At 53.0% G+C, this 69,857-nt stretch overlaps 1 protein-coding gene and 1 long non-coding RNA gene across 3 annotated transcripts; one reads left to right on the top strand and one right to left on the bottom strand.

Moving 5' to 3' along the window:
- Positions 1–10,196: 10,196 nt before the first annotated feature.
- On the bottom strand, positions 10,197–15,202 carry LOC118931583 (uncharacterized). Of its 2 annotated transcripts, XR_005032442.2 has the most exons (3): positions 14,286–15,202; positions 13,741–14,166; positions 10,197–11,384 (listed from the first exon to the last, which is right to left on the bottom strand). It is a non-coding gene; the product is annotated as an uncharacterized LOC118931583 (long non-coding RNA). The 2 variants fall into 2 exon arrangements; XR_008994088.1 differs by having other exon boundaries at positions 13,741–15,202.
- Positions 15,203–20,286: 5,084 nt separating this feature from the next.
- On the top strand, positions 20,287–41,880 carry IRF8 (interferon regulatory factor 8). Its single transcript, XM_057492753.1, has 9 exons — positions 20,287–20,391; positions 23,554–23,728; positions 28,801–28,984; positions 30,993–31,081; positions 32,507–32,612; positions 33,192–33,239; positions 37,807–38,193; positions 38,976–39,091; positions 39,653–41,880. The coding sequence occupies exons 2-9, from the start codon at positions 23,555–23,557 to the stop codon at positions 39,827–39,829; spliced, it is 1,281 nt and encodes a 426-aa protein (XP_057348736.1). The 5' UTR covers positions 20,287–20,391; position 23,554; the 3' UTR covers positions 39,830–41,880.
- Positions 41,881–69,857: the final 27,977 nt, after the last annotated feature.

The following is a 69,857-nucleotide window of genomic DNA, read 5'->3' on the forward strand; positions in this document are numbered from 1 at the left end:
AAATATATCATGCCATTCTCTTCTGGCCTGTAGGGTTTCTGTTGAGAAATCTGACGTTAGCCTGATGGGTTTCCCTTTATAGGTGACCTTTTTCTCTCTAGCTGCCTTTAACACTCTTTCCTTGTCCTTGATCTTTGCCATTTTAATTATTATGTGTCTTGGTGTTGCCCTTCTTGGATCCTTTCTGTTGGGGGTTCTGTGTATTTCCGTGGTCTGTTTGATTACTTCCTCCCCCAGTGTGGGGAAGTTTTCAGCAATTATTTCTTCTAAGATACTTTCCATCTCTTTGCCTCTCTCTTCTTCTTCTGGGACCCCTATAATACGGATATTGCTCCTTTTAGATTGGTCACACAGTTCTCTTAATATTGTTTCATTCCTGGAGATCCTTTTGTCTCTCTCTATGTCAGCTTCCATGCGTTCCTGTTCTCTGATTTCAATTCCATCAATGGCCTCTTGCATTCTATCCATTCTGCTTATAAACCCTTCCAGAGTTTGTTTCATTTCTGCGATCTCCTTTCTGGCATCTGTGATCTCTTTCCGGACTTCATCCCATTTCTCTTGCGTATTTCTCTGCATCTCTGTCAGCATGTTTATGATTCTTATTTTGAATTCTTTGTCAGGAAGACTGGTTAGGTCTGTCTCCTTCTCTGGTGTTGTCTCTGTGATCTTTGTCTGCCTGTAGCTTTGCCTTTTCATGGTGATAGGAATAGTCTGCAGAACTGGGACGAGTGACGGCTGGAAGGACTTCCCTTCTTGTTGGTTTGTGGCCCTCCTCTCCTGGGAGAACAGCGGCCTCTAGTGGCTTGTGCTGCGCAGCTGCGCGCAGACAGGGTTTCTGCTTCCTGCCCGGCTGCTATGGAGTTAATCTCCGCTGTTGCTGTGGGCGTGGCCTGGCTCGGGCAGCTACTCCAAAATGGTGGAGTCGCGTTGGAGCAGGAGCTGCTGGGAGGCTATTTATCTCCGTAAGGGGCCTCCCTGCTCCCTGCAGCCCAGGGGTTAGGGTGCCCAGAGGTCCCGGATTCCCTACCTCTGGATTAAGTGGCCTGCCCTGCCCCTTTAAGACTTCCAAAAAGCACCCGCCAAAACAAAACAACGACCACAGAAAAAAAAAAAAGAAAAAAAAAATTTTTTTAATTAAAAAAAAAAAAAAATTTTTATTTAAAAAAAAAAAAAAAGGTGGTCGTTCTTTTTTCTTTATTCTCCGGTGCCAGCCTCAGGCCTCTGCTCACCGGTCTTTCTGCCCTGTTTCCCTAATATTGGGGTCCCTGTCCCTTTAAGACTTCCAAACAGCGCTCGCCAAAACAAAGCAGCAAAAAAGCAAAAAAAAAAAAATGGTCGCGCGCTTTTCTTATGTCCTCTGTCGCCCAGCCTCCAGTGCCTGCTCACTGTTCTTGCTGCCCTGTTTTCCCAGTATCGAGGGCCCTACCCTCTGGCCCGGATGGCTGGGGCTGGGTGTTCGGCAGCCCTGGGCTCCGTCTCCCTCCCGCTCTGCCTGCTCTTCTCCCGCTGGGAGCTGGGGGGAGGGGCGCTCGGCTCCCGCGGGGCCGGGGCTTGTATCTTACCCCCTTCGCGAGGCGCTGGGTTCTCTCAGGTGCGGATGTGGTCTGGATATTGTCCTGTGTCCTCTGGTCTTTATTCTAGGAAGGGTTGTCTTTGTTATATTTTCATAGATATATGTTGTTTTGGGAGGAGATTTCCGCTGCTCTACTCACGCCGCCATCTTCCGCCCCACCTGGTTTCTATTTTTTTGCTGAGAACTTCTCTCTGAGCATCCTGAATGCTGTGAGCATTCACCCTTACTTCACGGAGCATGATTCTAATAGCTGTTTTAAAAGGCTGTGGTAATTCCAACATCTGTGTCATCTTGGGTTTGCGAGTTGTTGAGATTTTCTTGATCCTTTGTGTGTCAAGTAATTTTGGATGTGTCCTGTACATTTTGAATATTATGTTATGAAGCTTTTGTTTCTGCTAAATTTCTCTGAAGAATTTTTCTTTTTCTGTTTTAGCAGGTTATCAATCTGGTTAAATTCAGACTGCAAAGTACTGGCTTACCTTCTGTGGGCTGTGGTTCTAAAGTCTGCTTAGTTTTCAAAGCCTGTTTAGTAATAACCTTGTCTCTCCACATGTACACCACCCAGTGGCCAGTCTGGGACATGGGTGGTGGGCTACACTATGGTTCAGTTTTCAAAACCTTTTCTGTGTGACTTTAGGTCAATTATACACATCTGTTTATCTATCTATCTATCTATCTATCTATCTATCTATCTATCTATCTATCTATCTATCTATCTATCCTTCTAATCTATCTAGCTAAGCTACCTAAATATATCCATTAGAATAGCAAGGGGTTTGAAAAATGTTAACCACATGTTGATGATGTTTAACTGGGTGGTTGAATTTTGGGGAAATTTTACTTTTTCCCTTAGGCTTTACTACATTGTGGAAATTTCCTATAAGTATCTTTTATCTTTGTATAAAGTAAAGCCAATTTTAGTAGGGAGCTACCCTAAAGTAAATCAATAGTGCAGAGCAGGGAAACAAAGGAATAAGTAAATGAAAACAAGCAATTTACAGAATCACATAGAAATGATCTTTATAGTCTCTTGCAACTCCTCAAAAAATTTTAATAGAAAATGCTAACCCTTAATTCTCCAACAAAGGGGAATGTAGGTTTATTTTATTTAATTTATTTTTTTCTTCATAAGTTCAAGGAAATAACAATTTCACTTTTTCACCATCCTACATTCCTTGGTTAGCTGCTGACTCAACATTTCAGAATTGGAAAGGTTTCATTTTCATAAGGTCAATAGGTATCATTTAAAGAGTACAGCTATTTTTTCCTGTTGCTGAAAATGTTTAAAATAATTTCAGTGTGGTTAAATACACAGAACATAAAATTTACCATTTTAACCATTTTTAAGTGCACTTCAGTGGTGGTGTAAAGTACATTCGCAGTCATGCCACCGTCACCACCATCCATCTCCAGAACTTTCTCACCTTCCCAGCTGAAACTCTGTCCTCGTCCAACATTCCCTCTGCAGTCTCCTCCCTGGGCCCTCGTAGCCTCTGTTCTACTTTCTGGCCCCAGGAATCTGCCTTTTGCTTCTACCTCATGTGAGTGGAGCCGTGCAGTATTTGTCCTTCCCTGTCTGGTTTCTTTCACTTAACATGATGTCCTCATGGTTCATCCATGTTGTAGCATGAGTCGAATTTCATGAATTTTTAAGGTTGAATAATGTTCCCGTGTATGGAGAGCCCACAGTTTGTTCACCCATTCGTCCATCGATGGACATTTGAATTGTTTCCACCTTTTGCTAGTGTCAACTATGCTGCAAGGGACACTTGTATACAAATCTGACAATGAATTTTTAAAAAGCATAAATCCACGAAAGACGCATGTTTGGGGGAATGGAGAAGGGAGGAGTGGGTCTGGGGAATTCAAACACTCTTTTCTATTTCTATGCAGAGGTTGGACTCAGGCATAGGCACCCAAAGTTAGCCATATAAGATGCTGGCAGGGGAAAAAAATCTTGATAGAAATTAAAATATGCAAAAGCTCAATGCCGCAGCTATGATTTTCATAAACAAAGAATTTTGGTTCACTTCCAACGTGAGAAAATTTATCAAATTTGTTAGAAGTTTTTCTTTTCCCGACCCACAGTCACCCCTGTTAGCTCACGTGACTCAGAAGGAAGCACATTCTCCCGGGTCACACTCAGCTTATCCTGGGATGTGAGGGAAGGAGCCTAGTTCCTTAATGGACCTGCAGTCCATGTCAGCAAGGTCAGCATCTTTAGAGCAAGATTTTTTGAGAAGTAGAAACAGTGTCACATGTTATTGTCAAAACCAAGTATAGAACGGATTTCAAAACATGACCCTGGAGATCCCCCACTGATACCTTTCAGTCTCCCCTGACCTCCACCTTCAAGAACAATCGCAGGAGGTCTTCTGGAAGGTGGTGTGTTTGGCACGTCTCTGCGTCCTTGACGATAGGCACAATAATTAGAATAACTTTTCTAAGGGAGGAATTTAGAGCCTAGCATCCTCAACACAATGAAGACCGAATTGTGAAAGGGTTAAACTTGTCTAAGAGGGAGTATAGTTGACTATAAATCAAAATGGGACACTAAGGGAGGGCAAAATATGACAGTGTTGTGGATTAGTGGACAGAACAAAACGATGAACAGTAGGTGATTATTAGGGACAGAGCCACATCCTTAGATGGCCACTTCCAGAGTATTTGCAAATATCCCTCAGTTTCTCCTGTTGTTGAGGATGACTTCTGGCCCTGCCCTGTCCCTCGAGGGACTGGCCTTCAGGGCTAGTGGACGGGTGTCCTGCTCTTTTTTCTGCATCTGGCTGGAGCACAGGCTGCCAAAGTCCTTTCTGTTCCCAGACTGTGTCCACAGTGGAACAAAGACACAGCACATGCCCCTGACAGGCAGGCTGCACTGAAATTTTGTTTCTGGTGTTTGGAAGGATCTTGGGTAGAACTCACATAAACATAACTGACACATTTTACTTCCTTATTAGTATTTCAAATGCTTAGGGATTATAGAAGACATTCATAAAAATTAAGCACACTGTATGGATCATAACATTTCTTTTTCTTATAACGTGTCCTTAGATATCCTGGAGAAGGAGACCAAAACCCAAAATTTCCCTACTGGCTGTCTTTCACTCACAGAAAAGATCCGGTTTCCTGGGCCTGTCGGAGCCAGTTCTGCAGCAGAAGGTGCAGGGGAATGAAGGGCCCTCCATTCCCCCAGAATACTTCGCTAAGTTGGCTGGTCTGCGGTCTTGTCCCCCTCTGAAGTCATTTATTTGGTTTAAGGCCTTTTTAGTAGCCTCTGTTGAAAAGACAGACTTTTGTTGCTCATTGGCCCCTCCGCAGTGGAGACTGGACCGTGGGCTCTGGTGGCCTCGGGTCCCCACCCTGGCTCTGCCGCTCCCTCACCATGGGACTTGGAACAGTTCACTTTGCTCTTCAGAGGCTCCGTCAGCTCTAAAACACAGGGTTGCAGTGAGGATCGAGTGAGTCCAGTTGAAGTGCAGTGTGACCCCTAGACTTAATTTAAAGTTTTCTGGAAGCTACATTAAAGAAGTGAAAAGAAACAAGTGAAACTAATTTTAATAATATATTTCATTTAATCCCTTATCAATTCAACATATAATCAATATAAAAATTATTAATGAGATATTTTATACTCTTTTTCTCATACTGAGCCTCCAAAATCTGGTGTATTTTATACTTACAGAGCATCTCCATTCACGCCAGCCACACTTCAAATGCTCAGTGGCCACACGTGGCTAGTGGCTGCCACATTGGATGGAGTGGGAGCAGACAGGGAGTAGCCATGCTACATGACAAGTTGCCACAAACTTTGTGGCTTCCAACAATATGCATTTGTCATCTCAGTTCTGTAGGTCAGAAGACAATGTGGACCTGACCCGGTTCTCTGCTCAGGGTCTCACAGGTTGCAGTCACAGTGTTGGTTGGGCTGTGTTCTCATTTGGAGACTTGACTGGGGAGGACTTGGCTTCCAAGCTCATTCAGGTTGTTTGCAGAATTCAGTTCCTTGCCTGTGTAGTTCTCCCTTTCCTTGCTGGATGTCATCTGAGGACCAGTCTTTGCTCTTAGAGGCCATCCACATTCCTTCTCACGCTTTCCATGTGGCCCCCTCATGCTTTGACCTTCTGACTTCTCCCTCTGCTACCAGCTGGAGAAAACTCTTTGCTTTTAACGGGTTCATGTGATTAGATTAGACTCACGCAGATAATCTCCCTTTCGATTCACTAAAGTCAACTCATCAGTAACCTTAATTACTCCTGCAAAATCCCTTTGCCATGTCACAAAATATATTCAGCGTATGGTTTCTCATCACCTCCACAGTCCCAGGGATTAGGGTAGGAAATCTTGGGGCCTATCTTTCAGGTTCTGTCCCCTTGTTACACAAGTAGAGGTAGATGGAAGCATGATGCTCAGTCAGTGGCTGTCCTGCCTACCTGGTCTGGCTGTCACAGCGAGGTTTACAGGGGCATTTTGAGGCCACAGCTCTCTGAAGGTGGGGAAAGGGTGAGCATTTTTAGATCCCCCTCTTCAGTCTGATCTAGTACTGATTTGGGCAACTGCTCCTGGGAATTCTCTCTTTTTTTCTCTGAACTAGCAATCTTCCCCTGGTTTGACTAATACCAATGGGTGCAAGTTTTCCTACTAAGTACACAAATCTGTGGACACTGTGATTTGATGCTAATGATTTGGTAGTTTTGGGTTCCTGAGGTTGAATCCTGTGGTAATTTTAGAGCAATATTATCTTGTATGTTTTGGAAGCAAAAACAGTATTTGCTGAGAGGCTGGTCACCACAGTATTTTTTCCTCTGTCGTGGGGACTGGACCCTGTTGTGGGAGAGGAACACTGGCCCGCAGCAGTCTGGGCAGCTAGGGTTTGAGCAGACTCTGTGTTGGAGGGCCAGCCCGACCTCCTGAAGAGCCTGGTGGCATCGCACCTATTCCCACAAGTAAATGTGGTGCAGTGCTTTTGTGCCTTTCACAAGGGACTAAATGGAGGATGTGTGATAGAAATGCCTTGTATCCCTTCATCCCTGAGAAAAGTAATTGCTCAGGGCTTTACATTTCACATGAGTCATTTGGCACTGAAGCCGGGCATTGCTTTACAGGCTGAATTTCCTGGGAAAGCAGCCTCAGGACACTGCTGGGTCTGCAGCACTGCGGGACCCTGCAAGTGACACACGGGCCCTCTCCTGGACTGCGGCTATCTTGACGGGATTCTCATACAGGGCAGTCACTAAATTAGCAGGGTTCCTGGGGTGTCTTCTGTTACCAGACAGGGAGAAGCCCCAAGACATTCTCCAGTGACAGCCATAGAAGTTTCCACTAGACCTTCACCTGGGGCCCATGTGGTCCACAGAGAGGTGAACGTAAATACGACTGGTTTCTTTTTCAATCCTAGGCACTTCAAATACATCATTTTTGACAAGGGGCCCATTAGGTCTCACCAGATTGTCTAATGAATCTGTATAAGTTTCTCATGGCTGCTATAACAATTGCCAAACACCGGATGGCTGAAAACAACAGAAACTTATTCTCTCACCATTCTGGAGGCCAGAAGCCTGAGATCAAGATGTCAACGGGCTCTGAAGAAGAATCCATTCCGTGCGTCTTTCCCAGCTCCTGGCGGCTGCCAGGAGGCTTGGGTACCCTCTTGGGTGGCTACGTCCTCTCCTCTTTAAGGAGGCCCTAAATCCAGCATGACCTCATTGAGATCCTTAATGTAATGATATCCACAAAGACCCCTTTTTGACATGAAGTCACAGTTCCAGGTCCTGCTGTTTAGGACGTGGACATATCTCTTTGGAGGCGTCAAAATTCAGCCAGCTAAGAGGTCCTTGATATGAAAAAGGCTAAGACCCACATGATCTTCCGAGAGGATTACTGATCTTATCCTGTCAAAATCTCACTCTTTCATGCTTTTTGTTGCTGTGACTTGCCGGCATTCCTGACTTGCAAACTGAAAATAATGATGCATTCCCCACGCAACCTCTGCCCCCAACTTGGAAATGCTTCTGAACAGGATTAAAGTTATGTAGAGGACTGACAAATGCATTTTTTTTTTAACTCTCAAAAATTGTCTAATCAGGAAGCCACTGACTGGAGACAACATCTCTCCCATGTACACCAAGTGCCTTTTGCCAGGAGGAAACTCCCACAGGCGTGGGATGCTGCCGCTCAGCTTGGGATCTGTTTCATGGAGCTCAGTCTCAAGCTCGACTCCCACATTCCCCTGCCCTCTGCCCCTGCTCCTGAGACACTGGAAACCCCTGCTGGGGCAGAGCTGGCTGGGAGCTTCATAGTTTACAGAAACCACTCTCACCCACATGACTTCACGTGGCCAGGGTGCTTGTTCTCCTCCGGCTCACATGGCCCATTTCTCTGCTCTTAAGTTCTCAACTTAAATGTCACCTCCTCAGAGCTGCCCGACCTTCCTTTCTGCCCAAGGGCCCTTGCATTTTCTCTTCTCTTTTTCCTTCTTTGTCCTTTACTGATGATATCCACACAGCGAGGAGACAGGCAACCTCAGTGCCTTTGGGTGACATAATTTTTACATTTCCTGCAGTCAGAACCCAAAGAGAGAAGTGGAAAACCTTGGGTGAAAACCATGGCATTCAATGGCTTAGGGTACGTGACCGTTATCCTAAGCTTGAGGCGTTTCCAGCCCAGACCCACTACTGCTATTTGATGCTCTTTCCTCTTCATTTTTTCTGATTGAGTTAGAATGCACATGCTATAAAATGCACCGTTTTAAAGTGCACAGTTGGGCAGGTTTTGGTACACTCATGAGACTGACCCACGTGATATTTGGGATGCTTGGATATTGCAGAGGTACAGTTTTAATTTTTTTTCTGGTGTGGTATTTGTATGGTGTTTATTCAGGTACATAGTACTGAAACTACATTTTAACAAAATCGAGGATATGAAAAATTTATGTTTTCTACATAGAGTCTCTTGTGTTTCGGAGAGATACATGTGAGGGATAAGATGCTGCCCAGCTTGCTGGCTGGCTGAAGCTCTGAGCCAGGAAGGGAGAGCTGCATCTCGGGAAACCCCCAGGTTCATGGTCAGGGAGGCCAGCCACCACGGGAAACTTTTCTGAATGACACAGTGTGTTCTTTTATCCTATCCCCAACCTGAGACGAAGGTGCCCAAGGAGGATCCCCACCCCACAGTCTTCCCAAGGAACACTGCCCTCTGTGTCCCAGCCCTGCCCGGGACCCTGCTATGTCTGGTGGCCCAGCACATCATGCCAGTTCTGGCTCAGAAAGTGCTTCTCAGTGTGCCTCCTGTCCCTTTCCCAGTGTGTCCCTTACCCTCCTCTCTGTGGCTCGGTCCTAGCCCACTGGGCATGCTCAACATGCCACTGTTAGACTTCTATGCAGGAGGCACCATAGATGCAGAAAGACAGAAAACCAGGCTTTCTACCATCCTACAGGCCCCTCGCACGATTTCTTCCCCTGCTAGCATCTTCCTTTACCTGTAAAAACCTTTTCTCAACCTTTAAGACCCATTTCAAATGCTGCTTCTTCCATGAAGTCTCTCTTGATCGTTCCACTTCGATGCAGGGGGCAAGCCCTACTTCCTCCACAACAGAGAACCAGTTTCTCCTTCTCCTCCATTTCCTGGTGGTCAGGTTTTTTCCCCTCGTGGCATCCTGGCTTCTGCATGTGTACATGGGGGCTCTGGTGCTCAGCCCCTCCAGCCGCCTGACTGTCCAGAAGCTCCGGCAGACGGCCCCGTGGGAAGGCACTCAGATGTCACCAGGCTGGGCTGTCCGCTGCCGGGTTGCTCCCTTCCGGATTCCCGTGGCGCCGGCCCTGCTCGCAGCCTTCTGCCCACCTACCTGCTTTGCTTTGATGGTAGGGATTCTCACCTACCACCTGTCCCGTCTTCCCCACCAGAGAGGCCTGGGGCTTCCGGAGAATGGAGACTACAGTCGCTCTTCTGTGTTCCTCCTGACCATTCGGCACACGCTGTGTGTGCATGTTCTTAGCATGTATGTGCGTCTTAGCATGTTAGGCTAAGACATCAGTCCCCTTCCACGGAACAATGCAGAGTTCTCTCTTCTTCCCAGAGGTGTCCTGCTGCAAGAGTTGCCTCGCCTCCACGTCTAAGCGTGGGCACATTGGTGCTCGCCTGACTTGCCCCTCCTACCTGCTTTCCATCTCTGGTTTGCCCTTCATCCCATCTCTGCCTTTAGTTTAGGCTATTCTGGCTGCTGGCTTTCACTCCCAGACACACTCCCACATGGTCCCACCCTCCCTCTGGGGCGCCCTGACTGTAGGCTTTCTGTGCTCACTAGTGCTGAATTCTGAGTTCCTGGAGCCCCCCTCCCAGCCCCCCAGCCCGGGCCCGGGGCCTTGCAGCCAGGCTTCTGGCTCGGTGACCTTTCTGGACATCGCCTCAAGTGGCTTGCCTGTCAACCTCCTTGTTTATCACATGTGTGTTCATGTGAACATTGCAGGGGAGCAACGCGTGCCAAAGAAAGAAGAGAATAATGCAATGAACATCCACTTTTATCGATGTTAACGTGATGTAATATTCCCTTCAGACTGTTGTCATCATATAAAATGCAACAGATATAATCAAGGCCCTATTGCTGCTGTGAACATTCGTATACAAATTTTTACAAGGATACATGTTTTTATTTCTCTTGGGTAGATATCCAGGAGTAGAACTGCTGGGTCATATGGTAATTCTATATTTTTCTTCTAGTTGCCTTTTTTCTTCTTTTTGTAGTTTTACAGGAATCTTTATACTTCTTGGATTATGGTCTGTCTTTCCTCTTTGTGGCAAATATCTTCTAGGCTGCAGTCTCATTTACCTTTTCTTTCTTTCATGGCATAAAAAACTTAAATGCATCATTTCCTGTATGGTTTATGCTTTTTGTGTCTTGTCTAAAAAATCCTTCTCTATTCTGAGGTTTATTATTTCCCTATATTTTCTTCTAAGGATTTTTTCTTGCTGCTTCTTACAATTAAGCCTCTAATCTATCTGAATTTTGTTGTGTTTGTTGTGCAACATGGAATTAATTTCCTTTGGTTTCCCATGTAGGTAGTCAGTGTTAGCCATTCATTAGCCAGCCCACCTCTGACTCCTCCTCTATCATGCATCACACACGGGACGGTCCTGGGCAAACCCCCATTGTTCCATTGCTGTCCGTCTCTAACCTGCGACCCTGTCACATTCTCTCAGTTCCAATGGATTTTTGACAAATATCAGGTAGGCAAGTTCTCTATATTATTCTTTAAAATTGTCTTGGCCCTTTTTTATTCAATACATGAGCATGGTATAGTCTCTATTCGCTCATGTTTTCCTTTGTAACTTCCATTTACAGGGCACTTTCTGGTTTATAGACCTTCTCATTGTGTCCTCACATAGTGGAATTGGTGAGGGGTCTCTGTGGGGTCTTTTTTTAAAATAAGGGCACCAATCCCATTCATGAGGGCTCTGCCTTCATGACCTAACTACCTCCCCCACTTTCAAATACCATTACACTGGGCATTAGGCTTCAACATATGAATTTTGGGGGGAAACAAACATTCAGTCTGTACCATCATTAGAGGAAATTAATGCGTAGAAACAGTAAATAACCTAATCCAAACAGCAGATGAGGAGATAAAAAGTAAGAATAGTCTTTAGGGAAAAGAAATCTGACATCGAGAGCCTGAAAGGCTAACCACAGCTGTTCAGGACGGGGCGGGTCGGCAATCACGTGCAGCTCGCGCCGTCCCTCCAGAATCCTGCATCTTGGGATGAAGCAATCAAGCTTTCCACTTACTTCAATCTGAAGGAGATCCCGGAAATCATTCTACAAAGAGAGTAATTACTATCACAAAGAGCAGAATTATTCACAAACCCCTGGTGGTCCCGAGAGCAACCCGAAGAACTGGGGCTGAGTGAAGAAAGAGAAGGTACACGACTCCTAGGCCTGGTGTGAACTCCCATGACCTGCACCCAGGCACGGCTTCCACATGGGCTGCAGGGGCAGAGCGTGAGGCAGGTGTTGTCCGCACAGATCTCTAGCTTGACTCGCGCGTGATGATGCATCTATTTGCGTGAGTGGGTGACAAGAGTGAACACGGAGAGCTCGGAACGAGCGGAAGGCTGTGAGGAAGGAAATGACCGGCTTGTGCGACAGACACTTCAGCCATTCGTGTCCCCGGCTCCTTCCCTGCCAACCTCACAGTCGGCTCATTGTTGTCTTGTAGCAATAGCCCTGTCTGGACAAGTTAGGCTTTTAGATCTGGAAGAAACTGTCATGCCTGGCCAGTTACACTCTTTAACTTTCCAGAAGAGGAAACAAGAGTGAATCTTTCCAAGGAAGCCCCGTGCTCTGGGCCACACCTCCATCCCCTGAGCAAAGCAGCTGAGAGTGGAAAGACCTTGGCCTTGCAGCCAGGAGCCTCCACCTCCCTGAGCTTCGCTTCCCCATCGGTCAAATGCAGAGTAGCATACCGGTCCCGGCCTGCAGGAGCGTTTTGGGAAGATTTGGGAGTCCAGTGTTCCGTCAAAGGTAAAGCAAACTGCACACTGAAGCTGCCGCCCTAGTGTCACCAGGCCCGCGCAGCGAGTCCGTTCTTCCCGCTCGTTCCCAGGGCTGAGTTCCACAGAGCAGCGAGGGAACCCAAGGGACTCTATGCCGGGGCCTTGGGAACGGCTGTGTCTTTTATCTCTTTGCATCCCACCTTTACGGTAATTCTGTGGCACATCCCTGCCAAACGTGCAGTTACAGCACAAGAAATTAGGACCCGGACCTGGTGGGAATTTACCAGTGTCAGTTCAGGAAATCTCTGCTGAGGACCTGCTGGATGACAATGAAGTTGCGGAGTCTTAGCCTCGGGAGGGACCTGGATTGACTGGTAGTGCCCTCTCGCCCATGACACAGGGCCACCTCCTGCAAAAAACTGTCACCGGTGATCCAGAACTTGTTCCTTTCGTACTTCCAGGGAGAGCAGCTGTCACCTTGGCAGGCACTTCATCCCACTTTTAGAAAGGTAATTAAAGCGTAGCTTGTTACCGAGTGGCTGAGGCAAACATGGGAGCAGTTCCGTGTGTATGGCACACAACTCCCATACACTACAAAGTCTGAAATGAAGAGTGTTTACAAACAAAGACTGTTCCAGAGTTTTTGGTGCTGTCTCTGAGAACCAGGGTGAAGATTCCAGTTTATGCATCTTAGAATCCTCAAAACCTGTGATTGTATTGAAGACGTAAATACTAATTGCTGTGCGAATTCCTCCTGCGCTAGAGCCATGCATTTGTGAGAGAGATATCCACTGCATGTCTGCAAAGGTAACTTGGCGATGGACACCTACACCCTGACTCTGATTATTCAGCATTTCTGGTGAAGCGGGCAGACTCCCAGGTCCCATCCCAAATGTACTGAGTAAGCAGTGTGTTACCTGTCACAGTAAGGCCTAAAATGGTCACCTGGGCCACATGTCAGCAATTCTGTTTTTTGGTAAAGCAGTATATCCTAGCAATAGCCCTAAAGGTTATAGATTTTTTTTATCTATACCTAGAATCCTTTCACTCTGAAGAAGTTTTTTCAACACTGTTGCAAGTTCTTTCATTAGTAATTGATATGAATGTTTCTATTTGAAAGGCAAAATGATTATCGAATGCTGAGTGCAATTCTTTTCCTTTACATGAAAGTTTACATACATTGACCCCTCTTGGAGGATGGCTGTGAATTAGGTACATAGCACATTGCCAGAATTTAATAAACATCTAATCAATGAATGAACAATGCATTTAAAAGTAATGAATTTTAGGATATAACCAAACATAAGCTTATCTCAGACTTTTATTTGTTGATCTTCTAAAGATACTGACTGGGGCAATATTAGCAACTAGTAAATTATCATCTAAATCCGCCTTGAACAAACAGAGCAACTGGTTCAGGTAAAAGAGAAACTATACCTAAGCAGGGGAGGGTTAAAGTTCACATCTTTAGAGCAGACCTGTTTCATTATGTCTGAATATTTCTCTTCCCAAGGCCCTTGAGTCAGCACCAATTCACCATCTCAACAAGAGGAGGATCAACTAAATGCGCACGGACACACACACACACACACACACACACACACACACACACAGTGTGTGTTTAACTAGCTGATAAAGTGTAGCCGTTTATTCTGTATTGAATAAACTAATGAACGAACCTTTTCCTTATCTGCCAGGAGAAGCTGCCAACTCCCAAGCAGCCCTTGGCTTCCCCAGGTGGGTCTCAGACCTTCCAGCCCTGGTGGCCCATGCGTGCACCTGGCCCTGGGTCCTGATCTGGGAGCCGGTGGCAGAGTCTGTGCTCCAGCCGCTGTCCTTGTCAGTCGCCTCCACAAGGATCTCCGTCATTAGGAAGGTTTGCCTGTTGAACTTGTGTAAATGAAGTCAGACTCCCAGGCACTGTATTGCTCTGGCTTCGTCCACTCAGCAACTTGTGTGTGGGCCTCACCGTGCGGGTGAGCGTAGCGATGGCTTGTTGCCTCTCACTGTTGCGTAGTATGTCATCGTGTGGACATACTACCGCGGCTTATCTGGTCTCCAGTTGATTGATATTTAGGCTATTTCCAGTCTAACATCTGGGGTTCCTGTGAATAAAGCTGCAGTTAATTTCCCATGTGTGTCTCCATGAGTTTCATGCACTCATTTCTCATGGAGATATACTTAGGAGAGGGAGTTCTGGGCTTAGGGGAGGCATAAGTTTGACCTGTTTTCGAATATGATTGTGCCAACTTGCTTCGTACCAGCCACGTATGACAGTCTTGCTTGTTCCATCTCTTTTCCAGCGCTGGGTAAATGTCAGTCTCATCAATGTCAGCCGTGCTGGTGGCCAGTGCCTCACTGTGGTTCTTAGTTTGCATTTCCCTGGCGTACACTCTTCACCTTTTCATATGCTTCTGACCCTTTGGCTGGCGCAGCGGCTGGTCAGTCTTCTCTTCTTTTCCATCAGGTATCACAGTGTTTGCTGACAGACACAAGTATAAAAAACCGGGGCATGAACTGGCTCACTGAGTCAGGCAGACTTAATTTCAAATTTACTATTTGTTTCACACCCACAAAACCACTTCAAGGACATTAATGATCTCTCAAAACTCACCGGCTTCATGCAAGTACATCACGTTTCTTGTAAAAAGCCTGAGCAACTGCCCAGGCTCAAGGCTGTTAAAACCTGGCACATAAAGACAGTACCAGGGTTGGAAGCATGGGCGATATAACCATTACAGCCACAACCTTCACTTGATAATGTTTCTGTTAACAACCAAGTGGATAATTGAATGTTGCAACAACTCAAATATTGCTGAGCAACGTACACTTCTGTAGTGCCGTTTTCCCTATTGCGTTTGCTGACTTAAAATGGTCTCTGATATCTGGCAGCAAAGAAGTGCATACAGTAAACTACCTCTGCTTGAGAATTTAAGGAGGACCTGTCTTTCCCTTATTGATTCATAGGACTTCTTTTTATGTCTGGCTATAAGTCCTTGCTTGAAAAAGTCCTTGTTGTGGCTTGGTCTGTACTCTTTAATGCTGTCTTTGAATGAATACAGCTCTACATTTTAGTGAGATACAATGTATCTGCCTTTCCTTTTATGGTTAGTGTTTTCTCTGTTCTGTTTAAGAAATCTTGGCCCACCCCCGTTCTCGTTTTCCTGACTGTCGGAGAGTTTTCAGCAACTGTCTTGTGTGCTCTGTTATTTCGGACCCATGGCCTGTCCTGACCCCTTCTACTGTATATTCCTCAAAGCCTTCTTATCTGTGCAAATCAATGACCTGCTGACTGCTGGATCTCAGTACTCCCTGTTTCTCGGGCCCATCTGTCTGCTCCTCTTGGGCTGACCTGTTCAGTCGCAGCCTGAGCACAGTTTTCTGCAGGCAGCCATCCTTTCTCTGATTTGCTGTTGCCATTCTTGCAGGACAGCGATAATGTCATGGTGTCCTCGTGGTCTTAAACAGAAAATCCAGTATAAAGCCAACAGGACATCTCAAAGAGGAGCAATCCCACTAGAGCTGTCATTTATTAGCTTCTGTGGAAGTATGCAATCAGGGAAAATTTAAAAAATGTATGTGTGTCTATGCCCAGAGTTGTCCTTGGAGGGCACTAGAGGTCAAACCTGGGAAGAGGGAAAAGCCAGAGGGGCCCATTGGGACCTTGTGGCTGCTGGACAGAGCCGGGACCGGCAGGCACCATGGGGTGCGGGCCATCCAGAGAGCAGATAAAATTGACAACTTTAAAGCAGAAAAGAGGAAAAGAGCTTCCATCCCTCATATGTTTCTGTGTCTGATTATTTCTGTGTTTGATTAAGTCAGTGTGGGTGCTGTGGCTGGGAAGAGCCATTCCCAGGTGCTGGCCCACGTGGAGGCTGTGCAGCAGGCAGAGAGGCTCACCCTGAGAGACTTGCACCCCACGAGGCCGTCTTCCTGCCGCCATTCTCGGAGTGTGCCACCTGGCAGCTCCTCGTCCTTAAGCATGGACCCAGGGCCCCTGTGAAGGAGGAGGAGACTCGGCTCACCCTAGTTAATGGAAGGCAACAGAGGTAGCTAAGAGCAGGTAAGACAGCCACAGGTACCTTTGCAACCAGGGTAGCAAGTTTTGCATGTCAACCCCACTCCCAACCCCCAGAATTAGGAGCATGTCCAAAAGTGAGCCAAGACCCAGGCTCGAGCCCTCAGTCCCCAGAAAGGCCTGCCTCCAAGGCCGGCCTCGGCTGGCATCAGGTACGTGGATGTGGGGAGGGTCTCACCACTGCCAGGCCTGCTGAGTGGCTCTGTGCCCGACCTGTGCAGACCTGGCCCATGTGGCACACCTGCTCCCCCTGGGAGCTCAGGATTTTGCTGTGTGCCAGTCAGAGGGTGCTCACTGACCTGCCCTCAGTAAAACCCTGGGCGCTGAGTCCCTAAGGGGATTCTCGGGTGGACACTTCACATGCGCTGCTACAGCTCGCTGCTGGGGAGTCAAGCGGGCCTGTGTGACGCCCCTGGGAGAGGGCTCTGCAGGCAGGTGCCTGGCTCCCCCGGCCTGTACCCCGAGCACCTCTTCCCATTGCTGATCTTACTCTGCAATCTTTCACTATAACAAATCCTGGCTACAAGTGTGACTACATCCTGAGTCCTGTAGGTGCTCCTAGTGAGTCTGTGAACCTGGGGGTGCTGTTGGAGGCCCCCAACTTGTACTCAGATGAATATAAAAAATAACATATCTGGAGCCCAGAGATGCACAAATACCCTTCTGGCTTCTTTTCCTGAGATTGCCTCTCCCAATCTTGCAATGAACTTAAACTTGTCTACTCAAGACTCCCTTAACTCACTGCATGCTAAGCAGGGGTACTGAACCAGGGGAAGATTTGCCCTTGTCTCTGAATCAATTCAGGGACATTCATAAATGTATACATGAAGCCCCAAATTGTGTTATGAAGATTTCAGTGTGGCTGGAGTCCAGCGTTTTTAAAATGAGGGTCAGTGAAAGCTGGGTGGTGATGAAGACATGACTTGGGTCGGATCTTAAGGATGGTGTGGCCAGGAGAATAACAGCCCCAAAGACATCCATGTCCTAATCTGTCGGTCTCGGGGATATGTCACCTTACTGGCAAAGGAAAATGGAATTAAGGTTGCTCATCAGCTGACCTGAAGGTAGGGAGTGTCCTGGATTGTCCAGGTGCAATATGTATATCCACCCAGTATAACCCCAGGGTACTTAAATGTGGAGGCGGGATCTCTTAATGTGTTTGGGCTGCTATAACAAAACCCATGGACTGGGTGGCTTATAAGGAACACAAATCCCTCTCACAGTTCTGGAGACTGAGAAGTCCAAGATCAAGCTGGGGGCAAACTTGGTGTCTGGTGAGGGTCCCCTTCCTACACGGCTGCCTTTTCGCTGTGTCTTCCCGCGGTAGAAAGGGGAGGGAGCTCTCTGGAGTCTCCTCTGTAAGGGCACTCACCCCACCATGTGGGCTCTGCCGTCTTGACCCAATCCCCTCTCGAATGCCCCACCTCCCAGTGCCAGCACCTTAGGAGTCAGGATTCCAACATCTGAGGTCACAGGGGCACGTGAGCATTTGCTCCATTGCAAGGTGGGGCGGAAAAGCGCTGTGCGATGAGCTGTGAAAACCCGCCCCTGCTGGTTCTGGAGATGCAGGAAGGGGCCGCAGCCAAGGAACGCAGCTCAGAGAAGCTGGAAGAGACTGTGGCTCTGCGGACTCTTCGCTTCCAGCCCAAGGAGAACCGTGTTGGATTTCTGACCTCCAGAACCGAAAAACAGTAAGCGTGTGTTGTTGTAAGCCACTCCATTTTTGGTAATGGTGTAGCAGCCATAGGCAATGAAGAGAGAGTTTTAGGACTTTTTTTTTTAATGAAGGTAAGAACAGTAAAAGGGACGGGGCTTCAAGTGGCTCCCTGGTCTCAGGGCCACCACCCAGGGCCTCCCTTGCCCTACGCTCTCCAGTGTAGGAGTCAGAGCCCTGCTGTAGGTGGACTTGGCTTTTCCAGGAGTGAGTTGACACCTGTTCTCTCATCAAGCACGTTCAGAGCTCTCTGAAAGCCCCCTATCCAACTGGCTTGGAAAGCGCGGAGGGAGAAGTGGGGCCTTGCCAACGCCTGTGCTCTCTCCCCAGAACTCTCTTCACCGACTCCCTTGGCCGGTCCCCACCCGTGCCCCACATTGACCCTCCCTAATCCTAAGAGGCAGGAAGGTAGGGTTGCCCTTTCTGTAGTCAAATAACAGTTGGATATTGGTAATTTCACATAATATCATCATCAGTGCCATTATACAGATGGGGAAACCGAGGCCCAGGAGGGTTAAGTCATTTGCTCAAGATCGCGCACTTAGTCGGGGGACTTGAAGCTGCGCTGGGGCCTGGCTCCTTCTATCTGCCGTGACAGGCCGCTCGCCATGGAAGGCGGCTCCTGTGGGCCGAGGTGAGAGAGGAGGTTGAGCGTATGGTTTCTAGATGCCCAGATGAGCATCCGGACCTGCTGTGGCAGCCACAGAGGACCCATCACAGGGAGAAAAGCTTAAGCCAGGGGAACAATCAGCAGGACAATCAGGGACATGGTCTGGAGGCTGGAGGGTGAGTAGGGTGATGGGAGGCCAGCAGGTGACAGGAGAGGAAGGAGGGATCAGAGAGACACTTTGTCTCTCAGGTCTCCTGTCCTTGGCACCACGCCTACCATTTAGCAGTTGCTCAATGAATGCTCATTAAGGAAGAACAGAACTAAACAGATAAGGCTGGAAGTTGTGCTTAGGCAGCCGAAAATATGGGGTTTCATGAGCAGCTTTATGCCAGCCAGTATATTGGGAACTATCCCTGCCATGTATATAGTGATACCACCGCCAGTAACAGGTGACGTGACCCCTCCACTGCTGCCTTCTCTGTATTCGTTCGCACCTGTCTTCACTCTAGTGGAGTGTTGAGTGGAAATCTGGGCACACATGTTGTGCAGTGGGCAGGTTTTGCAGGTCATCTGTGTGGGGCCTCAAGGGGCACATCTGTGAAAAGATGTGAGTATAAACATACATAGCAGGTTCCTTTAAGAACTTTAGGTCCTAGGCCCTGAGTTCTGGAAACTCATCCCATAGCAAACCAAATGTATTAAACTATTCCCGCATTATCTAAACTAAATATTTTTAAGGAATGTCAGCTTTAAATAATAGTTTTAATTTGAAACTATTTGGTGATGGAGGACTCATTTAACTTACGGGTGATATAACTTCCCTGAAATCACGGTATTAGGACATTCTTACCAAGTGATTTCTAACCTAACACATGGTTTTCAAAAGTTCATCAACAAATAAACTATAATCGCAAAGTTGACATGACATGTTTTGAGGACCTTTCTTTAACATTCATAAATTTCAAATTTGCGGGGTCTTTTTGCATTTTGGGGTCAGTACAGTTTTCCGGTCTCAATTTCGTAGGTCCTCGGAAAGCCTGACGACTGGTGCCCCATCAACCGCCTGGGTGTGACTGGCCAACAGGGCGGTAGCATAAAAGTCTTAGATTCCTTGTCCTCTATCCTCAGGCCACCTCGGAACGGAACTCGGGGGAACATGTCTCTTTCCTTCTGTTTCCAGGACTTTCTCATTCCCGTCGCCGTGTTCCCCCTGCACTCGCGTACTTACAGTCAAGGCCAGTTACCATCTGAGGATGGAAACCGAGGGCCCCCTTCCCGGGCACTACGGATGATTTCTGGGGACAGGCGCCGCCGATGAGGGTTTCCCTAAGTGGACATTGGTGACGCGCACATGCTACACACTCCAGTTTGTGTTTCTCCTTTTCAGAGGGCAGGGGCTGCAGACCCGCTCTGGGCTGGTCCTGTCCCGGCCCGCGGCCCGCTGCAGGGGGTTTGCCGCCCCTGCTCCATCCAGCTTGCGGCTCGGCGGCCGGGCGGGGCCTGGCGGGACCGGCCTCTGCCCCGCGCACCTCTGACTCCGCCATCCCAGCCCTGCCCTCCGCCTGGCCGGAGGACGCCCCCGCGCCTCTCGGGAATTTCTGCGGGGACCCCGGTCCCGAGCCGCCCCCGGACCTCGGCACGGACCCCGGAAGGCGCGCGGACCGCCAGCGGCCGCCGCCTCTCACTGAGCCGTTTCTCGGAAAGCCGAGGGCTTCGAAGAAGGCGGGCAGGGCGGGCCACGCCTACTGGGCGGCCCCGGCAGCTCTCTCGCGCCAATTGGCCGCCGCGGCCGTCGCTCGCACGTCGGACCCGCCCCCTCCCTTAAAGCCACGGCTGCGCCGAGCCACCAGCCGATCCGCCGGAGCCGCGGCGGCGAGCGTGGGAACTCGGGCGGAGGCGAAGGTGGGCGGCGCGCGGCGCGGCGGCAGGTAGGCAGGCGGCTGGGCCGCTCCCACCCTCCTCGGTCCGTCCCGAGGCCTAATCGAAAGCTCCCCAGGGCGGCCGATGCTTTAGAAATCTCGTTTTCTTAGACGCGGGTTTGCGCCGAGGGCTTTGGAGCGGCCCGGGCAGCGCAGGGACGTCCTGCGCCTTCGTCGGGAGACCCTCCCCGTGCAGCTCGGCCCCACCTCCGGGACAGCGCCCGGGCCGCGGCGGGGGTCAGCTGGAGAGCCGGCCCACCGGACCCTCTCTCTGGGTGATGACACTGGGATTTCCGAGCGGGCTGGAGGTCTCCGCGGCCGCCGTCGCCCAGCCGTGCCCGGCGAGCAGGGCCGCGCGGGGGTCACAGCTAAGGGGCACTTCGGTGTAGGACGCCCGAGGCGCAGGTGGCCCTCCTGAGGGGAGGTGGGCGCTCGCCCGGAGCTGTGCAGCGCTTTCCGAGTGGAGCCGGAGGCTGGGCTTGCCGGGGTTCCAAACTGCCCGCCGGCCGCGGGGATGTAACAGCCCGCTTGCTCTCCCCTCAGTGGGAAGCGGTCCTTAAACGACGACCCTGACCCCTAGCAGGTCCCTCATGGAGACAGCTGGCAGTGTCGCAGTCATTTCAGCCAGGCTGTGGCCGAGGGAGACGAGGCCTTGATGCTTTGGTCTCGTGGGGATGGAGGTCTGCGCGGCCACGGCGAGCGCCCCGGGCGCGCTGGGTGGTGTGGGAGACGGGGGTGGGGGTGGGGGTGGTGCCTCAGCACATGCCGCAACCGGGCTGGGTGGGCCCAGGGCAGCCTCATCACCTCCCGCCTGGGACGCGGGGCCTGGTCCCGTTTGTGGGGATGATTAGCTCCAGGTCGGAGTTGGCCCACAAGAAGAATTATTACCTAAAAATCAAGGAAGAGGAAGTTATGAACATGTGACTAGGCTTATAAAATGTTCCTGGCTCTGCGTTTGGTGGAATTAATTAATTCGTGTTCAACAAATCATTATGGATGATCATTGTACCAGAATGGTAGGCTTTGAATGCTACTTGGAATCTCGGAGGTGATCTCAGTGAGCATTCGGGCGTAACTTAGCCAAGGCTCCTCTCTGCAGGGTGAGTGAAGTAAGATCTGGGGTGCCTGTCTGGGCCTCGGTTTTTACTCTTTTGCAGAAAGAGGGGCTGTTCTCCAGCACTTCCATTTTATTGCTCTTCCTCGCAGTGCCATCTCTCTCCCGGCCTTTCCTCTTTGTCTTGTAGATCACCAAGGCTCTTGCTTGACCTTAACGGTTTTGGGGTTATGAATCCATTAGAAATCCTGATAGGAAGGTGCTGACCCACTTTCTAGAGAAACACCCACATAAAGAACATTTTGCTTTTTATTTCAGGAGGCTCCTGGAGCGTGGGTGTAGTTTGAACCTTGTCCTAAGGGGCTGAGCAAAATGCTGATGGCTGGGAACGCCTCATTTACTTGACGGATCTGCAGACACCAGTCCTTCTGTTGTGTTCTGGCCCCCGTGCCCCTTGTCCATGCAGCTCATTCCTCATTTTAGGGGACATCCTGCATCTGTCCTTTGGGAGGGATCTGTCAGAATTTGTGCCCTAAGTTATTTTCTGGGGCTGCTGGTGTCATTCCATTTCTCTCACTAGGTGGCCCTCCCAAACCTGTCCCTTCTCACTTATAAACCCAAGGGACCGCTTTAGAATTCTGGGATGCTTGGGAGCCATTCACTGTGCAGGTGAGGAGCACCTACAGAGGTTCAAATGACTGTCCCAAGAGCCTTTTCTGGAGTCTGCAGCTTCCAGATCCATGTCCAGTTCCTATTTCACACACTTTGCCCCTTTAAATCCACCTGAGGTATCTGGGGTGGTTGGGTGAGAAAGGTATGTTGGCCTTGGGCTCATGGGACCTCACCTTCCCCGGGGCCCGGACCCCCTTTCTGATCCCACAGTCACCTGCAGGTCAGGTTAACAAAATACCCACTTTCTGCTTTATGAGCCTCATCGTTCTAGGTGACTGTATTCTTGGGGACATTACGTCCTGTCATGTCACTGCGGATTGTTCCAAACTTGTTTGCTTGAAGAAGTCACATTTTAATCAGAAGAATAGAAATGCTTTTTTTTTTTTTGGGTGGGCGTCTCTCCAACTGCTAGGGGATTTCCACCCCATTCTTGTAAATGTGGGCTGTGAGTTGATACGGATAATTGCGTTCTCTTTCTGTGCTGTTGGGAAAGCTGCCTGTTCTGGCAAGAATGTTCTTCCAAGGGATATCTCTGGGTGCCTGGGACGCTTAGGTCCCCAGACTCTGGTGCCTTCTGGAAGAGTCTAGTCTGGCCATCTTGGCTCTGTAGCTGCAGCTGATTTCATCATTGTTGGCCCAACTGGTCATAAGAGTTCCCGAGGAAGAAAGTTGGGGTAATAACATCTGTTATTTAGAGAGAATCTTCTAATGCCCAGGCACTGTCCCAGGTGCTTCACATGCGCCATCTGAGGCTTCCCTGCAGCGAGGCCGAGTTTCCATCGTGTCCCTGGGTTTCAGCTGGTATCGCTGACACTCAAGGGTGAATGAGGACCCAGGGTCACTCAGCTGAGAGATGGCTGGACTCCAGCTCTTTCTCATTCCCAAACTCATGCTCTTATCATTAAACCAGCTGTGAAGGAACAATCTAGAAGGGATAGCCTTGGAGAGTTCCTCTTTCTCAGCACAAATGTCACATGCACTTGTGGACACTGGTCAGACTGGGCATCACATAATGGAATTGGTTCTTAGAGTGATGGGCTGCTCATTGAAAGGACCTGAAAATGTAGAAGTGACTTTCCCCCGTCTTGTGCTGACAGTGGGCTGAGGCTGTCAGACGTGTCTGTGTTTGCCTGAGACAGAGCACGAGCTGCAAGCTGCAAGAACCCCACGCGGGCAGCATCAGTGTCTGGCAACTGTGGGTTTCCTGGGGAGCTTTCAGTTTTTATTCCAGGATTGGAGGTCCTGGGGACAAGCATTGTGTCCTCACAGCACGTGGCCCAGAGTCCCTGGATCTGTGGGTTTCCCCCAAGCCACGCCGTGTTGGCCACACCTGTGTCGTGACCCTCTGGTTCTCCTGTTAGCTATTCTTAGCTGCTAAGCACACAGGTGCTGTGATTAATGAGACAATATTTATAATATCATGGAATATGTTTTTTTCTTTCAAGGATGTGTGACCGGAATGGCGGCCGGCGGCTTCGGCAGTGGCTGATCGAGCAAATCGACAGCAACATGTACCCAGGGCTGATTTGGGAAAATGATGAGAAGAGCATGTTCCGGATCCCCTGGAAACACGCTGGCAAACAAGATTATAATCAGGAAGTCGACGCCTCCATTTTCAAGGTACAGACTTGAACTCCTTCCCCTGACCTGGGCCGGTAGAGGTGTGTTGAGTGATGTCTTCCTTATTTACTTGAAAAGGTATCCAATTTTTTAAAACAAACATTGAGTTTCTGAATCTGTCTCAAAAAAATATCCTAGGTGATTTTATATCTCTTATGTGACTTAACCCCTTTTGAGGTCAGTTGTATATCGTTGGCATTTTCCTGATGAGGAAATTGAGGACACTTTCTTTATCTATGCTACATGTCTTTTGCATGAAGACTAGCAAACAGAGAGAAAATACTTCAGTGCCCTGAGACTAAGACCTTTTCCCTCTGGGCTCCTGTATAAATTCCATTTAGAATTCTAGGAAGGGTTTGTCTTCATTCTTTCAAAGTTACTACTTCTGGTTGGCAATGTTAGGATCAGCACAGATGAGAGAGACACCATCTGTCATTGCTTCTGGGACCAGAGCATGTGGGATGTCCTGAACCTGCAGCACATGTCTAAAAATAGCTGTGCTTCCCTTGAGAATAGTAAGCACCCTAAGCAGGAGAGACAGGCCGTTTCATTCTGCCATTTGAATTGTGGCAGCCGGCGCTGACGGAGTTTGCCCTGGGCCATGCCCGACCCCACGTGCTCTGTTCTGTTTCCTTCTCACACAGTCCTGTGCAGGAGGTACTGTTCTTGTTCTTGCCTGTAGAGGCACCGAGAGCAGAAGTGACTGTCCCAGATCTCACAGCTCCTGGATGACGGAGCCAGCATTTGCACCTGGGCAGCCCGAACACGAGCCCATGCTCCCCACCCCCAGCAGTACCGCCAAACAGATTTCTGCCATTACACCTAGATTCAGGCAGAGCAGCAGGAGCCAGGGAGCCCAGCTGTGTAGCCCATCTGGTCATCAGAGGCCTCTGGGCCTAAGGTCCCAGGAGTGCAGGCTCCACCCCCCGGGCAATTTGGAGCCCTAGGTCAAGGTGAGCCCAGGCTTCCATGTTTGCAAACAGATGCAGCACAGGTGGTCTGACTCACAGCCCAGGTTGCAAATGGCTGCCTTCTATGTGTACTTGTTCTGTGGGAATTTGGGGGCCAGAGACGGGGAGGGGAGAGTGAGTAAGTGGGGGAGGGATGGGGAGGCTGAATTGTGGAGGGCCAGAGTGGGCCAGAGTCAGACCCCAGCTCGTGGATGAGTGAGGGGAGTGAAGGCCTGTGGGACCCCAGAGCACACTGGACTCTTAGCCAGGGATGGCTGTCTTCTGACACAAAACCCCAAAATGACAAACAGTCATATCTGGGCCCCAGAGTGGAGCTTAGGTAAGTCCGAGTTGGCTTAAGAAGCAGTTCAGTCCTGCAGGTCTCTCTCTGGCATTTGCAGGGTCTGCATGTTTGAGCATGCTGTTAAATCTGTAACCTGGGTTGAGCATCTGCTGCCAGTTACTGGCATTCCCCAAGAAAAGGAGGCACGTGTGGACGGTTTGCATTCACCTTGCAGGCCCCACATGGCCTGGATGTCTGGCAGGCTTCCCATCTGGGACCCCGGGTCAAAGCCTGGACTCGGCCAGGACCGCGGGGCCAGTGCCTCCTTTCTCGCTTTGGGTGTGACTCTGTCCTGTGGAGGTTTGCCTCTGGTGTCATGGTGGGCTTCTCTTGGGAAGCGTTCTGGCTAAATTTCTCCAGTACCCCAGGCCCACCCAGCCAGCATAGAGGCTGCACACCAGGGCTCCTCACCCCTGCACTGTTGACATCTAGGGCCAGCTAATTCCTTGTCATGGGTGCCTCTTGGGTACTGTAGGACTTTAAGCAGTGCCCCTGGCTTGGACCCACCAGATGCCAGGAGCACCCTGTCTCCCAGTGTGACCGCCAGAAATGCCTCGGGCACTGTCAGACGCACCCTCTCCTGTCCCCGCTGAGAACCCGCTAGGGTCTGACCGTGGCCGGCTTGGAGAGTCAGGCAGAGGCATGGGGCCCTGAGGCCCCGGGCAGATTGGTCTGCTAGGGCCAGGGGTGGATCAGCAGGCTGCCTGGCCCTGGCTGTGGCCTCTCCCTTTGCTCTGCACCCTGCTTCAACTTAGCTCTGGGGGGAATGAAATAAAGCCCCAGATTTATGCATCTTATGCAATGTTCTTCATGGCCGTTTCAACAGCGTTGAGAAAAATGTGCAAGATTCCCGATGTTTCCGTCGATTACGCAGTCGCTCAGTGTGGCAATCTGAAATGAGTCTACAATCTCAGCAGGAATGGGGGCGGGAGGGAGACAGGTACCCACTCAGAGGTGGCCGGGTGGCCATCTGGAGGGCCAGAGACTGGGCTGGTGGAAACAGAAGGCAGAACCCGTTGGGTGCGTCCGCGAGAAGGGTTGCTCCTTCCCATCCTCTTAGGGGCGGAGCTCCGCCTCGACCAGATGGATTTTGGCTGTTGGAAGAAGTCAGCAGACAGGCCTTAGTAGATGGAGCTGTTGAAGGGTTTCTTGGTTAAGTAGAAAACCTTTAGTTTCCAACATTCAAAGAAATCCTTTCAAATATTTGTGAGTTAAGAAAAAAAGGTCTGTTTTCTGCCTCAGTGAGTGGATCATAAGAAGCCACTTAAACTGGAGACACCTTCATTCTCTGCAGGCATCATTCTGAGGTCAGCCTCATAGTGTAGACGGGAGGTGGGAGACTGAAAAAGACAAAAAGACAAAGATGTGCAGCTCATTGTGTCTGCTTCCCAAGTATACTGACCAGGGCCTCCTCTCAGCTCATATTTATTTTTAAGAGTATTTTGCCTCCTTTTCACAAAATTGAGGGAGATATCTAGTTAACTGGGGGTGAGGATTCGCCGGTGGTCCTCACTGACAGGTACTGTGATAGCCTACACGAATCAGAACTTGCCTAGTAGCACAGATATTCAAACCCAGTACATCTTTGAGGAAAAAAAATAGCATTTGGTTTTAAAGCACAAGATGAGACCCAAACATGAAGTCAGGAAGAGTCTGTGGTGCCGGTAGGCACAGGTTCCAGTGAGCGCGGGGCCGCACAGGGTGGGAGGCGTGTGGCCCAGGGAGGCTGCATGGCCGTGGGGGCCTCAGCTTACTGGCTGATGTCAGCTCCAGAAGGGTCTGGAGAGATTGCCCAGCTAAGCTGATCTTTTGGAGCTGGCCAGAGAGCCCCAAGAAGGGCTCAGGGTGAGCTGCAAGCAGGGGGCCTGCATGACGGGTGCCTGTGACAGTGCCCCGTAGGCCATGCGTTCCGGATAAATCCCAGCTGGTTCTAACATTGCCCCCAAATCCATGCCCTTCACGGTCCATTTGTAAAAATGATCAATCCAGTGGTTTGCAAGCATGTATGCGTTTGTGTGTGTCTGTGTGTGTGTGATGATTTTATCTCCCTGGGGGACACCTGGCAGTGTCTGGAGGCATTTTTTTGGTTGTCACAAGGTGGGGGTGGGGATGCTACTGGCATCTAGTGCGTGGAGGCCAGGGGTGCTCTTAGATGCCCAACCGTGCACAGGACAGCGCCCACCGCAGGGAGTGATCCAGCCCCATAGGTCACTAGTGCTGAGGTGGAGAAACTCCAATTTAACGTAATAAAAATGTGAAGTCATTGTTCAATGTGTACATGGTTTATGCTTATATTTCTTTGGAAAAAATAAATCAATGCATGGACAGTGATGCAGTTAATAAATGATTGAAAAGGAGATTGAAAAGTATTGGAGTCCATTTATTTTCAAACTTATTGCTATGGGGGAGTTTTGCATATATGTCAGAAAGGAAATGACCGCCCATGTTTGTTAATAGGAATGTCCTTCCAGTTTCTTCAGACAGAGATGCAAAATCTGGGCTCAGGGCATTCAAAGAGGAGGGAGCAGTGTCCCTGAGCCGAGTCCTGTATCAGGGGACAAGGCCAGGACTCTCTTAAACGGACCTGTGACTCACTGGGGTGTTAAGGTATTTCGGGAAGTGTGACCTCCTGGCCACCAAAGTCAGGGTCTCTGGGATTCTGGCTAAAGATGCAGATTTCTAGAACTAACCCACATCCACCAGATGAGGGTCTTGAGGGGCAGGGCCCAGGAATCTGCATTTCATGTGCATCCCAGGGGATTGGTAAATGCATTCAGCTCAAGAACAGTGGAAATCCACTGGGGTGGAAGTTGGAACAGCTGACCCTTAATCCCCGACTGGGTCACCTTGGGAAGGTTACCTCTGGGAACAGCCTTTTCCTGTGTAGGTGGGTGAGAATTCCCTCCAGATGTCATTATTTTAGGCTGAAACACATCTGATTCTGCCTCACACCAAAACTCGTTTTTACCTGACAGAGACTTCCTGATCCATGTGTCTGTATTCCAGCTTTGAAACCTTCAAACTGTACCCATTCGCATGTTTGAAGTTTTTTCTAAATACTGCGCTGTTCTGTGTTTTGACTTTTTAAGTTTCCAGCTTTGGATTTCTGTCCCTAGTTCAGATTCTAAGGTTTGGAGGGGTCAGAAAATGGAGCTCTGGGTAAACCAACAGAGAGGGAAAACATTTCGTTGCATTTTAAACAGTGCCCTGGGGGTGGGGAGCGGGGAAGTTTAGAACAAATGCTAAAATGCAAAACAAAATTTCTATTAAAAGTAGCAGGCAGTGGATGACCACATTCAGACTTTTTGCAAAATGTTCCCTCTTCAGTGCTAAGTTGTAGCTAAGAGTTGATTTGAAAAAGCAACAAATTGTTCTTTGTTTTGAACATTCTAGTGAAACCATGTGCTACTTCCTCTTTGTACTTCTTGACCTCAGGCTCCTCCTGGCCCTCCTGTCCTTGCCACGAAGCGAACGAACGCCTGTGTGTGCGTGTGTGTGTGTGCATGTGAGTGTGTTAGAGAGAAAACATGACTTGGGTCTGGGTTCGAATTCCCTCTCAGTTGGGCCATCTCGGGGGACCCTTTCCTGCCTGGGACTTTTCAGGTCTGTCAGAGGAAGCGGCCTGGTTGAGGTCTGAGTCCTGAAATTCCTTGAATATGGGTTGATGGCCAAAAATGACTCTCAGAAGGGCACGCATGTGCTGGTGCTGACCGTGGCCGTGGGTGTCTGTGGCCTAGGGGCTGGCTGTGTATTTCACGTGCCTCTTCTTCTTCCCTCAGGCCTGGGCAGTGTTTAAAGGGAAGTTCAAGGAAGGGGACAAGGCTGAACCAGCCACGTGGAAGACGAGGCTGCGCTGCGCTTTGAACAAGAGCCCAGATTTTGAGGAAGTGACAGACCGGTCCCAGCTGGACATTTCCGAGCCCTACAAAGTTTACCGCATCGTTCCCGAGGAAGAGCAAAAATGTAACTATCCTTTCCAGGCACTCAGCCCAGCCCAGGCTGTGCAGCCCGGGTCTGGGGTCAAGGTCGTCGCCCCCGGGGTCCAGGGCCAGTGGTTTCAGCTAAACATAACAGTTCTCTCCTTTGTATAAGCAGACATTGAGATCCCTTTCCGCTGACCTTGCCCGCCCTCTGCTGACCAAGTGGCAGCTTCCAGTTGACTTGAGAGGCCGTGGGCGGGTGGAATGGGCCGGGAGACCCGGCTGCAGCGACTCTCCTGCTGGTGGACCAGGAGCGCGTGGTGCGACCTGCCTGGGCTCAGTGATGGGGCTATACAGGAGCAAGGATCCCCTGACAGTGTGGACGAGGAATTCCTTTTGTTTTCTAGCACCCCACAGAGATGGCTGGGGGAAAATAAGGTGGACAAAGAAGGGATGATGATAAAGATTGAGGGTACAGTTACTGAATGAATTTATGAATTGGCAGGCAACGGCACTGGATATGTCTCAAAGTCCTGTTCGGTCCTGATCATTGTTTGGGAACTCTGGGATGTGATACTTCCCAAAGTCCCTTCCAGCTCTAAGATCCCAAGGAAGCCTCAAGCCTCTGTGAGGAGATTAAAGCAGGGAGAGCCTCAGACGCCAGGCCTGCTTCCGTGCTCCGGTCACTCAGTCACTCCTCGGCGCGTACTGAGCTCAGCGCTGGCCTCCAAATCCTTCTCAGAGTGGCAGGCTGTGAATCAGAGAGGGCCCCCTAGATGCAGCAGTCTGGTTACCATTCGACTGGGCAGCACAGCAGAGTCTGGGGGTTATCTGGCCTACTGGTCATTTGTAGCCTGATTGTCTGTAGAGTCACAGTGAATTTACTGAGTCTGAACCCTAATCCACGGTTACTAGTAAGTCCAGCAAAATGACCTTCCCCTGGACAGGCAGATGGCCCTTGGGGAGGCCTCCTAGATAATATTCTGGGAGGGCTTCAAAGGGCTAAGCTCAGGTCTTTTTGCCTTATTTCCCAGTTTTGGATAATTTTTTCTTTATCACAAAGTGAACTGTGGTTTGAAGGAATAGAGAAGTTTCCCCACCGCCAGGACCAGCCAAGCTTGAACTGACAGGTGACCCTCACTTGTTTATAGATCAGGGTGCAGCCAGCATCACCTGCAGGGTGGCTGTTAAAGAAGAAGCAGCAGGTCCTCAGGGGGCACAGAAACATGGCATTTGCATAATGTCTTACTGGACCCATGCTGCTGTGTCCTTCAGCGGTTTGCAAGCTATGCTGGAGGGGGGCCCACCTGCCCCACTTCCCCCATCAACAGCTTCTAGGTGAATTCTTGAATCTATCAAAATGGAATAAAAATTCAGTCCAGATGGATCCATTCTATAGCTCACTGGAACTAGCAAATTCCAGCAGACAAGTGTTTGCTGGTGGTGACACGTGTCACAGTGACGGACTCAGGCAAGTCCCTGGCCCGGGAGGAGGTGTGGGGGAGAAGTGAGCTGGCCTGGAGTGCTTGTGTGAGCCAGGCACCTGCCTTCAGTGCTTCCTGAGGAAGGCGAGTCTCATGGTGTGCTGGGAATGTGCATGGTGTGTGTACAGATGCACACGTGTGTGTTTGGAAGCACAAAAAGAGATTTCCTGCCAATTAACTTTAAAAAATGACTCCAGCCTGCAAACGCATCTTGCCAGGAAATCTTTGAGTGTCTTCAGATGCTCCAGTTCGTAATTTAACCTCTGTAGGGTGTTGGGTGCCTGGTGTAAAGTGTATCTGCTGTGAATTAGATTGCAGCAAATGGAGGAGGAGACCAAAGCGCTCTCCTTGCCCTCTGCGTGTCGGACACAACCACCAACTTCTGTCTTTTGACTGCTGATCAAGTGACTGAGGAAGCGTGGGAAAAGGTTTCTAGGCCTTTTCCAAATGAATGAAGACACTTGACTTCTTTCCTTCAACTCAACAATTAGAAGGCACTGATCATGCCTTGAGGACAACTGTGATGGCTCTGTGCCATTTGTCATGTGTGTGTCTGGTCCTCTACAGGCAAGCTGGGCATGGTGACCCCTGGCTGTGCAAATGAGGTTCCGGAGATGGAGTGCGGCCGCTCTGAAATCGATGAGCTGATCAAGGAGGTAAGGGGACAGTGTCCCCAGGGTCCGGCCCGACTGCAGAAGCTGCGTGGGGTTTGGTGAGGAGCCGCACGCTCTTGCCCTGCTGGGGCTTCCAGAGCCTTGGGCTCCCTGCAAAGCAGCGCCTCCGCCCCGCAAGGACAGGACAGAGGTGGGCCACCCTCGCAGGCGAGGCTCGCTGCACGGTCAGCCTCTTTACCCTGCACGTCCCCCTTCCTCCCGATGGCTGGGGCTGAGCTGCCTGCTCCGCGTCAGGGAAGTTTCCTCAAGCTCTAAGCTTTTCATTTTTCAAACATTTTGAAGAGCAGCCTTTTAAAGGCATCCTGTATTCCCTTGCCATTTTTTAGGGAGGCTACAAGTGAATGGGACAGAAACGCCCTTGCTGCTTGGGGTTGTTGTTATGACACGGATTATGGTACGAGCTCCCCTAGGCGGGCGGCCCAGTTCGTCTGCAGGTTTCTGTCCTTGATGGGTTGGAAAGCCAGGCACCCGAGCCTGTTAGAATTGTATGTAAACTCATAGTCAATAGGCTACAAGTAAAGGCTTAATGGGATCTCCTTCGACAAAACATGCGGGTTTTTGAATGCCACTTGTAGCTATATGGATGCCCTTTTATTCTGCCATTAACTATATTTTTATGGATATTATGCAGTGGACACTGCATAGCTAAAATAATCCCGCACAGCTCTTGCAAAAGGGTGTGTGGCTGCCTAGACATTCTTTTTAATACTCACATGGCAACACAAGAATCCTTAGAAGTAGCCAGGCTGCCAGAGAAGGCAGATAAACCGTGCCTGGCGCTGAGCCGCCTGGCTTCTCTGCAGACGCAGCTGTTGAGTTTCGGGTGGTTGCCGGCAGCAGGCTGAGTGAACTCCTGGCTCCGAGTCTCTTCAGCAGTGTCCTGCTTTCTGTACAGGGCTGTTCTGCCAGCTCAGCTAAGAGGGGGAGGCAGCTGGTTCGCACCCTGGGGCCACAGGAAAAGTGGTTGACTGGGTTTATCAACATCCTTTGAGGAATAGGTGAGAGGGAAAATCTAGGTGTGGGGCTTAGAGGGAAAATGGCTAACGCGTGGGGTTTTGTTCAGCATCACTGTTCATCGGGGTCCCAGAATGTGCCCGCTTTTCCAGGCCGTCGGGGCAGCTGGAAGACTGGCCATTCGGTGTTACAGGCAGTTCCGTGTAAAAGGCCGGTAAACTTACTAGGGGCCCGGAGAAGCTAGTAATTCGGTCACGTGGTTGATTGCTAAGCCTGGTGCACTTACTGCCTTGGGCTTTTCAAGGTGTAAAGAAAAACTTTCCTTTTGTCTCATGAGGTAAGGATGACACTGTGGTTTTAGTTAAGCGTAAACCGTTCCTCTTCACGAGCACTGGAGTCCCTTCGGGAGCTCAGTGACAGTACAGCCCTCCTCTCTCACCCCTGCACGCACAGCCCTCTGTGGACGAGTACATGGGGATGGTCAAAAGGAGCCCCTCCCCGCCGGAGGCTTGCCGGAGTCAGCTCCTCCCAGACTGGTGGACGCAGCAGCCCAGCGCAGGTGAGGGCGGGAGCGCCAACGGCCTTTCAGACCCGTGGGGCAGGCGAGGCCCTGCCTCAATCCCTCCTTTATTGGAGAGCATGAGCCCAGAGACCAGGAGGTGACAGCTGGCCTCAGAGGCTGCCAGGCTGTGGGGTGGCCGTGTTGACGAAGGGGCTCTGGAGGGGACAGCCCTGTGCGGCAGTGACCCCTCCGGGAAAGCGAGCCCGGCGTCTGGAGACGAGGCCTGGACGGCAGCGTGCAGCCCAGGGACACTTTGGGAGCAGGCCCTTGTGTGGGAAGGAAATGTGGCCCCACAGTGTCGCACTGACACATGGCCCCAAATGCCACAGTGCAGAGGAAGTGTCTCCCCCCGAGCCGTGCTGGTTGGGTTGAGGTCTGGTTTTCTGCATTTATGAAACACGGATCACCGCGCTGGGAAGGAAAAACACCAAATTCAGCGGAAGCCTGTGGCAGGGCCCCAGAAGCACGCCATGTGTGGCTTTTTAAGAAACTTCTGGAGGGGGAGTGTTTGGGATGGTTCCCTGCACACAGTTGGATCTGACTGGTTCTGAATCTGCTTCTCTCCTTCTCTGGCAGGCTTGCCACTGGTGACAGGGTACACGGCCTACGATGCGCACCATGCAGGTATGAAGGTGCTCTGGGCTGGGTGTGGGGTGTGTCGGCGTTGTTGAAGACAGTGCGAGGAACTTGTGTGGGCTTGTGAGGGTCCATGCATGAGCAGGACATGGTGTCAGAAGTCGGGAACCTAATTCCTCCTCCCCATTGTCTGATTTAGGATCAAGCTGGTGGCCTCTCCAGGGAGCTCTTCAGAGGCATAAATATGGAGGAGAAAATGTGGGGACTGACACTCAAGGGTCAGCCCTTCCTTGCTTGTGTGATCCCAGGCAGAGTAACTGAACCACTTGGAACCTCAGACTCCTCATCTATAAAGTAGAAACAATAACAACAACTACCTCCCTGGAGTGTTGTGAGGATTAAATGTGTTACTAAAACTTTCTGGTAGGCGATATAATAGATCAATGACTGTCACCAGTTCACTTTCCTTTACTCTCTCCCACACCCAGGTTTATAATGATAATGGTACTAATGAGGATGGTGGTGATGGTGAGGATGGTAATGGTGATGGTGAAGGTGTAATGGTGGTGACAGTGGCAGCTGGTGTTGTTGAATGCCAACTAGGAGCCATGATCAATGCTGAGACTTCCATGGCCTTATCTCCTTACTCTTTCCCGTCCCTCCTAGGTTGGTGCTGTTACTGCTCCATTGCCCAGGCTTAGAAGCCCTGGGTCTGACAGCCTGTGGCCCGCAGAGCTCCTATAGGCCCCAGGCTGTCCTGTCCATGCTCCTGCCCCTTGCTGGCGTGGTGCCCCATGGTTGTCTGATCACACTGGGTGCTTGGACTGGGCTCCTGCCAGGGGCCTCTGGAGTTTATGTTCTGGATCATCGGCCATGTCTTAAGAGCAAAGGAAGCTGGTGTCTTCCCCAACAGCTGCTGTGCTCTTGAGAAGTGAATAACCTGACTCATCAGGACGGGCCACAGAACGTTAGTGTAGGGGGATGGGCGGCCTTGTGCCGAGGAGGAAACGCGGCCCAGAGAGAAGTGTCTGACCAAGGCCCTCCGGGATGGTAGTTTCTGGGTGGTGATGGCAGATTCTCACCCCGGCAAGAAATTATAAAAAAACAGCGCTCCTGTTCAGAGAGCTTTTATTCATTGCACAGAAGCCCTGCGAGCTGGGGAGAGTCATCACTCCGGCTTCACAGATGACGAAACTGAGGCTGAGAGGTTAAATCATTCACCCAAGGTCACACAGCTGGGTTCAAACCCAGGCATCTGGCTTCAAGCCTGCTTTTGAGACTGCTTTCCACTGGGCAGCCACCCTGTTCACCAGAGGCCCAGCTCTGGGAGGCGCTGGGTCACGGGACCAGGCCTTTGACCTGGTTAGCCCTGGGCTATGGTCTGGGGAGTCTGCTGACCGATGCTTTCTGGGGCAGGAGGGTAGCTGGGCACGGGGAGCGTGGGTGGGGGGGACGCCGTCCAAGGGGGGGGTGTCCTCCGTTGCTCCACAGCTGCCTCGGCACACAGCGGGGGCACCAACTCCCAGGCATTGCCTCATGCTAAGACAACTCTAAAGCACCCTTCTAGAAGCTCTGGACTTTAGTACGTCTGTTCAGTTCCCACACACACACCCCACTGTGTAAATAGCTGATATCAGGGGTCCCCAGGTGTTTGTCCTGCAGGGGCATAGTAATGAGTGAGCCGGGCAGGAGCGGCACAGACTGGGCCACGTGGAGCACTGTGCCCATGGGACTGTTCACCGTGTGGGTGCCCTGGGGACACACGCACCCCGCCAGGCTCAACTGTCCCATTTTTCTAGAGAAACCAGAGGTCTGGATTTTATGTGAAACCTTCCCATATAAAATGTTGGCAACAGATCCACGTGGAGCGCATCCCGCCGCGGGGGCAGATGCAGGCTCGCCCATGCCGCCGGCGTGTGTTCTCAGCGGTGTGTGTCTGCGGTGACTGGGGGAAGGACCACGCTTGAATGCTCTCAGCAGGGCCTGGTGCTTAAGAACGGGGATGTGGAGCCGGCTGGCAGGGAGGGAGTGAAGCCAGTCTCCCCGCCTCAGCATTGTGCCGGCAGGACAAGCACTTGACCTGTCTGCCTCAGTTTCCTTACCTGGAAAATGGGTGCAATGATGACTGGTTTCTACTTTCTGCGGTTAGCATGAGGATTAAATGTGCTCATAGGCCCACAGCACCGGGCTCAGCACGCGTGTGTGCGCCATGTAGACCAGAGACTAGGATTTATAACTTCAGGAGTCTCATCTATGTGGCCCATCTTTTGTCCTGTTCCCCCAGTTTATTTAATTATGGCTTATATGGTGCTTCTAATGCGCTAAGCACAAATAGATCGGGCCTCCCAGGCACCCGGCGAGGTGGCTGCTATTACTAGCTCCACTTTGCCGATGGGGAAACAGAAGCACAGAGGTAAAGTCATCTGCCCCAGGCCCGGGCCGTACAGCTGGGACTGTGTGGTGGCAGGCGGCTCCAGGCTCTGCCCCTGGCGCCTTTGCTGTGCAGACCCTGCAGTCGGCCCAGCTCCCGGCAGGTGGGCGAACCGGGAGGCACATGACGGGTCGCATGGGGAACCTTAGAAGCACGGGAAGGCTGAGCCGAGTCACCTGGGACCTTAGTGTGTCCCCTGTGGGTGTCCGGTGCCCACCTGCAGGGCACGGTGTGTGCTCGCCCAGGCCCACCCAGCTCGAGCCTTGTCTAAGCCTCCATCTAGGCCAGTGTTTTGGCAGTGGGGTCACTAGGACAGCCCCACCTGGGCATCGCTGGAACACCACGCCTGCTGCTCCCTCTGGAGCAGCCAGTTCACATGGCTGAGAGGCACTGTGTGAGATAAAGCCTCGGCCGTGACGGGGCAAAGGGGCATGGTGGCGACACAGGCATCCGGGGTGTTTCATTCATTTGGGACAAAGTTCAGAATTGTTTCCGAGCCAAGGAAGTGGATGGTGTCAAGTCACCAGGCGTGCAGACATCGCAACCTTGGCATGGTGGGGAGGATGGTGGACGGGGAATAGTGACACGGGGTCGGAAGCTGGCGCTGCTGCCCGCCTGCTGGGAAACCCCCATCTGGGCCTCGCTTTCCCCAAGTGTCAAGTACATGAACTGGACAGGAGCCCCTCAGCTCTGCCTCCCAGCGCTGCATGATTCTAGAAAGCCATTTAACTCTGACGTGGGAGAAAATGGAGCCCATGAGCAGTAGTATGGAGTCTGGCTATTTGACTGAATGCTTGTTGAGCCGAGCCCAGTGGGAGGCCCTAAGGAATTAGGAGTGCACAGCAGCGTTAACTCAGGTGAGGTAGGTGGCCACCCACAGGGCTGCTCCTGATGGTTGTGCAGGCTGTGCACTGCACAACTCTAGGGGGCGCCATGGAGTTGGGCAGTTCAGGGGGCAGCCCTGGACTGGTCTGGGGCCCTAAATGCTGATTCCTCCCTGAATTTAGCTGTTGTGTTCTTTCCTACCTTAGTTTAGAGGTTCCCAAACTTTAGTCACTTGAGCCCCACCTTTGCAATCAGATTTCATATCTGAGGACTGCTTGTTAATTATACTATTATTATTAACATCCTGTTGCTCTCTAAATCTCATTTTTAAAAACTTGTTTGTTTAAATGGGGACCATCCCTCACTGCCTGGAAAGGACACCCAGTGCCACTTGCTGTAAGTAGGAGGTCAGGGGTCAAAGCAGGTCCGGCAAAACCTACTATTCAGAAGTTCTGGCTAGACTGTCACCGGCTCAGAGCCCAAGTCCCCCCACCTTTGTTGAAAGGAGAGGTCGCCAGGTTAGGTGCTAAGGATCCATGGGCACTGGCTGGGGCTTTTCTTCTTGAGATGAGAGATTGAGAGAATACAGAAAGTGAAGTAATCTTTTCTCTCATTTAATGCTGTGTGTCCCACTGTCATCTCACGTGTAGCACATTTTGGGGAACGTTGCTTTAACTTGAGTGTTTTTCAGACTCTTTCCTGAGAACAGGTTTGGATGAAGGGTTTCAGGGAGATTTCTTAGTTTGAAATTCTGGGAACCCAGAGGGACTGAATTTGTCAAAAAAAGATTCCAGCCTCGTTTTCATGAACGTGGAATTCAAATCTAGCATTTCCTTCCAGTATGAATGTGAGCAACAGGCCACACTTTTATATAGTATATAAAACATATACATATATATGGTATAACATTATATATGTGTTTATTGTATGACACTGTATAACAGGCTTTCAGTGGTGCCTGTGAGATGGAGCTATTTTCCTGAGAAATTTAATAGTCACAGCGTCATTCACCCTCAGCGTGGCCTGTACCTTATAGCAGTCACTAGACCTTCCCAGAACTATGGAAAGGACCATACTAGTCTTTTAGTTTTGGAAGGCAGCTATGCTCACCACTATACCTCCAATGCTGTCTTTTAGTTTTGAATCATTGGTTTCCTTAGTAAATCCGTGTATTTATTCATGCGTTTAAAAACAGTTTCTAGAAGGAGTGCGTGAACTTCCCCAGCATGTGAAAGAAACCCCAGGTCCACAGAAAGTTACCCCGCACCGTTTAGGAGGAAGAGGGGCTCTGGGCACTTGCACAGGAATGACAGGGACCCCTTCTCTGCAGCCCCTGACCTGTCCCCCTCTTCCCCACAGCCTTCTCCCAGATGGTCATCAGCTTCTACTATGGGGGCAAGCTTGTGGGCCAGACCACCACCACCTGCCCTGAGGGCTGCCGCCTGTCGCTGAGCCAGCCGGGCCCGCCTGGTGCCAAGCTCTACGGGCCCGAGGGCCTGGAGCTGGTGCGCTTCCCACCGGCCGACGCCATCCCCAGCGAGCGGCAGAGGCAGGTGACCCGGAAGCTGTTTGGGCACCTGGAGCGCGGCGTGCTGCTGCAGAGCAGCCGGCAGGGCGTGCTCGTCAAGAGGCTGTGCCAGGGCCGCGTGTTCTGCAGCGGCAACGCCGTGCTGTGTAAGGACAGACCCAACAAGCTGGAGCGCGACGAGGTGGTCAAGGTCTTCGACACCAGCCAGTTCTTCAGAGGTCTGTGGCTCCGAAACCTAAAGGCCGTGCCCCTCCCCTGTGCCATCCACTGGCGGGTGGAGGGGTGGCCTGTGGAGGAGCAGGGGCGCCCCCTGCATGTGACCCTGCCCAGCACTTTCTCCCTGAGTGATTCTGGGGTGTTTCTCTGGGCCTCGACTTCCCTGAATGGGGAATGGGGGATGCAGACACAGTACCTTCCCTGCGTGGCTGTGGGAGGAGTTTAAGGAACTCAGCACCTTGCAGCTCCCTTGTGGAGTGTCCTCATGCCCTGGGTGCTGGTTAGAATTGCAGAGTCTCAGGCCCACCCAGGCCTGCAGAGTCAGAACCTGGGTCCTGGCCAGGTCCCCGGAGATTAGCATGCGTGTCTTGAGACACGCTGACCTTGAGCATGGAGCCCTCAGGACAGCACCTGCACATGGCAGTGTGGCCGTGAGCTCTTAACGTTGTGTGCTGCCTGTGACCAGGATCCCACCCTGCCCGTCCCCCGGCAGGTCAGGCCATCTGAGGTCAGTCAGTCTGGCTTCCTGCCGTGCTGTGTGCGGCTCCCTCCTCCGGGCCTAGCGCTCTCTGCTCCTCTCCCTGTAACAGTGCTGGCTTGGGGCTGACGTCAACTGTCTCCTGCTCCCCTGCCTGAGAACTCATGGGGGCTTCCTGGAGAAGGGGCCCTGGGAAGGTGGGCGAGGTGGCATGTGTGCACTTGCGTGTGAAGTCACTCACTGAGGGCCCATCTGGAGAGGTGGTTGGGCCAGGAGTTGACCTCCCCACCCTGCATGTCTTTCCAGAGCTGCAGCAGTTTTACAACCACCAGAGCCGACTTCCCGACAGCAGGGTGGTGCTGTGCTTTGGAGAAGAGTTTCCGGACATGACCCCCTTGCGCTCCAAGCTCATTCTCGTGCAGGTAAAAGCAGGCAGCCTCAGGGCTTGGGGCCGTATCTCTCGGCCCACATGTCAGGACTCACTTTATACTTGGGCTGGAGGACAGGTAGCAAGGACGGGGCTTCTCCACCTGTGGACAGAGCAGGCTGGGCAAGACCTTCCGTTGTGGGAAGGTTCCATCTCTGAACCATCTTCTCATGTTCTCTCAATCTGTTGTTCCCTCATCCCCCTGACTCTTTTGAAAATAGAAACCTCCTTTTCAGAAAGATTCTACCTGTTACGTTGCCTTAAGGTCTGAGTGACCCTTGTTCACCTCTACGCAAAGGAATGAAACTCTAATAATGGAATTCTGGATGCTGGCTAGCGAGGTTGGGACAACACTGGGAAAGTACACATAGGAGTCTTTGCAGGACTACCACTTGCTCTTTCTTTGCATCAGCCTCTGCTGGGTTCATTCATCTGGGACTCGTGGAGGTTCTGAATGACAGCTCTGAAGGCACCCAGCTGAGAATCTGGCTAGGGTCAGAGCAAGTCCCACCTCACTGTCCGCCTCCTTCTCTGACCTTGGGTGCCTTCTTTCCAGATTGAGCAGCTCTACGTCCGGCAGCTGGTGGGAGAAGCCGGGAAGAGCTGTGGTGCCGCCTCCATGCTGCAGGCTCCCGAGGAGCCCCAGCCAGACCAGGTCTTCCGAATGTTTCCAGATATCTGTGCCTCACACCAGAGACCCTTTTTCAGAGAAAACCAGCAGATCACAGTTTAAGTCCCTCTCTGGGGCACTCTCCCCCGCCTAGGTCCTGCGTTTCGTTATTACGATTACTGTCGTGATTATTTAAGGGTGCGGATCCCTCCGACCTGGCGTCCTCTGCCCTTAATTCAGCAAGGGCGTTCTCTGAGGACGCGGCGCTGGAGGCCCAGCGGCGTCCCAGTTCTCGTGCTGAGGTGCAGATGCCGAAGCGCACCCTGAACTGGTCTGGGTGCTGTGACGACAACCTGTGATTAAAACCTTTATTTCATGAATTTTTTCCCGATTGCCATTAGTTGCTAGATTCTTTCAGCATTTTGGGTTAATTGATATTTCCAAAGGCCTGGCACTCAGTTTTACTAGCAAGTAGCTGCTTCCGGTCAAGAGCTCTGGAGTGTAAGATCCCCTCGTCAGAACCAGGCTGCCTTTTGTCTTTACTTTTTGTTAGAGCTGTAGGTTGATGGTTTCATACGCTTGCTTCATTGTGAACTACCTTTTCATCTTAAGCATGTTACTAAGATTGAAAAATGTTTAGATACCAGCCTCCCTTCAATAAGTGAAAGCAAAGCTCGTGGCTTATCAGAAGAATATGTGTTCTTCCTAGAATTTGGTGCCAGGCAAGTGGTTCTATCAGCAGGTGAACTGCTGTGTTGTTACCTTCAGACAGTGAAGATCTTCCCTTTGGGCCTTCGTTGCCAGGAAGCTCAGAGCTAAATTTATTTTTTCATTTCTGTAGTTAAATCATCCCAGATACTGTTCTCTATTCTTCTTTCTAAATGGCTTTGACCTGTTTAAAAAAATATCTGTACTTTCAATTGTCCTTTTGTAAACGGCTCTGAATCAATTTTTTTTCTTTTTACAAAGTGGGCAGAATAGAAATCACAAGTTCAAAAGCAGCTGGGGATTGAATAAGCATTCTGACTGTGCGTTAGATTCAGGCTTAGATTCCTCAAGCTGTTCATCAGCCGGCAGTGTTGAGCGTGTGGCCGGGCTGGACTGGGCTGGGGTTGTGAATGCGATGGGACAGCTTCTCATCGCTGCCCTGGCCGTGGGGTGGGCCTTGCAGGGGGAGTGCCTCTCCCCAACCCTGGTCCTCCTCAAGGTTCAAGGTCCCCACTCCTCACTGAATTCCACTCTTCAACTGAGTCACATAGGGGATTCCAATGGAGAAGGCCCACGGTCAGCCCTGGAAGAATTACTGCCCGAACCTGTCCAAATGTTTGCCTTAAATCATGGTGCTCATCAGAAGCTAAGGCTGAAGACTGGGAGCGATGGCTGGGCTGGGGGGTGACCCTCCATGCAGGGCAGTGCGTCCACACCACCTTAAAGGCCCTTCTGTGATTAAAATGCACCTGAACATTTTTTCTAAACAAAGTGTTTTGCTAGATGGGGTGCCTCTTACCCGCCTGGGCGTCCTGCACACTGCATGGCTGCCCCCAGTGTGTGTCAGGTCTGCAGGCGGCCCCCTTCACGCCAGTGCGGCTTGTTGGCAGACCTGACTGAGTCAGGCACATGGCCGGGGGTGGGGTGTCAGGGGTGGCGGTGGTCTGTTTGGCTCCCTTCCACTCTCCCTGGGAAGATAACCCAGCCTGGGTCACCACCATCCCTGACTCAGAGTATCAAACAGCAGGAAGGAGCCTCATCTGTCAACGTCATTTTGGAAGTGGCAGAAGTCAGGGTGGTGAGTCTCTGATGTGCAGTGGAGAAGCCAAAGCGTGCCTGCTCACTTCCCCGTGACTCCTTCCGTGAAGGCGATGTAGGCCCCGCGTGCAGCAGGGCTCGATGATCGCAGGTCCTTCAGGTGTGCCCGAGTTCACGTGAGAATATAGGAAAACTCCAGTAAAGGTGTTTTTTTCCTCTTTGGCCAGCAGAAGCCAGCATACATTTCTGAGGATACCAGACCTGTTTTCTGAAATGTCAGATAACAATAGGCTTTACTCTCTGCTCAAATGAATGTTAAAGCACACATCTTTAATAATGCTGAATGAATATTTATTTTTGTATCCTTTAAAAAGTATATTGATCTTTTTAATTCTTTATGAAAATAAAGTGCCCTTTTTTAAAGCTGATGTGTGCTCCGTTTTTTGTTTTTTTAAAGTCATTGTTGAATAGTTCATCATTTTTACCAGATTCTTTGTTCTCTAAAGAGGGAATGAAAAAAAAATTCCAGGCTGTGATTTTAAGGAGTTTTGTTTGCTTGTATTTTACTTATCCCCAGAACAACAGCAAACGGGTCTGGAGACTCGCAGGTGACAGAGCTTCCTGGGGAACATGTAAAAACACTGTCTTTATCGAATGTGAGGACCGGTTTAGGTTTCTGTGAGCCGACTGGTGAGCATGCAGGTGTGGGGAGAAAGGAGGCAGCCTGGACAGTGCTACCTTAGAAGCTGCTAGAAGTCATTTGCAAGGGACCCCCAGGGCTGGGTTGGCCACATGTGATCCTCCGGTTTACATACAAGCTCATTGTGCTAGGTCCTAGGGCTACAGCGGGCATGCGGGGACCCAGTTTGTCAATCATGGCGATTGTGTCATGGGGCATGTCTGTTCAACCACCCAGGACAAATCGGTCAATTGCCGGGAGGCAGAGACTCCGGCCAACCCAGGCAGAGAGAGGTGTTACCCAACACAGTCCGTCGCCAAGGCTGTGCACGTTCTCTGTCCAGCCTCAGACGTGCCCGGTGGGACGGAGACTGTTCTTCATCCCAGCTTACGGATGAGGAAGCTGAGCACGGGTCCCTGTGTGACTGACCGGGGGCCCTGGCGTCCGCCTGAGAGCTTTGGGATGGGCTCTTGCTGCCTTGCTGAAGCCTGCTGGCCTGCTGGGACCCGGGAGAGGCAGCACCTGGGTGCCTCACTGGCTTTCTTAGAAATCTTCCCAGTGAGTCATGCTAATTCCCGCACGCTGCAACTAGGAATTATGTTTATAAGTAAGTCCCTCTCTGCCATGTGAAGTCAGGGCCAAATGTGGGAACTTAGAGCCTGCTTCTCCCCAGAGTTCAACACCCTGGTGCGGGCCACTGACAAACCCTTCCCACTCAACTTGTGGCGACCCTGGAGGCAAAGGAGGGGAGTGCAGGGGGTTCATCTGCAGAGGAGGGAATTTAGGGACATGATGGTTCGGTCATAACCGGGGAGTTGTGGAAAATGTCACTAGGGCCCTGGAGGCAAACTAGGTTTTGAGATGTGGACTTCCTCTGGACGATTAGCCTCCAGGACCCGAAGGGCAGCTCATGGGAATGGGCTGATAAGACCTTCTAGAAATTGAGCAGCCTTCACTCTTTGTATTTTAAAAACACTGTAAGAAATGAAGATATTTCATCTACCTCAGTCATTTCAGTGATTGCCACTCAGGGCACCAACTTTTGCAAAATCCATCTGGGCTGCAAAATTCTTGTTTCCCTTTGTGATGTCCAGACAGATAAAGATGACCAGCCCTGGGATAAGCATCCACACAATCTGCTGGGCCCTGGGGATCCTGGGAGAATCCTCCTAAAAGAGGCTGGCTGGGCAGGCATCCGGGGTGCCGTGGGGGAAATTTCTCTCTGCAAAGAAACAATTGTGGCAACCAAGAAGAGCTGCTTCATGCGAGTGATTCAGACTCTCTTAGTAGAAGGTTTTGCAGCTCAACTACTCATAAATATTTAGAAATTCTTTCTGAAGAATGATCTATAACCAATGTCTGTAACTTTAGCAGCTCAGCGGGCTGAGCGTGGGGGAGGGGTGGTTTCTCAGTGGAAAGCCCGGGGGCGGGTTGGGGGCAGCAGCAGTGCCTCAGTGCCTCAGCCCACTCCTGATCATCTTCCTCCCGGACATGTGTGTTCATACTTTGGCTTCTTGAAAGTTCCCTCTCACGGTAAGAAGCTCATTTTGCCCCGTGTTTCCTAAACTGTCTGATCTGATGTTAAGCCTTGCGGTGGGTCTGTGTGAGCGTCTAATCCAATCTTGGGCGTTGAGAGGAAAGCATGCATATTTCTTTCCTGTTCTGGTCAGGCTGCCTTCGGGTCTAGAGGACGGTTTCACTCACTTCTTCGTGTAACAAACTACCCTCACACTGACACTGAATTTCACGCATGAATTTTATGGGTCAGAATTTTAGGCTCTTCTGTTCCGCAAGGTCTGGGGTCTTTGCTGGGAAGACGCGAGCAGCTGAGGGTAGTTTGCACGCTGGGGGGTGAATCATCTGAAGGGTCTCCATGAGCACGTCGGGTGCCTGGAGGACTGGAAGCTGGGCACAGCACGGACGGTCGAGTGGGATGGCACCATGAGGCCTCTGCGTGTATCTTGGGCTTCCTCACAGTGTGGCGGCCCCAGGGCAGTGCCATGGACAAAGGGGAAGCCGAATGGCTGGTTATGACCCAGCCTTGAATGCTGTCTAGTGTCACTTCTGCACCCGCTCTTGGTCACAGCAGTCACAGGCTGCCCAGACAGCGGACTGGGCAGAGACCCCACCTCTTGATGACAGGCCTGTGAAGGAACTGGCAGCCGTCTCTTAAAATTGCCGCAGGAGCTCAGAAGCATCTCCTTTGCTATCCATCCCAACTTCCCCACCCCCCTTTAAAATTTCTTCTGCCCTCCCCCTAGAAGTCCTGGCCCCTTTCTGCCCTGATGCCTGGGCTCCCAGGCATGACTGATGGCTGCTGTGTGACACAGGTGCCCTCCCGACCTGGGATGTGGTGGGGGTGTGCAGGGAGCTTCCGGCTAGCTTGACTTGGCTGCTATGGCGAGAACCTTGCGTAGCTTTGCTCTTCGCTTCCCCCTTCTGCTCTTTGTCCTGCAGGTGAGGCAGGGCCGCCTTTCCTCCGCTCGTCCCCAGCTCCATGGCTCCACCACAGTCTCTTGGTGAAACAGGAGACTTCACAGAAGGTCATGCCCTTGGTCATGGCGTTTGAGGGGCTAGGAAGGCCCCGGCTGAACTTCCATCTCTACCACCTGTAGCTGAGAGAGAGGGCAGCTTAGGAGAATCCCAGGTGCCGCGCTTCCCCATTTGTAGGCTGCTTGTGAAGACTGAACCCTTCACAGCAACTCACAACAGTGCTCGGCAAACAGCCAGCGGTTTATTAGTGGGAACTGTCGTTACTGCGAGCCCCGCAGGGCCCTGGCTTCCTTTCCCCCAGAAGCAGAGCCGGAGGCAAGGATTTGTGTGTAAATAGTCCACGTGGGAGGTCATCTCAGGAAATCCTGGGAGGGGATGGGGACCAGCTGAGGAAGGTCATCATCAAGCCGGTGACCCCACGGCCACTAGAGTGTGATTCTGCAGGGACTCTGGGAAATGGCGAGGCGCACGAGCCCCGGCTGAGGGAGCCAGGTATTTGTCCACCTACCCCCACCTGCTGCTGGCTGAGGGCTGCTCCCGGGGGCCTTGGTGACATGGTACACTTGAGACTTGCCTTGCACGCAGGGGGAGCGGCTCTGCAGCCCGGAGAAGACTCAGCTGGCTCGGGGGCTGGCAGCTGGGATTTGCCATGCCAACTGGGGCAGGAAGAGTGAGGCATGTGGCGGACACAGGCAGCATGAGAGGGGGGACAGAGTGTGGCCTCTAGACCCGGACGGCTGGGGCTCAACGCCCAGCTCAGTGTCCACTGGCTGCATGTCCTGGGGAAAATCACTCAGGCATTCTGCTCCTTGCTTTCCTCACCTGTAAAATGGGGGTAACACTACTACCTATTGTGAGGATTAAATGACTTAATAAGGGTAAAGAACTTGCAACGGTGCCTGGCACATAGTAAGTACTAAGAAAATGCTTATATTTGTGTTTAAACATTATATATAAACATTTATAGTTATTTATGTAATTAAATTACTTCACTATTAAATATTGATATCTTATAAATACAGAATTAAAATTAAATCGAATGTACATAATTAAACAATCCCACCCAATTACTTAGTGATTGCTCATTATTAAATAATCATGTGATAAACTACACACTTCCATAATTCTACAATTACTTGACTATCATGATAAGTATTTAACTTTATATAATTACCTTAATTTTCACCTAATCATATAATGCTTAGGTAACTATATTATAATTATGTAAATGATTTAATAATTGTAGTGAGATTATGAAATAACTTAACATAATTTCTTATTTACTATCTGCTTTGAGCAAGGGGAAAGACCATCCGCGCTGTTATCACTCTGATTCTGTAACTCAAACCAGGGCCTGGCATGTGGGAGTGCTCGGTCAGTGTTTGTTGAGCGGCTGACTGTGGTGAGGTCAGGACTGTGGTGGAGAAAGAGCAGCTAGCGGGCGAGGCTGCCACAGGACATGGACATGGACACAACAGGTGGGCCCCTGTCAGAGGAAGAAGGGGCTGTAGGAAAAAGCACACTCCGGGCCGCTGGGTGCATAGCAGGTGCTCAGGACATGGTCGCCCCCTTTCTCTCCTCTTGTCCCTATAAAAAAGGGCAAAGATGACAGGGATCTCATAGGGTTTTTGTGAAGGGAAGGGACCCAGCAGAAGTCTTGCAGCAGAAGATAGTGTGAACGTGTTCACAGGCGTCCCCCCTTCCAGTCTTCCCGAGGAAACTGTAATTGTAAGCTCAGTTTTGGCCATCCCTTGCCCCAGTGGATTGTTTCTCACTGGAGAGAGACCAAGCTGATCTACAGGATAAAGACAAAGGTCAGGGGCCGGGTGCGGGGTACCAGGAAAGGGACAAGTACACCTCTGAACGCTGAGGGAGTCCTGGGGCGTGTGCAACGGGGTGCGCGGAGCAGAAATGGCTTTTTACGAAGGCTGTGATGGGTTATCTGCATTCGTCTGCCTCCTGGCTCTCGGCACATGAAAACGGGGGATTTGAGCTCACCTGAAATTGCATTTGGTTGTGGAGTTATGTGTTGTCAGGAGGGACATTTCTGAGACTGAGTCCCTCGGGTCTCCTGGCTTTATCAGGGTTACACACGTGTCTCAAGTGCCTGGTATTATCAGGTGCTTCCTTCAATTATAAGGACCAGAGGGAGTTAGAAAGAATCATGAATCTTGAAAATAAAAATCTGTCAGAGAAACACAAGAAGGAGGGACTCTGGCTGTTTTCTTGCAGAGCTTCTGGGGGGAAAAAATCACAGTGCACTCAGCAGGCTCAGATGTTATCTCTCCACTCAGCAGTTCCCTTCCTGTAGCATTTGCAAAAGCCTTTCTTCTGGCCCCCTCGCTCCCCCTTCTGAAGCATGCATTGCGCAATTCAGGCCAGTTAGAAATCCTGGGCCCAGAAATAAAGCGACTGTTGCTTTCGTGTCCGTGCGCGTTTGCGCTGGGTCCCGACGGAGGCGGCAGGCAATGTTTGCAGGAAGCAGATGGCCTGGTCTACTGTACATTTCAGAATATTTCAACTGCAAGGCTGGCTGAAGCTGTTGCATCACTGGGCCAGACAGGGCCACAGGACAGAAAAGGGACTCCTGGGGGTTGAACTGCTGGGTGGCAGGCTCAGTGGTCCAGAGGTAGGCCTGATGGGAGGTCAGGGGGGTGTTTGGAGAGAAGGAAGGAGGTAATGGGTTGGAAAAGTGCCCGAATTCTCAGGTCCACTGTGGGCAGACGTAAATGGCACACATAGGGACTGAGATGTCAATGGGACCTGAGTTCAAATCTTGACTCGGTTGCTGATTAGCTGTGAGACGTTGGGGAAATGACGTCCCTTTGGTGAATTTCAGTATCCTTGGCTATAAATGATCCACTGTACCTACTTCACTTGGATGCTGTAAGGATGAGTCGCCCTGGCCTCCTGGAATCCTTCTGGGGACTAAATGAGTTCAGCCTCATACAGTGTGTGGGCAAGTGCCGGGCACACAACAGTAAGCTCTGGAGAAACGTCACCTATTGGCATAACTCTAAGGCCACCGTTCTAATGATAGACCTGAGGTAGAGGGTTTGGGTCAGCCTCTCCCTGCAGGAAGGTAACGTGGGCAGCAATTTGGGAGACTGCTCAGTGGTGTGGAATCGAGTGGACAGAGCTAAGAGGTCTTCAGAGGGGCCTCTCCAGGGACAGTAGTTTAATGTCCTTTGGGCATCTCCTTGAGCACACGCTCTTCCGGGCTTGTTTTGCTGGCTGTCTTCTGTTGTCCCAGTACCCACCCTGCTCACTCCCTGGAAGCTGACCTCCATGGACCACTAACAGGCCCCTCCACCCTCTGGGTTCAGCCAGTGGGAACCCCAGTAGGAAGTCGGAGGGAAAAAACAGAGAGAGGTCAGGGTGCTCGCACACCGGTTTCCTCCCTGCGTCTCCCCCGGTTGGCTGTGTTCCTCCCGAGCCTGTGGACCCTCTGTGACTCTCCCTAGGCTCTTGGAGCCAATCCGTCCCCTGGGCCCTTTGGCATTGCCATCTTTGAGTGGTGACAGATGTGGTGTTGCCAGTCGTGGCTCCTGCACATGCTCTCTCTTCTGGTTCCCTTATACCAGCTGTCAGCAAATCTGGCCCACTGCCTGTTGTTGTCAATAAAGTTTTACTGGAACACAGCCATCCTCATTTTTTCGCATATGGTCTGTGGCTGCTTTTGTGTCACAGTGACAGAGTTCAGTAGTTGCAACAGACACCACATGGCCCCCAAGCCTGTACTATTTACTATCTGATCATTTTCAGCTTTTCAGAGCAGTTTGTCAAGCTCTGCCTTGGACCCCATTCACAATTCAGAGATTCGTCCCCTTGCAGATGAGCCCCTCGGGGGCCCTGGTGCGCATTGGATCCTTGGAGTACGCTGGGAGGTAGGTGTTCTCATTCTCTGCGTTTTGCAGATGAGGAAACTGAGGCTCAGGGAGGCCAGATGCCCTGGATGAGGTTAGTCCCACGGGCAGCTGGGATGGGGCTGAGATCCGAACAGAGGGAGTCCAGCTCCAGAGCGAGGTGTAGCCGGCAGGCTCGCCCTCTTCCCTGGAGTCGCTCTCCACCCCCTGGATGGCTGTGCCCCCCGAGCCAGGATGCCTTCCGCGCGCGTGGCGGACAGAGCGGCGCAGGGCCCTGGGTTCCGCCTTTTCTGCCGGCAGCCCCTCATGGTTGGCAGACGCCCTCACGTCCCGCCTGCTGGGGCCCGGTCTGGCCTGGAAGGCACCTTTGTGCATCTCCTTTTGCCACATTGGATGCTGACTGCAGCGTAAGCTCTGCAGAGGGAAGCTCTTTTGTGAATTTCGGAGCTCTTGGTGAGAGAGGGTCCCTAAAGCCCTTAAATGCTAACAACCCTCCCCTCTCCCTCACCCCCCAGGCGCTGCCAATGGGGAGCAGGCAGGAGACGCTTGCAAGAGCCCCTTTAATTGTGAGCAGGACCAGTTCCCAGCCCCTCAGAGCCCTTGCCCCTCCCCGGGCTGGGGTGCCGTCTCATAGGTGTCATCATTTCTCTCACCATCATCCTGTCAGTGTCATTGTCCTTGCATGTCAGAGCATCTCCCCCAAGGCTGTGTGCCCCTCGGCAACCCCTGCCGACTCTGCAGACCGAGGGAGTCCAGCTGGGGAGGCAGATGCTACTGGTTTCTAGTGGGTTGAGGCCTGGGGTGCCGTTCAACACCCTGCAGTGGCCCCTGCGACTAGAAGTATCCACCCCGAATGTCAACGCCGCAGACATGGGAAGCCCTGCGATAGATGCTGATCTTCTTGAGGGAGGGAAGTGTCTGTCTGCTCACCATTAAATCCAACAGATAGCACGTGCTCCACAAGCGGTTCTTGAGCGAGCGAATGCTTGCCCTCCCCGGAACTGGGCTAACCGTACTTCCTGTGTCCAAGGCCCTGAGCCATCCAGGTGCCAAGGTGTGCCCTGGGCACTGGGGCTCAGAGGATGGAGCAGAGGCTCCGTGGCGCCATGCTGGGGGTTGGAAGGCCCCTGGTGGAGGCATGGAGGAGGAGGACAGGGTGGCCTGTGGGGAGCAGAGTGGGTGGGGCCTGGAGGCTGGGCTGAGGGGGGGCCCATCTGAGGACCTCGGGGAGCAAACCAAGGCCTTGGTGCCCAGGTCACTCTTGTGCGGCCACGAGGAAAGCAGTGGGCTCCCGGCCTCCGCCTGGCCCGCCCGAAGCTGACGGCTTTAAGCCAAGACAGTTTTACTCAAGAGGAGCCTGCTTTTCAGAAGTCTCGGGCGAGGGTGTGGGACGCGGGCTGCTCTGAAACGCAACGTAAGTCCCTTCGGTGTGCCTCTTGCTTCCGGAGTGTAATGGCGCTGAGATCACTTCCCTCGCCTCAGGCGTGAAAACCCGTTGGCACCAGAGGTCAGCAGCTGCCACCCCCTCGGGCTCTAACCCCCTGCCCTCAGCCGGGGCTGGGAAGGGCTGCGGTGGGTGTGCTGTGCCCCACTCTGCCCTGTTTGTGACGGTGTGACCTCTTTGACCCTCACCTGGAAAGCAGGTGGCAAGCCACAGTGCGATTACGTTCTGTGAAAGGCCTTTGATGCTGTGGGGCACGCCGGGGGTGGGCATGTGCCCAGGCCCCTCGGGCTGCTGGCTCCTGCCCGCGTTCACGCCCCTCCCCCCCACGAGGGGGACTGTGTTGGGTGGGAAGATGGCACTATCTTGACTTTTAGGGTAACCACTTCCTGCTTTTCTTCGTACTTTACCTACCACTGAGCCCCGAGACACACGGCACACAAACAGAACCGTACAGTGGGTACCCCTTTGTGTCTGGCTTCATTCGCTCAACATCAGTGGGGTCGCCCCAGCTGTCGCGAGCAGCTGGAGTCGGCCACTGGCTTCCACGGCTGCGCTGCATCCCGTGGGGAACTCCGTCGGGATTCTTGCCGTCGTCTGTGGGGGGGCGCTTGGTTTGTTTCTAGTTTTGCTGCCACTGATGGCGCTGTGCGCGCACTCCGGGACCCCCGCTCAGGCGCCAGGCTTCTGAGTCCTGGGTGTGCACGTGCTGGGCGTGGCTGCGTGCCGTGGCTGCAAGCTCCTTACCCGCCCTCAGGGGCCCCTGAGGAGACGGCGGACCCGGGTCGGATGAACCCAGGGCTCAGCTGGGGCGGGGGGAGGCGGCAGGGTCGCCACGGTCACGATGGGTGGGGTCTTTTCTTCCTGGACTCTGTCCTACTTTAATAGCTCAGAGGGCATGGCGATCTCACAGTGGCATCTTGGTGGTCCATGCACTTGGGCTGTTGTGGCTCTGGTCCTGCTTGGTAATTATGGATAAAGCGGCATAGTGTCTGTTTGCCAGGGTTTGTGTGGATATTCGATCTCAACTTCTTTGGGGGACTGCCTGGCAGCACAGTTGCTGGATTGTTTGGTGAGCCTATGTTTGGCTTGGTGAGAAAACTGCCCGACTGGCTTCCAAGGTGCACGTGCCACTGCGTATCGCCGCCAGCAAGGAGGGAGCTCTTGTGGCCAACAAGTTCGTTTTTTAAGCCTTTGCTCCATCTCGCCTCCACTAGCCAGGGGTGATTCCCGCCTCTGACACCAGGGCCACGCTATGCCCAGGGCTCTGGTTCCGGCAAGATGTGGGTTCAGCCACACAGCCCTGCTGTTTGCCTCCATGGGAACGTGGGTGGGTTAGTTATCACTCTACCCCAGGCCTCACTTGCCTCCTCTGTGGACAGGAGGTGGGACCTCACTGGTGTGGATGCTGGTAGAGCAGATGGGATGCTGGCTAACCTGGGGAAGGCAGGCCTCCACGAGCATCAGCCACCCTCGTAACGGACCCAGACTCTTAGAAAGTCCAAGGGGGAATGGAGTCTGTGGTAGATGGGATAAGACCCCCAAGAAGCCCATATTCTAGTGCCCGGAAGAAACTTTGAATGTTACCTTCATGGCAAGGGGACTTTGCAGGTGTGGTTGGGTTGAGGCTCTTGGGGTGGGGAGGACCCTGGATTCTCCGGGAGGGCCCTGGGTCATCACAAGGGTCCTGGGAAGGGGCAGGGTAGCCAGAGGAGACTGGAGTGGCTGTCTGCTGGCTCTGAAGGTAGGAGAGGGTTCCTGGGCCAAGAACCTTGGCGGGCGCCTCCAGAAGCGCCTCTAGAAGAGGCAGAGGAGCCGGCTCTCCCTGGGGGCTGCAGAGGGAACCAGCCCTGCCCACTCCCTGGCCTGAGCCTTGGGAGGCCTGGTGTCATGCTGCTGCCCTCCCGACCGCGAGGGTGAATGTGCGTTGTTTTGCGTGAGTGGGTCTGTGGCCCCTTGTTACGGCAGCAAGAGGAAACTGGTGCGGAATCTGAGCAGGCAGATGAGGAAACCGAGGCCGAGACCAGGCCTCATGCGGCCAGCGTCCCAACAGTGGGGATGCGCGGCCTGGGCTCTTCTGCCTCTTTCTCGGCCCAGCCTGCTGCTTGGCTCTTGTCGACGAGTCCGCCACCCTGACGGTGTCACTCAGAAGCTACGCTGCCCAGAGAATTTGGGCACATGGGTGCAAACCCCAAGGTTGGAAATAGATCTGTAAGCCTCATGGTTGAACTTCTCCTCAGCCTGCTGCGAGGCTCACGACTTGCGAAGTTACTTCCTCCTGACCCGCTCCTGCCAGCCTCACCCCCCCCCGGGCATTCCCGCCCCTCCCCCCAGCCGTCCCGACTTTGGGTGCCAAGCTCTCCGCACCCCCCGGGGTCGGCCTTGAAGGATCTGCCCTTGGAAAGATCCCCGGCGTGTTCCCGGGCCAGGCCGCGACGAGGGACGGCTTTCTGGCTTGGAAGCTTGTTCATGGGTGACTATTACTGTCTTTCTCGTTTTGAGGTTAAGGTTGGTGCTTCCTTTCTCTGGCTTGCAGCTCAGCCCTGACGCTGTCACAGCCAAGAAGCTATTTCCATTCAAAACCGCTATGAGTGTGGCACTTTCTCAAGAAATTTTCCTTAGTTTCCACCCAGTTCTTGGGCTTGACCTAAAGGTGATTCGGAAAATCTGAACAATATCATCAGACACATTGTGTTGTGTGGGAGGAAAGGGGTTATTTTCTGAATGAGGCTTATAATTTCTGTTTCATTTCACATAGGAGTGCTTCAAAAATGCCAAAGATGTTTTTAAAAAGCCTGTGCTTTCCATAAAGACTCCACCTAGGAGTAGCCTACGAGGTGTCCGGTTTAGTCCTGGGCACGCAGTAGGCGCTGAAGGGATGTTTATCGAATGAACAGCCGACTGAGTGAATGCGTGAGCCATGAATCCTGAAGCAGCTGGAATGTTCCAGAACTTATTCCATGCTCTCCCTCTAATGTGGGTCCCGTGTCCTCACCCTGCATGTTTCTCAGGCAAGAGCTATCCACCTCGACGTCTTCCAGTGGCCCTGAGAGACTCGCAGGATGGGGACCGCCATGCGTCTCGCTGCATCTCCCGGAGCCGGGGGGCCTGGTGGGGACGGGATCCCCTAGTCTGGAGGAGGCGGGCAGCCAGGCTTACTGAGGTGCCAGCGACCGCCCAGGCCCTGTGGGGGAAGTACACGTGTGTCACATTGGCAGGGGGGCATCTCCCCAAGCAGGAAGGGGGCCCACGTTTACTGGGAACCCTTCATCTCATCTGCCTTCCCAACAACCTTAAAGACCATTATCCCCATTACTGGGGTGTGGAAATGGACTCAGCCGTGTGTACCAGCAGGCAAACTGCCCCAGGTCCGGGTGACAGACCGGAACTGCCTCTGAGTGGGCCAGCGATAGGGACGCTGCTGCTGACCACGGGCACCCGCGCCCCCTTCTCCTTGCTCACCGAGCCCTGATTTTGTTCAGGCAGCTGCTCCGTCTCTGTGTGACTCGGGGCAAGCGGTCCCCACTCTCGGACCAGATCCCTTTCTGTGACCGCTGACACTCTCCAAGATCAAGGATGCGTGCCCGTCCCCTCGACAGTGACCGGTTCAGGAAGGGGCATGTGATCAAATGCTGGCCCCCGAGCGGGGAGGTAACGACCCCCTGGGGGCTTCTGAGAGGGTCTCCTTCCTCCAGAGAGGGCGGGGCAGGGGCGGGGCGCCCAGCTCCACGTGTGGCTGTGTCTGGGGGGGGATGGAAGTGCCGGGGCCATCACGCCGCCAGCCTGCGGGTGATGGGACACCTGGCTGGGGCGGGGGGTAGAGGAGTGCCCGCCTCTGGCCGCCTTGTTTTAGGATTCCTTGTTTTTTGGGGGCAGACATTCTTCTGAATCCAGAGATTTCTGCTCCTTGCTGCCCAAAGCACCCGAGGGGGCATGTGGTTCTTTTCTCACCTCCTCACATCCTCCATCCTGCACCAGCTAAAAGCGTGGGGGTGCAGCCTCGTCACTTAACAGAAACCACCTCTCTGGGCCTCCACCTGCTCGGCTGTAAAATGGGACTCTCCCCCGCTGCCCACTGCCCAGTGTGCTGGGGATGTGAGGTGTGGCAGGCAACGCGAGCCCTTTCAGACCATCTCCGCACCAGGCAGGACCCGTGCAGGAGCATTCCACCGGCCTGCAGCGCCGTCTGGGTCGCAGGTGCAGGACCAGGTGCTCCGGGGTCGCCCCTTCGCGGATGGGGACAGCGCCGTCGACTCTCAGGTGGCTTATCCTGATCTTGCTCACGGCTCTGCGTAGGCTTTGTGCCCATGAACTACATTTAGTGGTAACAATGCCACACCATCCCCAGTCCTAGAGAAAGGGTGGCTGGGGCAGGATTGCCTTTGAAAACTGCATTCAGTCCTGAAGGGTCCTGGCCCCGTGTCTGGGGGGTGGGCAGGGCCACGTGGTGCGTCCTTGTGGGGGACACAGCGCGGTGCTTGCCCATGGGAGCAGCACCAGCATTAGCTGTAAATAGCGACACCAACCGCGGTGGGGTCTGGCCAACAGGAGCTTGCTGAGAGGATTCTGGACTGGTGCAGGAAGGGGCCCGAGGCCAGGAAGCCTCTCCTTCCCCATTCTCGTGTCTGGTTCCCAGTCACACTGGGCGTGGGGGCGTCGGATGGGTGAGCCTGGTGGCGTGACTGCACCCTCACTCCCCTCTTGGCGGGGTGGGTGGGGCAGTGGGGACCCCCCCCCCAGACAGAGGAAGGCTCTGAAGGCCCGAATCAGAGCCGAACATCTCAGCAGAGCGGGAAGGTGTCCTTCCGTATTGATGGAAGGGACCATCAATAAATCGTAAGGGAAAATTTACCCCCAAGATACCTTTGTTCATAAACCCTAGGCGCCAATGAAGGGTTTTCAGTGTTTTTCTCTTGGTAGCCTGCTTTTGAACACTGGAATTTGTGGCCCATCACCTGGAAGATTAAAAACCTCAAATGGCAGTGAATACATTGGTCAAAAGGGCATCGAGTGACGATGTCAGCCTAGCGGTCCCCCCATGTGGCCACAAAATCTTGAGAGCTTTCGGTCCTCTTTGGTCCCTGCCACCGGGTGAGAGCGCTCCCTGGCCTGACTGCCCTCGTATGGGTCCTGGGTGAGCTGTCCCATGGCTGCTGTAAACTTAGTGGCTTCAAACAGCACAGATCTGTTCTCCTACAGGTCTGGAGGGCAAAGTCCAATAGGCGGACTACGATCGAGGTGTGGGCAGCGCTCGGCTCCCACTGGGGGGGCTGTTTCTGTGCCTTTTCCAGCTTCCTGGGGTGCCTGTGTTCCTTGACTGTGTCCCTCCTCTGTCTGCAAAGCCAGCCGTGGCAGATTGAGTCCTCCTCACATCCCATTTGTCTCTCTCGTGCCTCCCTGCCCATTTTGAAGGGCATTGGTGTGCACAGGGGGCCCACCCAGATAATCCAGGAAATCTAGGTTGGGGTCCGCTGATCAGCAACCCCAATTGCCCTTTGCCACATAACCTAACACATCCACAGGGCCCTGGGTTTGGGACGTATATGTCTTGGGCTGGGGGACGGCACCATTATTCTGCTTATCACACTCAATGCAGCGAAGCTGAGCCAGGCTTCAAGGAAGGTGCTTCTGTCCTTCCTTCCTGTATCTTGTCGCTAAGTACACCATGCTCCTTCAGAACACTCAGGGTTTTATGTTACAGAGTTTTGGTTAATTATTTAACAATCCCAGGAATGTTTGCTAACCACCCCTGTGCCAAGCCTGGGTACACATCTGTGAGTGAACACATGCCTGTCCAGCAAGCTCAGTTTGCACGGACACCTACTACCTTTGGAGCATGTCCTGTATCACCTCCTGTGCTTGCACAACAACCCTGTGAGGTCGTTTTTATTGTCATTTCCCTCGTATGGATGAGGAAATGGGCATGGAGAGGTTAAGTAGCATGCTCAATGCCACACACCTTGCTTGTCAGCTGTCAGAACACAGGACTCCTGTGCTCCCCCTTAGTCTCCTCTGATACTTGCTGCAGGATATATTGTTACAGCAAAACATCGCATTTCACACTGGGCAAAATTTGGCAGCCCACCAGTGAGGTCTCCTGCACTTGCCTGCACGATGCCATGTTTGAGGGGCACAGCTTTCAGAGGCCCCACCCGGTCCTTCTTCTCTGCAGGTGCGGAGGGCAGTCAGCATCGAGCCAAGGAGTTCTGTACTAGGATCCAGGTCTCCTGACCCTGGTGGCCTTCTCCATCCAGAGCACAGAAGCTCGTGGGACCTCAGAGAACCCAGCTCTGTCACCCTGGGCAGGAACCTGACCAGAGCGTTGAGACTGCTGGTTACTCACGGTATTTGCAGGCCCAGCGCCGCCTGACTCAGCCCAGCATGGACCCAGCCCAGGGCGCTACACTATCTCCTAAGGCTGGACCACGTGCATCCATTGTGTAGAGCAGGGCTGCTTGGCCCCACCTCGCATCCAAACCCATCCAGCCCAGAATCGGACCCTAGAGACGGGGCCTGGGCACCTGAACTTCTGAAAGCCAGACTTCATTTTTTAGAGCAGTTTTAGATTTAAAGAAAAATTGCAGACAGTCCAGAGGGCTCCCGGCCACTCCAGACGCAGCTCCTGTCCGTCAGTGTGCACATTTATTATGGCGAGTGACCAGGGTTGGATGTCGTTGCTGGCTGCGTCCGGCCTCTCTTCAGATCCCCTCAGCTCTTCCCTAGTGTCCTCTTCCTGCTCCAGGACCCCTGCAGGACACCGTGTGGCCTTTGGGCCTCACATCTCCCTAGGCGCCGCTGGGCTCGGACAGTCCCTCGGACTCGCGCGGACGGCTTCGAGGAGGGCTGGTCAAGACGGCCTCTCATTCTGGGTTTGCCTGCTGTTGCCACCATCGTGGGCCTGGAGTCCGGGTTCGGGGAGGAAGGCCCAGGGCCAAGCAGCCTTCTCTCCGTCGCATCAGCGTGCCTTTCCTGGAGGTTGGCCTTGGTCGCTGGCTGGAGTGGGGTTTGTCAGACCCGACCACCGGACACTTTCTCTTCTCTGCCTCCCATCCTGTCCTCTGGAGGAAAACTGCCCAGATGTGCGGAGGAGCTTTTCCTGGGGGCAGACGGGAAGGTGTGCAGTGGCTCGGGCCCTGGCCTCTCCTGGGGAGCCTGCCATCTGGTCTGCACGGAGAGCAGCGGCCCAGGTCGTCCCCAGGGCTCTGCTTGACACACACAGGATGCCTTCACTTAGCAGCTATTCAAGGTGTTCGTTAGAAAGTTGATCTGAGCCGTCTTTTCAAAAGCCCATGAGAGTAGTGCTCCATTCCTTCGTAAATCCCTCCTGTGGCTTCTGGCTGCTCTCAGGGGCCCACACCCTCTGTGTGGTTGTGAAGCTCCTTGCGTGGGGCCTGCCCAGCCCGCCCTCGAGCCCTATCTGCCCCCGCGCTCCCTGCGGACCAGGACCCCGTGCACTGGACTTTCTCCTGCACGCCCCCACCCCCTTCCCTCCGCCCTTCCTCCGCCTGCAGTCCAGCGCCTTTCTGCTTCCTTCAGATTCCGCCTCCAGGATTTCTTTAGGAAAAAATTCCACTTCTTTAGGAAAATTTTTCCTGACCACCCTCTAGACGGGGACGGTTCCCCCATCACGTGCTTGCAGAGCACGCCCGCAGCACTCACACGCCACGCGGGTGTGTCACACGACGCCGAGTTCTGGATCGCAGGGGCCTCCGGGCCCGCTCCCTCCGCCAGGACTCCTGCCAGCGTCTCCCACTGTCACCCTGCCGGTCTTTAGGTCTTTATTGCAAAACAAGCCGCCCCAGGTCAGCGGTGTAAACAACAACCACTTTGTTTGGACTCATAACCCGGTGGGTCCGGAGCTCAGGCAGGACTCGGCTGGTCCTTCTGCTCCACGTGGCAGCGCCAGCAGCCCCTCTGTGGCTCAGCTGGCTGGTGGGGCGCTCCGCTGATGGGGTTGCGGGAAGGCTGGCTCGGCTGTGCCCCTCCATCTCCAAGTGGCCTCGGGGCCTCTCCGGGGCTAGAGGACTCCTTGCAAGGGGCCTCAGACATCAAGACTGAGTGCCCAGAGACACAGGAGGACGAGGCTGCCCGGCGACCCGGCTCAGGCCTGGAAATGGATGCCATGCCATCCCTTCCTATTCTGCTGGTCAAGGGGGAACCAGCACTGGCTGGACTGGAGGAGAGGCCCTGGTCCCGGCCCTCGGTGGGGTGGCTGTCAAGGAACGTGGGGTCATCTATAGCCCACCCACTCTTTAGCCTTTGAAGCGATGGGGACGTCACTGTTTTATACGGAGCTGTCTGCAGGAGACTCGGACTTTCAGAGGTTCACCTTTTCTGTTGCGTGGATCGTGCCTCCTGCTGCTCCTCAGATTTGTCTGGGCCCGTCCCCGGATGGATGCTGCAGAAGCTGCTGCTGTTTCCCCAGGACAGCGAGCTGGAAGCCTGCCTCCCCTGGGGGCCTTTGGCTAATTACAGTTCCTGTGGGCCGTGAGTCTCATGCAGGGCCTGTGCTCTCAGATTGCCGGCATCGTCTCAGCTGTATAGGGTGGGAGCTGCCGGGGGAGCAGTTCATTCCGGGGGTGAGGGCCTGGGGCTCAGCAGGTGGAGCCCTGTCCTGAGGTCGGCCTGCCCAGAACTGGAACTAGAAGCATGTGGCTGCTTTTCCTCTCAGATTGGTTCTGTTAACCTCCAACTGATGTTCAGAACCATAGTCTGTTCGTTCATTCATTTATTCATTCATCCCCCCACCTACTTACCCATCCACCTCCCTACCTGCCCGCCATCCATCTACAGGCCCACCACCCGTGGTGCCAGTCTTGGGACTAAGGGTCAAAGGAATTGCCCCTGCCCTAAAGGGGGCCCACCGTCTCGATGACCCCAAATAATTCTAGGGTGGCTCCCGTTCAGAGCTTCTGGGACTTTAAGACTCGGGTACCTCTCTCCTTAGTCTCTCTGTGGCCTCCCTGGACGGGGTGCAGATGATGGTTCAAGGTGGGACCATCTCATTTGCATTTTTTACCCTTCTGGTCTCAGTTTTGCAGAGGAAACTTTTCTGGAAGTCTTAAAAAAACACACAGGAAACTGTGTCTTGTGTTCTTTGTAGCGAGTCCTGTGCTAATTTTGAACCAAGCTTTATTTTTCTTTATTTTTAAACTCTGAGTCTAGAGTGTGAGAGAGAGGCTTTGTCAGTGAAGTGGCAACCTCAGCCCTGGACCTGCATGGGAGGTGGGGATGAGAGGACCCCCTTGCTGGGGGGTGGCGAGGATGAAATGCACACAGAGCCTGGGGCGGCGCCTGGCAGAAACACACTCCACCCGTGGAGCCACCACTGTCCTGATGGCCAGTGTCAAGGTAGGTGCATGACCCAGGCCCTTAGCTGGCATCGTAACTGGGGAGTGGGCATGAGGATGAACATGCTGGCAGTGAGTGCTCTGGAATCCTGGCCCTGCCACCTACCGGCTGCGTCAGTTTGCCAAAGGGCTCCGACTCTGTGCTCTGCTTCCATCTATAAGCTAGGGTGACACTGATAACACCTGCTCTTCAGCGTTGTCTTGAGGGTGACAGGAGGCAGTACACACACACACACACACACACACACACACAGGCTTTTCCCAGGGGACACAGGTTCCCAGGCACTGCTGGTCCAGGAAGCCAAGCAGATGCAGGTGGCCCGAGAAAGCTGTCAGGCGAAGAAATGCAGGTGTCCAGCTGGTACTGCTGGGTACGAGTGAGTATGGGGGTGGCAGTGACTGCCACACGGTGTCGGGGGTAGCCCCCCAGGTTCAAGAGAATTGCCCCTTCGAGGTGCTTGAACATTCCCAGTTGTGCTGCCGGCATCACCAGGTGGGACTGTTGCTGTGTCTGCTGTCTCTTAGGGTTGTACCCCCAGGCCTTCTCCTGACCACATCTCCCCCTGTGATGAAGCCACCACCACTGGCTGACCACCTCTAAGTCCTTGTCTTTAGCGCTGTGAAAGTTTCTGGAAATGCCTAAGGCGCACCCCCTTGACCTCTCGGTCAAGATGGCTCATAAGCACTGCAAACTCAAATTGTGTTAACCCACATTCCTTATTTCGACCACTGCCACCCCCCACACCAGCTCCCCCTCCTGGCCTCTGTGTCTCTGCTGAGGACGGCTGCCGAGACCAGAGACTTGAACGTCACTCTTGCCACACTGCTCCCTCCGGGCCGCGATCGTCTGTTGCCTGGATCGTTACCATGGTGGGGTAACTATTTCCCCTGCAAACATTCGGCCACCCTTCTAATCTGCTCTCTCCACAGCAGACAGAGCATCACCGAGCCACACAGATCTGATCGTGTCACAGCTGCTCAACCAGAACCGTACGCTGACTTGCAGCTGTGTGTCCGATATGGTGGCCACTAGCCCCATGTGGCTATCTAAATTCAAATTAATTAAAAGGAAGTAATGACAGCCTTCCAGCTGGTCTTCAGCCTCCCTGCTGTGCCCCGTCAACTACACAGAGCCAGAGAGAACCTTCTAGAACCTGGCTCTTATGGGGCCAGTGCCCAACACCCATCCTCTGTTTAGCCGTCGGTAGTCGCTGCTCATGCTCTGGTCTGGCCTCCTCCTCCCTGCCTCCCTCCATGATTCGCCCTCTCAGCCCCACACTCCTGCCTGCCTGGTCCCTCGGTGCCTCCACACCTCCATGCTTGTCTCGTTCTATCCTGTCCCTTCTCTTACTCCTCCTGCAAGACCCCGGGAAGGCAGAGTGCCCCGTCCTCTGTGTGTGCTTGCTACTTGGAGCACCCTTCGCCTCTCCTTGCTTGAAGAAGGGGTTGAGGCCCGGGTGTCCCGCCCGGCGGGTATCCTGGCTCAGCTGCACGCGTACCATGGGGCCAATGACACTTCAGGTCCAGTGCCCCTTGCTTGCACGCGTCCTTTCCTGGCTCTGTGCCCAATTTTGTACTCTTCGTCTTAAAGAGGGACCCTCAGTTATCAGCAGCAGGCCCACGAGCCTAGATACGCTCCGGGAAGCCGCTTGGCCCTAACAACCTCACCTCAGGTTCCTCATGTTTAAAATAGGAATAGTAAGAGCCGGCTCACAGGCCTGCTGTCACCGTCTTACAAGGAAACCGGGCAGTTTCAGGCATAATGCTGGGGGTGTGATGGGGGCAGAAAACTTAAGGGTTGGAAAATATGATTTGATTGACAGGATAAATAGGTGCTCAAGAAATCACAGTTATTGTTAGAAGTAATAGCACCAATTTATGGGCTTGTGGACTTAGTCCTCTTAACCTAGTGGGGTGGGTGTTATTGTCGCCCCATTTTACAGCCGGGGAAACAGGCTTAGGGAGAGGTGATTTGGTGTGTCAGGCAGCAGCCCTCTGGGGGAGTCGGGTCTTTGTGGCTCCAAAGCGGGGTCCGTTTCTGGGATGGCGCCGTTCCCCAGTGAGGCCACTGAGAGGGGGTTCTGGCTGTAGGGTGCCCCTGCTCTGTGTAGGGACCCCGGCCGGGAGGCACCGCCTCAGCTTCTGGAGCCGTGTGGGCGCCTCCTGGCCCTGATTCTTCTCGTTTCTATTTTAGCTCTTCTCATTCTGGATTTTCGTTTCATCTCAGGCCCCTAGCTTGACACACACACGAGAGATGAGCGAAGTTTCGGGGACCTTGGACATCAAGGTAGTTCCACAGTTTCAAGGTGTCTGGCGCCCGAGATTAGTCATGCACCTTCCTGATAAGAAAAGTGAAAACGCGAAGTCGAACACTGAGGACGCGCTGCAACTTCCCGAATCCAGCTCTCGGCGTCCCGCCCCGAGGAGCGGGCGGCTCCCCGCAGGGATCCTTAGTGGAAGTCCCGTGTTTCGCGGGCCATGGAAGGGGAACCGGTCAGGGAGGTTTGGTTTCAGGATCTCACCTGACCTCCCCTGCAGCCCCCTCAGCAAGGTCTTGCTGCCCCGGCCCCAGGCCCAACCAAGCCCACGTGTGCCCTGTGGGGTGACCCCACCCCTCCTTCGGGCACCTGGATTGGGCAGCTGCTGGCTTTGCTGTGCGGCCTGGCCTCGCTGTTGCAACATGAGCGGCTGAGGTTTCTGCGGCGCCTCCGTTCAGAAGGCAGCCCAGGTGCTGTGGGCAAGACATGTGCGAGAGACCGAATTAGACCCCCTTGGAAAAAAACACCACCCTGCCTATTTTTCTGCAGGGCTCGAGTCTGGACCCACTCCCCATAGCAGACATCTAAGCCTGAATCTGGCCCTTGTGCCTGGCCAGCCATTTTGCAGAGTCCCCGGTCAGACATCCTGGCCTCGGGTCCTGCATCCTCTCCTTGCTGGGCTGCTCCCCGCAACGGGCCTGTTTTCTCACGCGTACAGTGAATACATTACGGGGACCTACCTCTTGGGGAGGCCGCCAGGATCGAGTGGATTCATGCATGTCGGGTGCTCACCATAGTGATGAGCGTGGCTCACATCAGTGCAAAGGAGATGTTTATTGAATGTGGGAGGGGAGGGCGCATTCCTAAAATCCTGCTCGCTGGAAATACCCATTTAAAAACCTCACTGGGAAATAATTTTAAATGTACAGAAAATTCATAAGGCAAGTGCGAAGACCTCTCCTGTACTCCTCACCCAGACTCGCTTATTTTTTGCATTGGCTTTATGGAGATAAAATTCACAGAGCTTACAATTTCCTCATCCGAAGCGTGTGCATGGGGCAGTGCGGCCAGCCCCACTGTCCATTTTAGGGTGCTTTTGTGACTCCTTCTCCCCAAGCTCCACATACCCTCAATCCCTCCCCTGTTATGTTTTTTTTTTTTTAACTTTTACAACTTTGTGTCTCCTTTTCACCCATGGTTTCCAAAGTTGGAGTCTTGGGATGCTTCTGAAGTGTTAAAGTGCTTTGCAGAGGCCCCTCCGCCCCCCGCCGTCTATTCACTGTCCCGTGCTTGTGAGCTCCTTGTGCGTGCCAAGCCCGACCTGGGAGCTGGGGCTGCAGTGGAAAGCGTCACACACACGGCCGGCTTCTGCAGGGTGGACACAGGCCTGATCAAATCCTGAGAGGAGCTGTGGGGATCACAGCATGGAAGGTGCTGGGGAAGAAACTGGGGAAGAGCGCCAGAGACCAGCAGGGGGCCTGGCATCGCCCAGGGAGTGAGGGCAGGCTGCCCGGACACAGGGCGTGCCCGGGAAGGCTGCTCTGGGAAGGAGCACGCTGCGTGGCAGGACTAGCAAAGGCTGGAGGGAAACCGTGTCCCACCAGTTGCACACCATTGTTTTGGTGCATTTATTTCATCATAATTCTATCCCATAGGACACTGCCCCCCTCCAACAAATAAAAACCTGCAACCCCTCTGTTTGTTTGTAGTCAAAGTCCCCTAGTTCGTTCTATGCATTTCCTAATACACAGGAGCATATTAAAGGCTCTGAGCTGGGCACAGCTGGGCACGGCTCCCCCACATACACCTCCTCAGCTCTGGTGAGCACGCATGAGTGGACAGCCCTGGTGTCTGGTCCTGGGGGCCAGGCCAGTTCTGCCACACCCTGGACCATCCTTAGAAGGCAGGGCCCCCTGGGGGCTCCATGCCTGGGATCACAGCCCCGAGGCCCCACCTGTGCGAGGACGGTGGGCCTTCCCTAAGCCCCGTTGCCCAGAGGGTCATGGGATGCTCATGGCCCTGTGAGGTCCACGGACTGTTCCGCATGGCGGCTGTCCTGCTAGCGCGAGGTGGTGGCTTACGACAGCACAATCTCAGGGTTTCCGGTTCTGGAGCTGGGTCTCACTGGGAGGGGTCAGTGGAGCCGCCTCCTCCCAGAGGCTCCAGGGGAGAAGCCACTCGCCCTTCCAGATTCTAGGGGTGCCCCCATTCCTTGGCTTGGGGTTCCTCCTCCACCTTGAAGCCGGAAGTGGCAGGTGGAGTCCCCCGACTCTGACTCTCTCCCACCTCCCTCTCCACTTTTAAGGGACCCTTACGATGGCATTGGACCCGCCAAGTAACCCAGGCCGACCTCTCTGTCTTTCAGTCGGCCAATCAGCAGCCTTAAATCCCCTTTGCCACATAACCTAGTGGGCCCACAGCTCTGGGGATCAGGAGGCGGGCATCTTTGGGGCCCACTGCCTACCGTGCTGCTCACTGTCCCCGCGACATAGATGAATGAACCGGAGCTCAGGATGGCCAAGTGGCCTAAGACCGTACAGCCGGTGTGGATCCGACAAGATCCCTGCACCTTCGTGCGGAGGCCAGGGGACCACCCTCTCCATCTTCAGCCCCTGCAGGCCTGACTCAGGCTAGGTACTTCCGTTCCCCGTGACCCACAGGCTCATCCCATTCCTGTAGCCTGAGCCGAGGCAGAAGCCACACACAAAGCGGGGAGGGGGGCACTCCCTGCCCCCGCCCCCTCCACTCCCAGACCCCTCGCTTCACAGATGGGCTTCAACCAGAGACCTCACCACTCCCTTTCTGGGCCAGTTTCTGTTCATTTAATCGGACCTGTTGCGTGTTGAGTCGAGACCAGCTGGGAACACAGAGGGAGGTCAAAATTAGAAACCGTTAAGGCTGGAACCCAACTGGAGTGGCTCCTCACTAATTAGAAGCCCTCGCCTCTGCGATGACAGTTCTCCACCTGGGGGTCTGCAGAGGTTGGGCTTGTGGGGGGAAGGCTGTGAGGTCAACATTCGCTCGGCATTCGGAGTGGGATGTAAGATCTGCTGGAGAAACAAGATTGATTGATTATAGCACAGAATCTTCAACCAGCCCAAGATTATGCACGTGTGTGTTACCCCCTCGGGGAAGGAGTCAGGAAAATAATAATAATAATAGGCCAAGCTGCCCACTCACTAAACAGGCTTGTGACAAATCTCAGGAGAGCCCCCTTCCATCTCCCCTGTCTTCCCTCCCATGGAGTCCTCTTCTGAAGCCTGCTTCCCGCCAAGATCCTGGCGGATACCGGCGGGAGTCGGAAAGCAAACAATGGAAGGTGGAGACCTGGGTCACTTGGACACCGGCCCATCTTCTCAGACCTCCCAGCCTTCCCGGAACAGGTGCTGGGAGCCCACCGGCAGTGCCGGCCCCACCCCAGGCCCAGGGTGCCATAGCCTGCAGGCCCGGCCCGTGCTCCTCCGAGTCGGCCCCCCATGCCCGTGGGGCCGCACACCTGTGCTTTAAAAGGCTCTGCAGGTGATTCGAATGTATGGCGTGGCTGAGAATCCCCGTTTAAAGTTCTCTTTCAAAGTTCAGACCCTTCTGAGGGTGGCTGTAGACATAAATCAAATTTGGGGTTTTGATTTTGTGTTTTTTCTGTGTATCAATTTATTTTTGAAATGAGAATTTTAAAAAAAATAATAGGCAGGCACAATTTATATGCTATTTCCATTTGGAAAAGAAAGGCCAGGACTCTTGTCATGTGGAAGCTCTGCGTGAAGGCCGGTAAGGACACAGCTGTTTGGCAGCTGCTGGACACGGGACACACCCTGCTCAGGCCCCACGGGGGGACGCGGGCAGCCGTGCAGGCCTAGACACTGCCGCTTTGTGGAGGGGCTCACTTAGCAAACAGCAGTCCCTTCCCTGCTGGTGGGCATTGCTCCCCACACATTGGAAGGCAAAGGGACACCCGCTGGGGGGCCTTAGGGGGCCGGGCAGGGCCTGCCTGGCTCATCCCTCCCTCCGGTGCCCTCTGGGTTCCCACTTCTTTCCGTGGGACTGGCTGCCAGAGGGGCTTCTGCCCCCTAAGCCTGCAGTGACCCCCCTCCAGCCCCTGGTGCTGCGGCTTTCTCAGCAGAGGCGCTCCTTTCTCTCACCCCTTCTGGGCCCCCCTCTTCCCCAGGCTCGCACAAGCCCCCCCCCCCATTGTCCACCCCATCTGTGTCTGCGCTCTCCTCTCTCCAGAGCTAGATCCCGCCTGGGCTGGCTGTTAGGCATCACCAGCTCCGCACTGGCAGGAACGTGGGGTGGGGATGGGACACGTAGTGGGGCCATGATGGGTGCTGGGGTGGGCAGGATGGGCTCCTGCCTCATACTGGGATTTGGGGAGGACAGGAGGAGGGGAGGTCAGAGAGAGTGTCCAGGGCTCAGCCGTGCACAGAGCTGGGCAGCAGGACGCTCTAAGTGCAGGGACCAGCAGGGTCAGCTGGCTCAGGCGGGACACCTGGAGAAGGGGGCAGGTTTGGGAGCGCGAGAGCCCGCTGGGAGTCCCTTGAGCCTTGGACCCGAGCTGAGGGCAGCGGTTGGGTGGGCAGGGCATTGGCAGGGCCCTCTGCTTGGGGGGCGGTCTGGGGCAGCAGGTGAGTGGCTGGGGACCGTTAACCCATCCAGCGAGCAGCCTTGGGCCGGAGGTGGGTCTGGCCTCGCTGGATTGAACACGCACACAGGGAGAGTGAACTGTTTCCACCAGGGGTTAGGAGGGACCCCGGTGACCCCGTGAGCCTCAAATGGTGAGATTTCAGCAGAAGCCAGGCATGTATTTGGGGACAAGGCTTTTTGGCTGTCTTGCAACACCTGTCCCTGCCTCCCTTTCTGGCCTCTGGTTGTGCTTTGGGCGAGAAGGCCGCTCTGGGGCAGGAGTCTCGCATTCCTGAGAGTCCCTGAGGCCTCGGGCCGGGCAGGGCGCTCAGGGCTGGCTGGGGGCCAGGAGGCCGCGGTGAGAAACCCGAAACAGCGGCTTGGGGGGTGGCGACATGAGGAAGGGAAACCAAGCCTTCTCGTTGCCCCCCTCACTCTGCCATTGGTTTGGTTTGAACACATTTTCCCTGAAAGTTTTTTTAAATTATAAAAATAATGCAGCAACCACATTATATAAAATTTGGAAAAGGGTAAAAAGAACCACCCCCCCCACATCGCCCCCACTAACCAACAGCTCTCGGCCTTCATTCTGGCTCAAGACTGTATTTTGAGCCGTGCTTTTTTTTTTTTTTCTTAATAACATTATGTCATGCACGTTTTCCTCACTGCTACACAATCTTCCCAACTGCCTTTGGAGAGCTTGGGCAGCACCACGGGGCTGGTGGGCTGTCCAGTCTTGAGCCATATTGTGCGGGTGGCCCTGTAGATGGCTTGGAAATCTCCATTCCTCAAGGTAACGATGCAAATGCCTGTATATTTCTGCTGCTTTTTAATCACTCTCTTAGAGTGACATCTAAGGCCCAGTGTGATCTAGTCCCTGGTCAGTCCTCCTTCCCATGCAGCCTCACGGGCTCCTCACTGTCCTGGGACGTACTGAGCGTGGTCCTGCCTCAGGGCCTTTGCACGGCGGCTCCCTCCTCCCAGAACACCCTTCTCGCAGTTGTTCCTGTGGCTTTCCCTTTCCTTCCTCACGGGGTCCGCTCCCATGGCACTTCTCGGAGAGGGCTGTCCTCATTTTCTTTGTTGTCCAGCTTTACTTTGCTTGGAGACAAATGCCACCATGAGACACTGGTGTAGCTGGCAGCTCCCCACCAGGTAGCAAGCACCGTGAGGGCAGGGACCGTCTCATGCCTTTGTGCAGCTCCAGTTTCCTGCAGGTGCCGGGCACACAGGAGGTACTTCTGAGCGAACATTCACCTGCACAGGGTGGGTAACAGGTGTTTTCAGGGGTCACCACATTGTTCACGGAAGGTGTGGCTGTTTCCCAGCACCCGTCAGCGGCTGGCTCCTCTGAAGGCACTTGGGACCCAGGGGCAATTCTACTTGGGGATATTCCCGGGCACATCCTGCCTCCAAAAACATGGTCATGAGCTTGTTCAGGGTATTGATTCGGTGGGCACCGAGGTGGGTCCTGGATGCAAGGTTAGGGATTCTGCCCTGGGAAGTGGCATTTTAGACACTGTTCGAGCACCTGAGCCCTGGAGATTTCAGGCAAAGCAAAGCGTGGGAGGGTCCACTCAGTCCCCACAGCGGGATGGGCCCCTGTGGAAGCCAGAGCACCAGTGGTCCAAGGTGATGCTGTGATGCTGACCTGTCCCCAGGGCAGCCCGGGCCAAACGCAGCTCCAGGGCCTTGATCCTGACTCAGACAGGAAAGAAGTGAATCAGCTCGTGCTGCCTGAGTGTGTGAGGACAGCTTCTCTGGGAACAGAGCTCACCTCCCGGGCTGGGCTTTGCTCCTGTTGTGTGAATCTGGTTGGATGGATCCTGCCGGGTGGGGTGACCCAGGAAACAGACAGGAAAGCCTGTGCTCCAAGGACCCTGACACCAACTCGCTGTGTGACCTGGGGTGCGTCCCTCAGCCTCTCTGAGTCACCTCCTGTGTAGACTCTCCAGGCAGCAAGAGGTCTCTGTGCAGCCCAGTGGGTGCAGGAGGGCAGATACATGGAAACCTGAATTCGGGCCCCGCCTGAGCCTTGCCCCGGCACTCTGGGCAGGTGAGGGAGCCGTGTCCCCCTTTCGCACACGCGGGCTCCCCTGTCGCATCTGATGTGAAGCAGTGAGTCTGATGACTCAGTCCCCGGGTGGGGTGGTGGTGAAGGGCTCGGCCTGGCCTCCGTCCTGGCTCTGCTGCCGACACCCTGGCGGCCACGGCCACGTGGCTTGCCTGCCGTGAGATGAAGGTTCTCATCTCCGAAATGGGCACCGTGAACGTCCCTCTCTCTGAGGGCTGCTGCGGTCACAGAGGAAGACGACTGGAGGAGCCTGGGCTTATTGCCTGGCACATGGAAGCCCCTTGGTGTGGACAGTGGGCGATGATTAACAGCAGTGATATTGGACGGGCCCATTCGGGAGGGTGGTGGCTCACAGCTGACAGAGCCCGGGCATGAAGTGGCCCACCAGTGTGCGGTGGCCAGGGCTGGGCCCCGGGCTGCCGAGTCAGTGGCTGCATCCCCATCCCCCACTCTCCTGGGACGGCCCCACCAGCCAACCTGCCCGCTGGGCTGTGCCATGGCCCCAAGCAAGCCGAGGTCTTGATAAGGGGCTGAGTCCTGGGCCTCACCACTGGTACCTCCAGTTCTGCAGGTCTCTGAAGGGCCTGGGCATCTGCATTGTCACTGGCTTAGTGGGTGGTCCTGATGCTGCAGACACCTCCCCTGCGCATCTTCCTCTCCCTCTGCCCCCATCCCCCACTCCCAGGGGTGTGTGTCTCAGGGTGGATGGCTGGCACCGGTGTAGGGCACCGTGTCCCCCATAACTGGCACGAGGAAACCCCACTTTCATGGGTGCTAATTAAAGACAGGAGACAAAACGCTCCGGACTCATATCTGGAATGACACCTAGAAATCATGCAAGGTTGTTTGATTTTGATTTGAATAATTGGCTTTATTTGTAGAGCCGTTTTGGTTCACAGTAAGATTGGCAGAAAGTACAGAGGTTCCTGTCCATACCGTGCCCGCACCCCAAGCCTCCCCATGGCCTCCCAGCTCTCAGCACCCCACCACAGTAGGGCCTTTGTAATAATCGATGGACCTGTATTGCCACATCATTGCCACAGTCTACAGTTTGCACTGGGATTCCCTCTTGGGGGCAGACATTCTGTGAGTTCTGACGAGCACACAAGGACACGCATCCCCCACCACAGTGTCACCGCGTGTCGGTCCCCCGCCCTGAGAATCCTCTGCCCCACCTACTCCTCCTTGTGTTTCCCAAACTGGGAAATCCAGTTTCAGGGGAGGGGTCATGGCACGGGAGGCACACAGCGGCCCTCTCAGAACATCTATTTTAATAAAAAATTTGGGAGGATTGGCTAAAATAATATAACTGGTCATTAGAAATGTTTTATTACAGTCAACAATAAGTTTTGTGAAGTAATTGCAAAACACATAGGAACTTTATGAATAAGACCAGATACTTCAAAGACCTGTGGGCCTTCTGAGTGGTTTGCTGGTGGAAATTTAACCACTGACTCTCCAGAATTAAAAGCACCTGCCAGTTTCCAGGGCATAAATCCTCCCACCATGGCTGAGTTAAGCCCTGGGGGCTGGTGCAAGCTGGACCCAGCAACGTCCCTGGCCTTGTAAGCTTGGATCGGGTGAGGCAGGAGGTGGGCAAATTGTTTTTCAGTCTTTCGGGGAA

This window comes from Manis pentadactyla, chromosome 15 (genome assembly GCF_030020395.1).
Source record: "Manis pentadactyla isolate mManPen7 chromosome 15, mManPen7.hap1, whole genome shotgun sequence".
Lineage (NCBI taxonomy): Eukaryota > Metazoa > Chordata > Mammalia > Pholidota > Manidae > Manis > Manis pentadactyla.

Excerpts from the sequence above, each read along its gene's own strand:
- IRF8 (XM_057492753.1), top strand. The coding sequence starts at position 23,555 with ATGTGTGACCGGAATGGCGGCCGGCGGCTTCGGCAGTGGCTGATCGAG. Across the intron at positions 28,985-30,992 it reads TCCCGAGGAAGAGCAAAAAT|GCAAGCTGGGCATGGTGACC; the intron begins GTAACTATCCTT and ends GGTCCTCTACAG. Across the intron at positions 32,613-33,191 it reads GACGCAGCAGCCCAGCGCAG|GCTTGCCACTGGTGACAGGG; the intron begins GTGAGGGCGGGA and ends CTTCTCTGGCAG.